Here is a 66,669-nt window from a genome sequence, read left to right on the forward strand (position 1 = left end):
AGCAGCATTTTACACTCTTGGCAGGGAACCTGTTGGCAGAGGCCACCCCAAACAGCTCAGCCCCCCAGCTCTGGGATCCACAGCAGTGATGGGATCACCCACAGACTTCCCGCTGCAGCTCCCACCTGGAGTTGGGATGAACCACATTCCCCATCACAGATAGAAGGGGGTGTGTGCATGGGGGCCCTGGCTCTGTTTTGGGCACTTTTGGGAGCAGGAGTTGAGTGTGAGGTTTGTCTGGGTGGGGCTGGTGGGCCCTGGCCAGGAAGTGGGGCACGGGGGGAGCAGCTGGGTGAGAAGGGCTGGTTTTGCAGGGGCCATTTCCCGGCCGGGTGGGGGTTGTGGTCCGTGGGTGGGACCCTCGTGCTTGGAGTTTCCGTCTGTGGGATGAGGCAATGCCGCGGTTCTGCCCCCCCCCCACCTCCTGGCCTGGGCACGGTCAGATCGAATTTCCCTCAGCTTTGCCCTTCTATGGGCAAAAACCCTTTTAGTGGAGGCTTTTGGGCCGGACTCCTGCTCTGCTGCTCTCCCCGTTCCCGGGGAGCCAAGGGGAGGCAAAGCCAGCGCTGCTCTGACAGCAGATGTGGTTCCTTGGCCCTTGCCAAGCGTGACAGGACCCAGGGGTTTGTAAAGCTCCCCCTCCCGCAGCCCTGGTATGGGAGCAGATTTCGGGGGGTTGTCTCCAAGCAGGAAGCGCCTGCAGGCAGAAATCAGGAGAGCGCAGCCTTCCTCCCCCTGAACACACATTATGGGGGGTCCAAGCCAAGAATAAGAAACTTGCAGTGGGATTGTTTTTCTTCCGACTCGGAGTGCTTACATTCCTGGGCTCGGGAATCCGTGTTTCCAGCCTGGGGTGCCAGGGCTGGCGGCGGGGTGCTCTCCCCAGGACAGGAGTCATGTTCAGCAGCACGTGATGGGCAAAGGAAGATTTTTGGGAGGGGAAATGTCACCCAGAAAGGATGGGGAGCCAGCACGGGCAGTGTTGTTTTGGGAGAGGAGCCCAGGAGTTCCCCCTGTCCAGAGCCCGACTTGAGATGGTTTAAACTTGTAATGACAGTCCCACATCCACATACCAGATGGGGCTGAGACATCTCTGAGTCCCCAGGGGTGGAGGTGACAAATTTTGGGCTCAGCTTGTGGTGAGGGAGATTTTTGCTCCTCAGCCACAGAGCTCCTTGCAGCTCCCCAAGCTAGTGCTGGTTCCCCCAGCCTGGATCCCCTGTGGATCCCTGCCTAAAGCCCAGGGTCCTGTCAGCATGCCAGGATCTTCCCTGGCTGTGATGGGGATCCTGAATTCCAGCAGGGATCTGGCATGGAGGATCTGGCCTTGGCAGAGGTCAGGTTTGGGGGGTGGTGAGTGATCTGCCTGGCCAAACTCCAAGGAGGATGTTTGGATCATGTCCTGGATGGGGAGCAGGAGCACCAGCCCCCCATGCCCAAGGGCAGGAGCGTCCCGGACCCTCCCTGGGTAGAGCTGTCACTGGGACCTAAACACACTGTTCCAGGGAGCTGTGGGTCTCCCAGCCCCTGTCCCCAGCTCCCCCCGCCAGTGTAGAGGAAATGCCTGCAGGCTCTGGAATGCTCCTTGGCCCCATCTGGCCCACACATGTCCTCTCGGTGCCGTGCCTCGAGGAAAAGCAGGAGGCTTCCCAGCATTCCCGCTGCCTCTCACTGGCCTCGAGGCTGGGGCCACTCCAGATGCTCCCCCTGCCCTGCTCACCATCACCCCCGGGCCACTGACCCCCCCTGTCCCCGCAGGGAGCGATGTGGAGCTGCGGAAGCTGTCGGAGCTGCGGGCGGGGGAGAAGTGCTGCGTGGTGGGGACGCTCTTCAAGTCCATGCAGCTCCAGCCCTCCATCCTGCAGGAGATCAGCGAGGAGGTAACTGGGGGCACCCCCCCCCACAGCTCGGGGGGTGTTCCAGCACACGTGGGGGCTCGTGGCTTCCCTGTGCTCACTGCAGCCAGGGAACTGGCACAGATTGGAGCTGGGTGGGTGGGCTGTACCTGCTGCGTCCCATCCTCACAGGGAAGAATTCCTTGCCCGTGTCTAAATCCACATCCACCCTTTGTCCATCTGAAGCTGTTTCCCCCTGCTTGCCACCACCCTCACTCAGGGATGATTTTCCAGCCCTTGGGTTGGCAACACAACCTCCTTTCCCTGCCACAGGGGAGGGGGATGAAGGGGGTGTCAGGGAAGCTCTGGCATCCCCATGCAATGCCAGGGGCCTGTCTCCTCCCAGCCAGCTCATGTTGGGAAGTTTAAAGCTCCCACTGCCCATCAGAGCCGCTTTCTCCTTGGATGAGGCTCATGTTCAGGACTCTGGTCGGAAGCACTGAGTGAAACCAGCCCATCCGGGGGGTTCCAGCTGCCAGGGCCTCCAGCTGGGGTGTTGGCCATGCTGGTGCTGGGGGCCTGGGGCAGGAAAAGGCCGTCAAAGCTGTCCCTGCCCACTCTGCAGCACAACCTGGTGCCTCAGCCGCCCCTGCCCAAGTACATCCAGCCCTCAGACGAGCTGATCCTGGAGGATGAGCTGCAGCGGATTAAGCTGGAAGGAGCCATCGATGTGCAGAGGCTGGTGACAGGTAAGGGTGGGCTGTGGCTCCACAGTGGGACCCACCCCATGGGTGCTGACCAGGGCTGAGCGCCCACTCTGCCGCAGGGACCATCGTGGCCGTGTACGGCTCCGAGCAGGATGATGGCAGGTTCCTGGTCGAGGATCACTGCTTTGCTGACCTGCCACCACCCCTGCCCTGGAACGGGCCCAGCTCTGACCGGTGAGTCAGCAGGAGCGGGGCTGGCACTGTGTCCCTGCCCTGTCCCTGAGCCCCACATGCCAATAGGGCTGCTGCAGGGGGTTGTGCCCCCCGCCCTGGCTCTCTGAAGGTTTGGGAGCATGGCACGCTGCCCGAGCCTCTCCATCCACCCAGGTTCGTGCTGCTGGCCTCAGGGCTGGGGCTGGGCAGTGGCAGTGGGGAGGCCCTGCTGAGCACCCAGCTGCTGGTGGACGTGGTGACAGGGCAGCTGGGTGCCGAGGGCGAGCAGAGCTGTGCTGCCCACATCTCCCGAGTCATCCTGGCCGGGAACCTGCTGAGCCAGAACACGCAGAGCCGGGACACCATCAACAAGGTACAGCGGGGAGGGGGGGCCACAGAGCTCCAGAGGTGCTGGGATGATGTGGGAAGGGGGCAGAGGGGACAAGGGATCATTCTTCACTGTCTCCCTGCTCACCCAGGCCAAGTACTTGACCAAGAAGACTCAGGCAGCGAGCGTGGAGGCCGTGAAGATGCTGGATGAGATCCTGCTGCAGCTCTGCGTAAGTGCTTGGGGTTGGCCTGGGAATCGCGTTCCTTTCGGGTGAGAGATCCTAGTTCCTGAGGCAGGGGAGCAGCACTGCTATCAGCCCAGGGTGTGGGGTGGCAAACCCCCTTCTCCCGCACCCACCTTCCCTTTGAGCACCCTATAGAGAGAGGCAGCACAAAACACAGCTCCAGATCCTTCTCTCAGGATCTGCCCTCTGTGGTGAAGCCAAGTCCTGTGGGAAAGGGGCAGGAGTGACAGCAACGCTCTGAGCCCCCTCAGAGGGCATTTTGACTGCCCTGTTGATCCCTGCTCTGCCCGCAGACCTCAGTGCCCGTGGATGTGATGCCTGGGGAGTTTGACCCCACCAACTACACACTACCACAGCAGCCCCTGCACCGCTGCATGCTGCCCCTGGCCAGCCCCTACACCACGCTGCACCTCGTCACCAACCCCTACCAGGCCGACCTGGACGGTGTCAGGTAAACAAAGCTGGTGTGCCACCAGCTCTGGTGACAGCTGTCAGCAGCACAGCACTGCATAACATGTCCTGGCATGTCCAGCATCCAGTCTCCCCTTCTTACCCCAAAAATACAGGTTTTTGGGGACATCAGGACAAAATGTCAGTGACATCTTCAAATACAGCAGCATGGATGACTACCTGGAGATCTTGGAGTGGACACTGCTGGCAGGACACATCAGCCCCACAGCCCCAGACACCCTAGGTACAGCAGGGGCTTGGGGGCTGTTGGCTCGGGCAGGGGGTTACCCTCCAAGGGGTGCAGGTTCCCCCCCTAATTCTCATCCCCCCCCAGGCTGTTACCCGTTCTACAAATCAGACCCCTTCATCCTCACTGAGTGCCCTCACGTCTACTTCTGTGGGAACGCGCCCCGCTTCCAGTCCAAACTGCTCCAAGGTGGGTCCTGCAGATCCCTGTGGAGGGCTGGGAGCTGCTGGGGGGGCTCCTCCCCGTGACACCCACCTGTGTTCACAGGGGCAGAGGGGCAGCGGGTGCTGCTGGTGACGGTGCCCGACTTCAGCACCACACAGACCGCCTGCCTGGTCAACCTGCATGACCTCACCTGCCAGCCCATCACCTTCTCTGGCTTTGGGGACGAGGACGGGGACGGGGACATGGAAGTTGGACACTGACCGCAAGGAGGACATGGACTCCATTGCCCCTGCCCCTCAGGGGGTCCTGGCACCCACCACCCTTGTCTGTCCTCTGGGAGGGTGGCACGGAACTGGGGGGGCACCAGAGGGACAAGATGCTTGTACCAATATAACTTGATTTATTTGTGTAACAAAAACTGTGTGGATGGGAGAGGGGCTGTGCCCGCCTCTGTGGGCCCTGCCCTGGAGAGCGGGACCACCCCTGCCATGCCACTGGGACAGGGAGAGTGAGCTGGCACTGCCCAGCCCTGAGGGATGGGGTAGCATGTCCCTGACAGCGCTCAGCTGTGAAGGCAAATGCCCTCAGTCGGGGAAGCAGCAAGGTGAGGGGCTGGAGCCCACTGGGAGCAGCTGCCCCAGGCTAAGGGAAGGTGTTGGAAGTGGATACTGGGACATCCGACCGTGGCTTGAAACAGAGTGAAGGCCTGAGCATCCCTAGTCCCCGAAGTTCACTGTGTAGGTCTCGGCTGTGGTGAAAGGCTGCACTGTCCCCGTGCCCAGCTCCCAGCCCTCCGTCTCTGTCACCAGCTCGGTGACCACCTCTGTCTCGGTGTCCATCTCCCAGGTGCCGGCTGTGGGCGGCTCCTGGCTCCAGGGCGTGTAGGCTGTGCTGCTGAAGGGGAAGGGCAGGGCAGTGGTGGCAGGTGGGGCTGTGGGGCCGCTGGTGGCCGTGGTGGCGTTGAGGCGCCGCAGCCGCATCTGCTCCCGCAGCCGCATGCGGTGCCGCAGGCGCATCCGCAGGCGCAGGCGCTCGCGGGGCGTCATGGGCCGGCCCGGCACCACGAGGCGGATCGGCCGGTTCCCGTTCATGGCCATGATCTCCCGGATGCGCTTCCAGTTGGAGCGGGACAGGACAAAATTGCACTGGGTGGCCCCGATGTCGTAGAGGACGTGGCAGGTCTTGACGCTGGGGTTGTAGCCCTCGGCCCGCGCCGACACGCGGTACTCGCCCGGGTTCAGGATGCGCCAGTAGTCCCCACCGCTGGCTGTGGGTACAGAGGGCAGCCGGGTGGGACATTGGTGGCACGGGGCTGCCACCAGCCTGCCCACAGTTCACAGGCCCCTACCTGTTTTGATGTTGTGGTTGATGCCCCCCACCACAATGGTGGCGTTGGCAATGGGCTCTCCCTGCTGGTCCGTCACTATGCCCTTGATTCCACGATGGACCTGAGTGAGGAAAGGGGATGAGTGAAACCGTGTGGGGCAAGTGGGGCGGCCGTGACCGTGTCCCAGCACGTACCTGCTCCATGAAGGTGAGCAGCGACTCCTTGTTGTTCTCCCACTCCTGCTGCAGCTCACTCTCGTGGGGGAACTTGTCGCAGCCCAGGTAGACAGAGAGCTCCAGGCAGTTGGTGTGCAGGTAGCTGAAGTCGTTCATGCCTGCAAGACACGGACATGTGCCCAGCCAGCCGCTCGCTCACCTGCCTGCGGGAGGGTCACAGGGCAGCTGCCCCACAGCCCTGACTCACTGCCAGCCCGGGGGTGCCACTTGGCGCCCTGCACGATGCCCATGGCGTCGGTCACGTCCTGCGTGTGGCAGCCCCCGCGGAAGGTCTCGGTCATGGTGAGGTGTGCCGAGGCGTAGGAGATGGCGAGCCAGCGGAACACGGCGTGGTCGGGCGTCTCCTGCAGCTCGGGGTGCTCGTCCTCATAGTCCAGTGGGCGCGGGGCGGCCGCGGGCGTCGGGGGGCTGGGCCGGGCTGTGTCGAAGGGGAAGGACACCAGCTTCTCCCCGCCCTGCAGGTTGGCTCCCAGCACGAAGGGGTTCTTGTCCATCCATGCCATGACAGCCCGCGTCTCCACCGCCACCTGTGAGGTGGACACAGGGTGGGAAGTGTCACCCCCCTGTCACCTCCTCCCCTTCCCTGTCCCACCTCGGCATCCCCCTCCGTGCTCACTGCCGCATCCTCAGCCAGGTAGTGCTCCGGGATGGGGATGTGGTGATTGGGGAACTGGTGGGGCACCAGCCGCCTCTCCTCTGCCGCCCACAGTGCCGAGGCCAGGTCGGGAAAGTTCTCAAAGAGGTCGAAGCCCTCCTCTGTCCAATGGCCCAGCGCCCAGTTGCCCAGTTCAGAGCCCTGTGGATGGCCCAGGACAGCAGTAAGCCCAAGAAGGGCTGCATCCTACCATCCACATCCCATCCCCTGCTCCGCCATCCTGTTCCGTTCCACCACTCTGCCATCCCATCCCACCATTCCAGGTCTCATCCCCTGCCCTGACATTCCAGTTGCCCGGCTTGGAGCCCTGCCACCAGCCCAGGGCAGCAGTGAGCTGCAAGGGGAGGGCTGCATCCTACCACTTTGCCATCTCATCCCACTGCACCACATCCCATCCCACCACCCCTCATCCTACCCCACTGCTCCACAGCCCGTGCCACCACCCCACATCCCATCCCACCCCGCTGTCCCCTCACCGCCTCGCGGGCCAGCTCGTAGCCGTCAGGGTTGAGGGAGGGGACGAGGTGGATGCGGGTGTCAGTGACCAGGCCCCGCACACGGGGGTTCCCGTCCTGGTACTCCTTGCACAGGAACTGCATCAGCAGCAGCAGCAGCTCCCGGCCCAGAGCCTCGTTCCCGTGCAGCCCCGCCGTGTACCGGAACTCGGGCTCACCTGGGGCAGGGTGTGGGCAGGGTCAGTGAATGCCAGGGACCACAGCTGGGGCCCCCTGCACCCCTCACACCCCCTCCACCTGTCTCATGCTCGCCCGGGTTGTCAGAGATCTCCATGGCGTAAATCTTCAGCCCCCGTGAGCTCTTGCCGATGTTGTAGATGCGGGTGATGGTGGGACACTCCTCGTTCACCACCTTCATCAGCTGCAGGGCAGGGGGAGATGGGGCAGCGCTTGGGGGGATAAACCCACCCCCCACAGAGGATCCCACCCCCATGGAGGATCCCATCCCCCATCAAGCTGCCCACCCCCAAGGAGGTGCCCACCCCCATGGAGGATCCAACCCCCACAGAGGATCCCACGGTCACCCCATGGAGGATCCCAGCCCATGGATGTGTTCACTCCACAGAGTGTCCCACCCCCCACAGAGGATCCCACCCCCCGGTGGATCTGCCCCCCAGTAGTGCCCACCTGTCTCATGTCCTTGTAGGAGTGGTGTCGAAAGTCCAGGTTGTCCGTGGAGGTCACCTCATTCTGCTGGGTGTAGTAGCTGCTGACGGCTGTGGAGGGGTCAGGGACATGGTGGTGGGGGACAGCTGGGGAGCTACCACCCCCCCATAGCCCCCCAGGCTGCTTCGGAGTGACTGTTACCGGAAAGAGGGCACCCCAGGACCTCGAGGCGCAGGCAGAGGCTCCCATTCCAGCGCTGGGGGTAGATGCGGATGTATCGGGCCACCATTGGCTCGGGGAACTCGCTCAGCACTGGAGTGTCCTTGTCCACATTGCCGTAAAACATCTGCCAAGGAGGGGGAGATGTACTCGAGAGGGTCCCCGTTGTCCCCGTGCCCCCCCCCAAGCCTGGTCTGGGGTCCCCACCATCTCCTCGTAGCCATTGCTGTACATCACCCAGTGCTGGCTGTCGTTGCTGAAGCCCACGTAGAAGCTGGTGACAAAGTCATCACTGCAAGGGGACAGGGACAGGTTGGGTCTCCCGCTCCCCCAGCCTGTGTCCCCAGCTCGACCTCCCGTTCCCGTACTGGATCTGGGAGTCGCGGCCCTGGGTGATGACGCCGGTGAACATGGTGATGCGGCGCGTGTCCACCTCGAGCCAGTGCGCCCGGCTGTCGTCCTCGGCACACCACGCCCCGTCGAAGAAATCGTCCTCGTTGGTGCCCGCCTGGGGGGGGACAGCAAGCGGGACGTGTGTGGGGGTGTCACTGTCACCCCGGCGCGGTGTGAGGGGTGACCCTCACCTGCATGTTGAGGCGGCCGCGCTGGGCGCCCAGCCCGTGGCGCAGCATGGAGGAGGCCAGGATCTGGTCGTCCTCGATGCGGTGGGACTCCAGCCCGATCGGGGGACATCCTGGGGACAGCAGGGGCAGGGGGAGTGATGGGCATTCCCCCCACAGCGGGGTGTCCCCGTTAGTCCTGGAAAGGGGGACACTCACTTGTCTTCTCCGCCGGAGGGGTCCATTCCTCATCTGGATCCCACTTTTTCCCTCCTGGTTTTTTGCTTTTTCCTGGGAAAGGGGCCCAGTGAGGGGGCAGGGATGGAGACGGGAGTGGGGGGGACAGGGATGGGGACTGGCACCCACCTTTGCGGTCCTGGCCCTTCTCCTCTGCCCAGGACTCCTCCTCCTCCTCCTCCTCCTTGCTGCTGCTGCCTTTCTTGGGCTTTGCTGTTGGGGAGGTGACACCCACCCCAGGGACGTGACATCCACCCCAGGGATGTGCCACCAGTCCCAGGAACGTGCCACCCCCCCTGGGGATGTGACGCCCACTGCGGGGGCATGCCACCCTCCCCAGGGACATGCCACCCTCCCTGGTGATGTGCCACCCACCCCAGTGATGTGCCACCCACCCTGGGGATGGGACACCCAGCCCAGGGACATGCCACCCTCCCTGTGGCTCTGCCACCAACCCTGGGGACACGCCACATGGGCCCACCGGGCCCTTGCCCATCCCTCCAACCACCCTTGCCCCCTCTCACAGGGTCTGATTTTCTCCTCGTCTGTCTCCATCTCGTCACTCTTGTCCGGATGTTTGCGGGGCTTTGGTGGCGGGGGCAGCCCATAGGTCACTGGGGGGCACAGGGTGGGGGCTGGGACACCCCTCCAGGGGTGATGGGGGATCCTGGGGTGCCCCATCCCTCCCGGGTCGTCACTCACGGTCATCGTAGTCGGGTGGCTCGAAGCCCTCGCCATAGTCCCCTTCAGTCACCGGGCCAGGCAGGGGGGCTGTGGGGGGCTGCAGGGGGGCTGGGGGGCTCCTCTGGCTCTGCTGGTGGGGGAAAGGGGCTTTGCTGGGGATGGGGAGGCAATGGGGTCCCCATGGGGTCCCCATGGGATCTGCATACCCCTCTGGTACTCCCATGTCCCTGCAGGGTCCCCAGGTACCTGTGGGGTCCCTCTATATCCCACCCATGCCCCCAAGAGATCTCCACACCCCTCTGGGGTCCCCACACCTCTGCTATCCCCCTGAGGGTCCCCCATGCTCCAATGGGAACGCCGTGTCCCTGTGGGGTCCTCCATGCCCACACAGGGTCCCCATGTTCCTGCAGCTTTCCTTGTGTTCCTATGGTATCCCCCATGATTCTGTGGGATCCCTCTGTCCCTATGGAGTCTCCATGTCCCTTTAGGGTTCCTGTGTCCCTGTGGGACCCCTCTCCATCCCCTGGCATCCCCATACCACCAAGAGATCTCCAGACTCCTATGGTGTCCCCACACCCCTATGGGGTCCCCACACCCTTTATGCTGTCCCCATGCCCACTCCAGCTCCAGGCTGCCCCAAAATGCTGCTCCCTGGGTCCCCAAGGCCAGGGACTGTCCCCCAACCTCACCCCGAGTGGTGCCAGCCCCCTATGTCCCCCTGTCCCCCCACGTACGGGGCTCCTCAGGCTGGGGCCAGACACGCTCGGGTCTCCTCCTGCTCGGGGGCTTGGGGGGCTTCTGCTGCCGCCGGATGTACTCGACTGGGGACACAGGGGGTGGCGCTGGCTTTGGGGTGCGAGGCGGGGGGGACACCCCCTCCATCCCTCCCTGCAGGTCGGGGGACCCTGGTGGTGTCCCCCCCTGCACCCCAGCACCGTACAGTCCTCGTAGTCCTCCCGCTCCAGCTGCTCGTTGTAGTCCAGAGTCGGGGGCTCCGGCTCCTCGGGAACCTCTGCGGGCAGGGCACACAGGGTGGCACTGGGGTGCAGGAAGGGGACACCAGGGAGCGGGGAGGTGGCACTGGGGTGCAAGGTGGTGGCACTGGGACTCAGGGAGGTGGCACCAGGATGCAGGGAGACGGTGCTGGGACACGGGGAAGTGACACTAAGGATTAGGGAGGGGACGAAGGGGTGCAGGAAGGTGGCATGTGGGAATAGGGAAGCAGCCCTGGGTTGCGAGGGAGTGGCCCTGGGGAGCTGGGAGGTGGCATTGGGGTGAAAGGAGGTGGCTCCAAGACACAGGGAGATGGCCCCAAGGTGCATGGGGTGGCCCTGGGCTGCAGAGGGGTGGCCCCAAGACAGGGTGGTGGACCTGAGGGCTGGGCACTCACCTGGCTGGGGCTTGGGGTCCCAGTCCTCCCGGCCCAGCCCCCAGCGCTCGCTCGGCAACTCCTCCAGCTCCCCTGGGGACAGGGACAGAGTGAGGGTCTGGCAGGGTCCCTCAGGCCCCCAGCATGCCCCCCCTCCCAGTCCTACAGCAGGAAGAGGAAGGTTAGGGGGACAGAGAGGGGGACTCCAGAGGGACAAAGCCACCAGGCAGCCAAGCAGGACATGGGGTGATGGTCTGCTTTGCTGAGACCCACCACCCTGACACAGCCCATGGCAAGGGGCGTCCCCAAAACTCACCTCGGCCACCTCCATCCTCCTCCTCCTCCTCCTCCTTGTAGTGTGAAGGCTCCAGGAACCCAGGTGCCCCATCGTCATCGTCACGCCCCAGGGGCTGTGGGGTGGTGGGGGGCTCTGGAGGGGGGCTTGATGGCACCGGTGGCTTCTTGCCAGAGGGTTTGGTGGCCTTGAGTGGTTTCTCCTTGGGTTTTTTGGAGCCTTTCGGGGGTTTTTCAGAGCCTTTGGGTTTTTTTTCTGAGCCTTTTTGGGGGTTTTCAGAGCCTTTCGGTGGCTTCTCCTTGGGTTTCTTGGGGGGTTTGCCCTTGCTCCGGTCCCTGTCTTTGTTTTTGTCCTTCTTGGGGCTCCGGGGTCTCTCCTTGGGCTTCTTGGTGGGCTTGGGGGTTTTTTCCTTCTTCCCCTTCCTGGGTTTCTCAGGCTTCGTCAGCGGCCCTGGGGAGTCTGGGGGCGAGGGGGGCGAAAAGGGAGGGCACCGAGGTGGGGTGAGGGACGGCAGGGCCGGGCTGGGGGGTCCCCCCGTCCCGCCCCTCCCCGTTCCCCGTGGGATGGCGGTGCCGGTCGCTCACCGGTGCCGGTGCCGATGCTGAGGTCGGTGCCGAAGCTCAGCTCGGTGCCCTGCCCGTCCCGGTCCCCGCCGTCCCCGGGCCCGAGGAAGCCCCGCAGAAACTCCTCGATCTCGGCGTCGGTGAGCGCGGGGGGCCCCGGGGCGGCCCCCGGTGCCGGTACCGGCAGCAGCGGCAGCAGCGCTGCCGTTAGCAGGAGGCAGGAGCGGGGCGGCCCCGCCGGGACCATCGCGCTCCGCACCGGCCCCGCGCCCCGAGAGCCCCGAGAGTCCCGGGCGGGCGGGCCGGGGGCGGCGCTGCGGCGGGGGCGGCTCCGAGCGGCGGCGGCGCCCCCGGGACCTGATCGGCACCGGGGCCATACCGGGATGCCACTGAACGGGGCGGGCACCGGCACCGGCACCGGCACTGTCGCTGGCCACATGTGGTGCTGGCACTGCCCCGGGGCTGGCACTGCCGGGGACCCGCACTGGCACCGCGCGGGACTGGCGCTGCCTGGCACCGGCACCGGCACTGGCACCGGCACTGCCGGGGACCGGTCCCGAGCCCACACCGGCACTGGCTGGGCCACAGCGCTGCACTGGCGCTGTGGGCACCCTGGATGGCAGGGGCTGGCATTGCATCGGCACTGGCACGGCGTGGGGACCATCACGACACCGGCACCGGCACTGTGACCCCACGCCAGCCCCTGGGCAGCGGCGCTGCACCCGCAGCAGCGACACCGACACCGTGCCCACAGCACAGGCAGGCACATGACACACCCTGCACCCCCTGTAACCCCTGAACCCCCTGTAACCCCTGCACCCCTGTACCACCCACATCCCGGTACTGCTGCACCCCTGTAACCCTGCACCCCTGTACCACCCACATCCCGGTACTGCTGCACCCCTTGCACCCCCTGTAACCCCTGAACCTCTGCTACCTCATGCACTCCTGTACCCCCTGCAGCCCCTGAACCCCCTGTACCCCCGTGGGGGCTGCACATGCAGGCTCGGGGCCTCGCATGCCAGTGCTGTGTCTGCACCAGAACCAGGCACACCCCCCTGTACCCACGACACTGCAGGCACAGCCCACGGGAACCCCCTTGTGTGGAGCAGCACATGGACACCCTGCACACGTGCAGGCACCGCACATGAGACACGCACAGCACACAGAACATGCACTGCACACGCCCTGCACATGCCTGGCAGTGCCCTGGGCTCCCTGCACACACACTGCACACAGAGCACACGGGACGAACTGCGTGTGGGGCAGGACCACGCAGGGCCCGTGCACTGCACACTGCACACGTCCTGCACACATGTTGTACACACATTACACGTGTGTGATCCCCCTCAACACTCCCCCTGCCCAGGACTGGGGTTTAGGCTGGGGTGTGCACCCCTAGAGTGCCCCCTGGGGTGCTGGAGGGTGCAGAGGGTGATGGTGGGGGGTGCAGTGGGTGCCCCCCACCCGCTCGGGCCCCGCAGGCTCCCTGGGTCGTGGTGGTGGCGGGGCCACGTGGCAGCTCAGGCCTCCCGTGCTCGTCACACGCGTGGCCCCCCCTCATCACACATGTGCCCCCCCCGGCCATGACTCACTGCCCAGCAATGCTGGGGCCTGCCGGGAACTGGGGGGGGCCCACCTGCACCTCCGAGTGCCTCCCAGCGCAGCCCAGTGAGCCCCTGCTGCAGCCCCCACCCCACCCCATGCAGCCCCCAGTGATTCCTCCCCTTCCAGCTCCACTCCCAGGACAGCCTCCCTGACCTGTCATGGCCCCCCCAGTACAGAATCCCCCAACCTCCCGCAGTCCAGTCTTCCTCCAGTACAGCCACCCTATTCCCAGTACAAATATCCCCCCCCAGTGCATCTCTACCAGTACAGCTCCCAGTATACAACCCCACCCAGTACAGTCCACCACCCAGTATAGCCCCCTTCCAGTTCAGCCCCCCCATACAGCACACCCAGTACAGCTCCCAGTCTTCACACCCAATATAGCCCCCCCTTCCCAGTACAACCCCTCCTAGGGTCCCAAAGCTGCCCCAGCCCCTGGTACGGGGGAAGAAGCCTGGGACCCCCCAGGGGGGTGGCCCATGGGTGGCACTCTGTGCTCTGGGTGACATTGGGTTCGAGTGGGGTGGGGGTCCTGGGAGAGGTGTGTCCTGCACAGGGATGGTCCCAGTAGAATGGGGTACGGTGTCCTCAGGGTGGAGGGGTCCCATGAGGGTCCCAGCAGGGTGGGACTCCCGGGGGGGGGCGCCCAGGAGGGCGGGGGTCGCAGCAGTGGGGTGTGGGGTCCCATGAGAGTGTGGTGGATCCAGCAGTGTTGGGGGGCTGCTCAGGAGGAGGGGGGAGATCCCCAGGACAGTCCCCAGGATGATGGGGGTCCCAGCAAGGTGAGGAGGGATCCCAGTGGAATGGGGGTCCCAGCAAAGTGGGGAAGGGTCCAGGAGGGAGGGGGTCCCAGCAGAGGGTAGATGGTCGCTGCACTGGGGCGGCACTCGGGAGGGTGGGGGTCCCAGCAGCAGGTTGGGTGTCCCAGAGGGGAGGGGAAGCCCACAGGGGCGGGGGCTCCCAGCAGAGTGGGGGTCTCAGGGCTTAGTGACCCCCCCAGTGTGAGGCCACGTGCCCCCCGGCGGGCCCAACCCGTCCCCGTGCTCCCCCTCCCCGTCCCCCCCTGCTCCCCGTCCCCACCCTTTCCTGCTCCTGAGTCACCGCCGGCGCCTTCCGGGTTTTGGAGCACCCGTCGGTGCCGCTCGGCCACAGCCTTGGACGGAGCCGGGACTTGCCGGGGCGTCCCTCGGGGGTCCGTCTGTTTGTCTGGGGGTCCGTCCGTCCGTGTGGAGGAGGGGCTGGCGCGGTGTCCCTGTGTCCGTCATGGGATGTGTGCCTCGGGGATCTCTGTCTGTCCTGGGGCATCCCACCCCTGTGGGGTCTGTCTGTCTGCTGGGGTGCCCGTCTGTCCTTCCAGGTGTCTGGCTGTCTGTCAGGACACCTCTGTCTATTTGGGTGTCTGTCCATCTTCCTGGGTGTCCATTTATTGGGGTGTCTGTCCATGGCGGTGTTCCCCTACCCATAGAGGTCACCACCTGTACATAGGGGTGTCTGTTCATCCCCTGGGCATCTGTCTGTCCATCCTCTGGGTGTCTGTCTGTCCACTGTGGCATCTGTCTCCCTGGTGGGGTGCCCCTCTGTCCACCTGGGTGTCCATCGGGGTGTCCATCTGTCCATCTGGGTGTGTTCAGTTGCCCTTCTGGATGTCTGTTGGCAAGTCTATGTGTCTTTCTGTGTGTCTGTTGGGGCATCTCTCTGTCCCGAGTGTCCATCTGTCCATCATGGTGTCCCTCTGTCCTTCTGGGTACGTGCCCAGATATCGGTCTGTCCTTCCGAGTGTCTGATTGTCTATCGAGGTGTCCATCGGGGTGTCCACTTGTCCTCCTGGGCATCCATTTGTCTTTCAGGGTAATAATCTGTCCACTGGGGTGTCCTTGACCTTCTGGCTCTGCATCTTTCTTGTCCATCTCATGGTGTCCCCCCATCCACAGGTCCGTCCATCTGTCCATCCACAGCTCCATCCATCCATCCATCCATCCGTCTCTGCCGCCCCAACACCATGTACACCGCGCTCCCCAAAAGGTACCTGTCCTGCCCACTGCCCCCCCTCCCTGGCTGCCCCCATCTCACCCCTGCCTGCCCTGCAGTGGTTCCCCTTTCGGCCCTGCTGCCACTCTGCCTGGGCTGCACATCTGGCGGGTGGAGCAGCTGCGGCCAGTGGAGGTCCCCGAGGCCGCCCGGGGGGTTTTCTTCTCGGGGGACGCCTACCTGGTGCTGCACAACGGGCCAGAGGAGCGCGCCCACCTCCACCTGTGGATGGGTGAGCGCCGGGGGGGCTCTGGGGGGCTGGGGGCAGGTGGGGTTGGGTGCTCACCTGGCTGCCCACAGGCCGGGACTCCTCGCAGGACGAGCGGGGTGCCTGTGCCCTCCTCTCCACCCAGCTGAGCTCCCTGCTGGGCGAGCGCCCCGTCACCCACCGGGAGGTGCAGGGCAACGAGTCTGATCTCTTCATGGAGTATTTCCCCCACGGCCTCACCTACCAGGTACTGGGGTGCTCAGCGTCCCCGCTGGGCTCTCCACACCCTCACTACTCTGCTCCATCCGCACTGAGCAAGAGGGAGCCCAGTGGGTGCTGGGCACCCTTAGAAGGTGCTGAGCATCCCTGCTGGGTGCCCACATTCATGCTCGTCATCCCTACTGGGTGCTGGGCACACTGTGGGGTCCTCAGCATCCCCTCCAGGTGCTCACTCTCCATGCTGGGTGTTTGCCACCCCCGTTTGGTGCTGGACACCCCGTGGAGTGCTGAGCCCGCTGTGCCAGCAGGAGGGCGGTGTGGCCTCAGCATTCAAGCCCGCCCGGCCCAGCCCTGGCCCTGGCCCTGCACCCAAACTGTACCAGGTGAAGGGCAAGAGGAAGATCCGGGCGAGTGAGCGAGACCCAGCCTGGGCCAGCTTCAACACCGGGGATTGCTTCCTCCTCGACCTGGGGCAGGTGAGCGAGGTGTCCTCATCCTGTCCCCATCTCTGGCCCCCAGACCCTTCTCACGTCGGGGGGAGGGGGCAAGTTCAACGTGTCCTGTGTGTCTCTGTCCTCTGGGGCATCCATCAGCTCACTGGGGTGTCCCTCTTGGTTGGGGCACCTGTACCTCCATAAGACCGGCTGTTTGTCCTTCTGTTGGGGTGTCTGTCCATCTCTCCAAGTGCCCAGCCATCCACAGGGGTGTCTGCCTCATTTTTGGGGTGTCCATCTGTTGGGGTGTCTGTCTGTCTCTCAGGGTGCCCACTGATCTCTTGGGGTGTCCCCCTGTCCATAGTGGGGTTTGATGGTTGGGTGTCTGTCCATCCATCCGAGTGTCTCTCTGGCCATCGCAGCATCCTTCTGGACCAGCTTCAAGCCCAGTGGCTGCTCCATCCCCAGCCTGGCTGAGGCAGGTTGGGCACCACTGTGGGGTGGCTCCATCCCCACTGTCCCCCTCCCTGTCCCCAGACCCTTTTCGTGTGGTGTGGGGCCCAGAGCAATGTCCTGGAGCGCAGCAGGGCGCAGGAGCTGGCTGTGGCCATCCGGGACAGCCAGCGGGGTGGCAAGGCACGCCTGGAGATGGTGGTGGACGGCGAGGAGCCACCTGAGATGATCCAGGTATGCCCTCACTGGGAGAAAAGGGAGACCTGTGTGCCCCTGGGGTGGCTCTGTGACACCCCCCGTCTCATCCCCCGGCAGGTGCTGGGCCCCAAACCCCCCTTGCAGGAGGGCAGCCCCGAGGAGGACGTGGCAGCCGACCAGAGCAACGCGGGGGCAGCTGTCCTCTACAAGGCAAGGACGGGGCAGGGCTCCCCCATGGCACCAGGGCTGGGCATGGCTGAGTGTCACCACGGTGGCACGGGGATGTAGACGGCCAGGGGACACCATGGTGATTGCGGGGTCAGGCATGGCCAGGGACAGTGCAGCAATCCCATGGGACACATGGGACTGGGCAACACCAGGGGACACTGTGGTGGCCCCTGGGGGTACATGAAACTGTGGACAGCCAGGGGACACTCTGGTGGTTCTAGGAAAGCCACAGGGAGCTGTGCATGGCCAGCAGACACACCTTGGTGGCTCCATGGGGCTGGGCATGGCCTGGGGACACCACGGGTGCCCCGAGGCAGGCATGGCTGGGGAATGCTACAGTGGCTGGGTGGGAGGACACCGGGCTGGGGCGGCTCTGGGTGGCCCCACAGTGACGTCCCCTCCATGGGCAGGTGTCGGACGCAACGGGGCGCATGGACCTGACCCAGGTGGCCGCCGGCAGCCCCTTCAGCCAGAGCCTGCTCTGCCCTGAGGACTGCTTCGTGCTGGACAACGGCGCCGGCGGCAAGGTCTACGTCTGGAAAGGTGCCTGGGGATGGGGACAAGGCGTGACGTGGGGACAGGGGCCATGCCCAGAAGGGCTCTGACGTCCCCACCCGCAGGGCGTGAGGCCAACGAGCAGGAGCGCCGGGCGGCCCTAAGGGTGGCCGAGGAGGTGATCGCCCGCATGGGGCACCCGCCCCACACACAGGTGGGTGCAGCTGCTGAGGGGGTTGGCATGGGAAGCATCACCCCCTCCGACCCCTGTCCCATCCCTGTCCCCACTGCTGTCCCGGCAGGTGGAAATCCTGCCCCAGGGCTGCGAGACGCCCCTCTTCAAGCAGTTCTTCACCAGCTGGAAGTGAGCAGCAGGTGCCCACGGGGCCAGTGCCCAGCCCAGGCTTATGCTGGCTGTTCCAGCTCCCTGCAATACTTGTGCCCTGCTCAGCCATCCCTGTCACCGTGCCATCCCTACCCCCATGTCTTTGCCCATCCCATCCCCATGCCACTGCCACTCACATCCTTGTGCATCATGTCCCTGAGCCCATGCCAAGCCCATTCCATCTCCACTGCTGTGCTATCCCTGTGCCTTTGCCCACCCCGTGTCCATGCCACACCCATCTCCTGCCATCCCCAAGCCCCTGTCATCCCCGTTCCATTGCCATTCCCTGTGTCATCCCCATGCCCCTCCCATGCCCACATCATCCCTGTGCCATCCCCATGTCCACATCACTCCCTTCCCCATCCCCACCTCATCCCCAAGTCCAAAGCCATCTCCTTCTTATGCCAACCCCATCCCCATGCCATCCCTCCTCCACACCATCCTCAAACCCATCATCCCTGCCCCGTGCCATCCTGCCATCCCCACTCCTTTACCCACCCTGTGCCTATCTCCATCCCATCCCTACACCATCCCAAGCCATGCCACACCCACAATACACCTTCCCCCTGCTGCTGCTGCCATAGCTGGGCCACCTGCACCCCCTGACCACCTTCCTGAGTGTGCCTGTGCCACGCTGTGCCCACCCCATGCTCACAAATCTCACCCCCTTGCCCAGGCCCTGGAGAATAAAGGGACAGTGCCACATCCTGTGTCTGGCTGATCTGGGTGTGGAACCAGCCCTGGGGATGGGGGGACATGAGGGGACCCAGGACAGGGCAGTGGCCCTGCAGGAGACAAAGGTGTCCCCACCACTGTGGTGTGATGACACCCCACACAACACCCTGCAGGGCCACCTGTGTCACCAGGGCACCAGCCTTCTGCCCCATGGGGTGATACCCACAGCTACAGGGTGTCCCCAGGGGCTGGCAGCACCCATGGTTACCAGGAGCCCCTGTCCCTGTGTGACCACCTGACCTGAAGTGGTTGGGTAAGGTGGGAGATGGCCCGTGGCTCCCAACTGGCTGCCACCCTGCATCCCCCACGTTCCCAAATCACCCGTGTCCTCAAGGCCCTGATACCTCCAAAACCCCAGTGTACCCCCATGTCCACATCCTTGAATGTCCCACCCTCTGCTCTCTCCACAGTCCCTGCATGCCTAATGTCCCCAGTGTCCCCAAAAACACCCCCAAAGCCCCTCACCACCCTGGGTACAGCCAGACCCTGGAACCCCATCACTGCTGACTGCTCCCTCCCTCATTAGACCCAGATAATTAGTCTTGGAACTAATTATATCCCCAGTTACCCATCCCTTGGCCCCTGCTCACGACAACCTGATGTGACAACACGTCTGGCATTAGGGACACCAAACCCCTGGCATTCCACCCCAATTCCCACCCACATCCTGTCGAATCCATCACCAAAGAAAAGCCCTTTTATTGTAGCTGGGGAGGGCCTGGGGTGGGGGGAGAGGGAGGGGGAAAGGAGCCCAGGGGAGGGGCTCAGAGGAGCCACCATGTTCCCCAGCACCCATGGGAGGGGTGGGTGAGCCAGGACCCCCCGAGACCCCCAGTCCCATCCTCTCCTTCTACTCCTAAAGTGACACTGAAGTGGGAAACTCAATATGGGGGAGGGGCTGGGCTTTTCCTTGTTCACAGTGAGTTTGGGGTAATGGGGGAGGTCCCACCCGCTTGGCCTGGCTGGATCTGCGCTGTAGGGGAGTTTATTCACTCCCAGTTTAAATCCCTGGAGCATGACTTGGGGAGAGGGAAGGGAAACCCTCTGGTGGGGAGAGCTGGGATGAAAACACAGATTCACGTTGGCAAGCTCGGAGTGCTTGGGGTGGTGGGGAACAGAGCCAGGATTCAGCTCTCCTGGTGATGTTGACCCCACGGGATGCCAAAACCATTCTGATGAGTTTTGCTGGTGAAATAAAACTGGGAAAGCGGCTTCTCCAGTGTGGCTGCAGCAGGTCCAAGGTCACAGGGTGAGAGAGAACGCAGAGGGGGAGGTAATTTGTTCCCTGGAAATGCCCTGTGAGGGATTTGTCACCTCCCTCTTTCCCACTCCAAAGCCAAGGGAGGGAGACCAGCACTGTAGGGCTCAGGTAGGATGGGACCCTTCACCCACCCAAGGGCAGCTATGGGGGACAGGGGGGCAGCACCTAGGGGGACCCCGCTGCCGAAGGAGTGGGGAATGGCACTTCACTTAGAGAGAGAGAAAGAAATAGAGAAGAAGAAAAAGCCACACGTCATTCGGAAGAATCAGGCAGGAGCCGAGTGGTCCCAGGAGGCTGGAATGGTCCCAGGGGTCTGGAGCAGTCCCAGGGGTCTGGAGCCCCCCACCAGCCCCCCCACCAGCCCCCCCTACTCTATCAGTTCCACGTAGTTGGCAGGGAACATGCCAAAGTGGCCATCGGGGCCGTAGCCTCGCCACCAACCCTCGTCGATCATCTCGATGTTGGTGATGATGTTCTCGGGATCGAAGGAGATCTCGGTGTCATCAGCTGGAATGGGACAGACAGAAGGAGTGGGGGTCAGACCACCTGTACCCTCCCAGCTCTGGGGTTTCCAACATAAGAGGAGTGTGGAGCTGCTGGAGTCTAAAGGAGGTCTCAGAGATGCTCTGAGGGCTGGAGCCCCTCTGCTCTGGGGACAGGCTGGGACAGCTGGGGGTGTTCACCAGGAGGAGAGAAGGCTCTGGGGAGACCCTAGAGCCCATTCCAGTGCCTAAAGGGGCTCCAAGAGAGCTGGAGAGGGACTTTGTACAAGGGCCTGGAGTGGCAGGACACAGGGAAGGGCTGTGGGTCTCACCAGCCTGGTAGTCGTAGAGCGCTCGGGCACAGAGCCCCTTCCCCACCAGGTCCGGCGGCTCCTGGTACTCCACCCCATAGTCGTATTTGGCATCGTCAACTTGTTCCTTCGGGAAGGAAGAGGAAAGGGAGAACAGGAATTACCAGGAGAAGAGGGGGAGGGAGGAAAAAAAGACACGTGCAACACCCAGAGATACAGATCAGCCCCCTGGGGCTCAGAGACCTGTGTCCAGAGGTCCCGGTGCCCCCCGGAATAAAACCTGGGCTCTGGGAAGGTCCTGCCACATGTCTCTGCCACGGGACCCAGGAGACCCAACCAGCCCTAAGCCAAGGAGTCAAGGTGGCCACCTCTCCAGTCAGCACTGATCCCTGTCCCTTGAGAGCTCATCCCAACAAAACCACTGGAGACCAGTGGCAGACAACCCATCTGGAATCTGATCCTTATCCCTTGGGGATAACTCACAGCAGCTGGATGGACCTGGAGTACGGGATGGGTGCCAGGGGCTCAGCACCAGTGTTTCCCACTGGGAGCACTGGGAAGGGATGCAGCAGCATCCCCTCACCAGGCAGATGCATCTGAGTGCACCTGAGCTCCAGAGTTTCTCCTACTGATTTTAGCCCAGTAAGGGGTTCCAGACCCATCCCAAAGGATAAAGCCATGCTCTCCCACATGGATCCTGGTCCCTCCTCAGGGGTCCCTTCCCCCCAGACTCACCTGGGGGGGCTCCTCATAGATGGCTGAGGGCTCTGGTGGCTCCTCGTACAGATTCGTCTCTTCCACATGGGACACCGGGACACCAGAATTGTACCCTGAGTCTTGTCCTGAGGAGGAACATGGGATCTGTCACCAAAATCATGCCCTGTTCCCTCATCCATCTGGCTCCTGCTCCAGGCTGGAGTGACACCACATTCCTGGTAGAAGCTGGGTGTCCCCCAGATCTCCTGTCCAGCCAGGGAATGCTTGTCCCATGCTTGGACCATGGGATGGGGCAGGCAGGAAGCACAGAAGAGAGCAAGCAGGGGTTTAGGGAGCAATGAAAAGGACAAGGCAGAGATCCAGGATCTCCAGCAGGGAAGGGATAAACTCACTCCAGATGAACCATGTTCCTGTGGAGGGGAAGGGCTGGAGTGGAGGCCCTGGCCAAGAGCAGCATCTAGTGGTGATGGTGGCCTGGGGACACTGGAGCATGGCCCTGGCCCTCAGCACATCCCTGGGCCCCACTTCAGTGTCCCTAAACCCCACCTCATCATCCCTGGCCCTCACCTCCTCCCAGGGGGGCTGGAACTAGATGGTCCTTCAGATCCCTTCCAACCTAAACCAATCTGTGATCCCATGATTCAGGGACAAGGCCAACCCTCGGTGCCACCCACAGCACATGGGGAGACCTCTGGGCACAGCCAGCCCTCTTCTGGAATCACTCCCTGCCCCAAACCTCTGGGAAGTGGCTAAGCAGGGGCACCTTCCACTAGCCCAGGTGGCTCCAAGCCCCATCCAACCTGCTTTGAACATTTTTAGGGATGGGACAGCCACAGCTTCTCTGGGCAGCCTGTGCCAGGGCCTCCCTACCCTCACAGGGAAGAATTTCTTCCCAGTATCCCATCTAACCCTGCCCTCTGGCAGTGGAAAGCCATTCCTCCTTGTCCTGACACTCTGTGGCCGTGTACTGGTCTTTACTGGGACAGGGAAACAGCCCAGCCTAACTCTGGAGTTGGGAAATCTGCACAGGGGCCTCAGCTGTGTCTCAGGGCACTTTGGGAAAGTCCAAGTGTGACTGCCAAAGCCCCTGTGGTGTGGAAGGGGCTGGGGTTGCTCGGAGCTGAATTCCAGCCTTTCAGCAGGAGAAATCCTCAGCCCCTGGACACTGAGACTTCGGCTGAGGACTAGGAGGAACCATCCTCATCCTCAGCATCACCCTCAGCCCTGGCTGGAGACAAACACGGGGGTTCCTGGTCCAAGGAATGGGAAAAACAGATGGAAGTCTCCAAGCCAGGCCTCAACATGCCCAGTTTTGCGGAATCTATTTGGAAAGATGCGGAGAAAATCACTGGGGAGGGAGCCAAGCACGTACCTGCTGCAGGTACTGGGGAGGCTGGTGGTGACCCCCAAACATCCCTGCTGGGCGAGGCAGGACTGGGCACAGAGTTCACCTCCTTCTGCAGGAACGGGCTGCGGAGCTTCCCTGCAAAAGGAAACTAAAGGGCTGCAGGAGCTGAGCAGGCAGCGGGACTCCCAGCCCATGACTGTGCACCCAAGGGTGCTGCTGAGTCACTCCCCCCAAGCAGGATTTTCCACCTCTAATCCTGGATGTGGAAAACAAGTTTGGCAACTGATTACAGCAGCAGCAGCCAACAGAAAATGTAAAAAAAAGAAAAGGATTTGGGGGGAGGAAGAGGAGCTGGGAGACCCTGCCTCTGGCTCTCCAGGGTGATTTTTGGAGCACTCTGAATGCCACAGACATCAGACTGGGAGGGGATGATGCAAACTGGTTTCTGCCAGTGCACTTCCTGTGGCAGGAGTGTTATCTCCCCATCTCCACCTCCAAACCAAACAAAAGCTGAGGACAATTCTCAGACAAACCCTACCAGCACCAAGACTCCAGCCTACCCTCACCTCTGAGTCTGATCAATTCCAGGGTATTTATCTCCTTTTCCTCCATGAAAACCATCAAATCCTAATGAAATACCTCAAAATCAGCATCTCCCCATGATGTTTAACCAGCAAAAAGGACACTTTCCCAGCGTGGGGTTTCTTCCTCTCCCACCCCTGCCTTGCCTGCCCAGAGAAGAAGGGATCTGTGCTCCCATCCCCAGGTAAAAGTGGTTATTCACTGAATCAGTTTAAGGTGTTTTGGAGGGGGTTGGACTCAGGAGGAGGAGGAGGAGGAGAAGGAGGCAGTCACCCAGGGGGGTGTCGTGCGCTCACAGCGACTTCCTCAGCTGCTCTCAGCTCTGGTTTGCAAACTTCCTGGTTTCTGTCAGAGAGATCGAATCAGGCTCCTCCAACATCCTGCTTGGCTGGGGCAATGCAGAAATTTGGGCAGAACTTTGCACAGCTGGGATAGATTGCGATAGTGGTGTCTTTCTGGTGTCAATGTATCGAACTTCCATTGAAAAAAATGAAATTTAGGGTTCAGAAGGGAAGGCAGAGGATGGAAAACTTCTGTCTTGGTGGTTAAAACTGGCACAGCTGGAACCTCACTTCGGAAAATGGCAGGAGCCGGGGGTGGGACACCACGGCAAAGAACATCGATGTGATGAGAGCTGCCCGTTCTCAGCCCGAACAGTGGCCTCACTGCCCCACTGGGACCCCACTAGGACACAGTGAGGGACTGGGGCTGGCCCCCACCCCCGTCCCCATGTCCCCTCACACCGTACCTGGCTGGGCCGGTGTCCCCGTGTCCCCTGGCCCTGCTCTCTCCCTCTGCTTGAAGATGTCTCGGGGGTTCACGGCTCTCTGTGCAATCAAAGTCGCAGCCTCCTGCCCAGGGGAAGGGCCCAGATCCCGTGTCAAGGCCACAGGGCGGGCAGAGCCGAGGCAGACACCCCCCCAGAGCGCTCTGGGCCCCAGCTCTGGGTCCCGGCTCCGTACCTGGGCTTTCTCCACCGACTCGCTTCTCTTGAAGCCCTTCCTCTGCCGGCTCTCGTACTCCTCAGCCTGCTCCTTCTGCAGCACAGGAGAGGGGCTGGGTGCTGAGCCAGCCCACTCTGGATGCATCCAGCTGCTCCAGCCCCATCCACTTCCTTCCAGCATCATCCTATCCCCTTCCTGCCCCTTCTGCCCCCTCCAGCCCCATCCTGCCTCCTCTGGACCCAAAGGACTGACATGGTGATGGAGGGTGAATGGACAGGAAACCCTGGATCTGGGAGGGAGGCTGAGAAAATGGACTTGGTTTCATGGAATCACGGAATGGTTCAGATTGGAAAAACCCTCTAAGATCATCAAGTCCAACCGTTTCTCCAGCATTGCCAAAGCCACCCACGTGCCACACCCACATGTCTTTTAAACCCTCCCAGGGATGGGGACTCCACCACTGCCCTGGCCAGCCCTTTACCACGAAGGAATTTTCCCAATATCCAACCTAAACCTCCCCTGTGCAACCTGAGGCCATTTCCACTTGTCCTATCCCAGGTCTCTATCCCCTCCATCACGGATAAACCTCGCCTGGGCCCAATGCCAGAGCTCACCCATTGCTGCTGCTCCCTGTCCCTGTTCTCAGCCTCCTGCTGCTGCTGGAGTCTCCTGTGGGGACAAACTGGGGTTAAAACCAAAGATTTGGGACCTCAGGCCATTGCAGCTCCCTGGGAAGAGCACAGGAAGGATGTCCCCCTCACTCTGGGGACACTCCCCCTCACTTTGGGGCCAGATGAGGAGTCACAGGTCACCCTTGGAGAGAGGGACCTTTTGAGAGGGGCAGGAGCAGCTCCAAATATTGGGATCAATCCAGAGAAATCTCTTCCTCAGGGATATGGACATGAGCATCCAGATGTGGGGCCCAAGCCGACTTCCCTGCAGTCCCTCAGGGCTCAGATCCCCCCAAAGCCAGCCTGGACCTCCAGCACCCCAAAACAAGGGGCCATAGGTGTTAGGGAGGAGTTTGGAAAGCAAGAGGGTGATCAGTGGGCAGAGAGAGCGAGGGAGATGCTCCCTCCATCCCAGAGCAAAATCCCTTCCTGAGGAATAACCTCCGCAGGAGTCAGGACAGCTCAGAGATGTGGTGACAAGATACCCAGCACCACCGAGAGATCCCAGAGGGCAGGATGGCCTCTCGGAATCATTCCCAACATCCCACTCACTTCTGGGCTTCGATTTCACTGGATCTGGCTTTAAACCTCTGCTCCCTCCCTGCCGCCTCCTGCAGCTCCCGCTCCCGCCGCTCCCGCTCCAGCCGCTGCCGCTCCTCCTCCGCCCTCCTCTTCTCCTCCAGCCGCCGGTTCTCCTCATCCTTCTGAGAGCAGACAGGCACGAGGGGTGGGGGTCATGCTGCCCCCAGCCCTCTGCATCCAGGACACCCCAGGGCTCGTGGTGCCCGTGATTCTTCGCCAGCCAGGAGGTTCACACATTATTAAACCCCAGGAAAACCCAACGCGAAAGGGGAAGGAAACACAGGGCAACCTTCAGAGGGGACAAAAATCAGTCTTCTCACCCAAACAGGGTATGTTTGGAGCTGGGGGCACCCCAGCCCCTCTCCCCCGTGCCCACACCAGCAGCCCTGAGCCAAATTCAGATGAGAAAAAGGAGCACCTTCCCCTTCAAGACTCAGCCCCTCCTCCCTGAGCACCCGCAGGCAGCAGCTCTGCACTTCCCTGAGCTCTGGATCTCTGATTCCAGGCAGCATTCCCCGATTCCCAGACAGGGAACACAGCACCTGGAGAGTAATCTCCAGCTAAATCCAAAGGCTTCGTGCTCTGACGCACGTGCTCACCTCTGCTTTGGCCCAGAAATTATCCTTATTGACCCGCTTGATTTCGGACATCGCGTTTGTCTTCTGGTAGACGGAGCCCTGGCGGGGGGAAAGGCACAGACAAATCACCATTTTTGCATTTTTGTCAAAAATCAGCCCAAATCAGCACAGTCTGGGACTTCTTCTAAGAAGTTCCTATAACCTGAAGCTTTGCCCCAAAATTTAAAGAAGGGCTGGGTGAGGCCAGTGATGTCTCCATTGCCAAAAATGGGGAACTGCAGGCCCTGGCACAGGTTACCCAGAGAAGCTGTGGCTGCCCCAGCACTGGAAGTGTCCAAGGCCAGGTTGGACAGGGCTTGGAGCAACCTGGTCTTGTGGAAGGTGTCCCTGCCATGGCAGGGGGGTGGAACTGGATGGGCTTTAAGGTTCCTTCCAACCCATCCCAGGATTCCATGCTTCAAACCTACCCTGTCAGTGTAAACTCACTGCCTCCTGTCCCATCACTCTGAGTCCTTGTCCAAAGTCCCTCTCCAGCTCTCTTGGAGTCCCTTTAGGCACTGCAAGGGGCTCTAAGATCTCCCTGGAGCCTTCCCTTCTCCAGGCTGAACATTCCACGGACATATCAATGTCCAGGGAGCCACTTCCACTACTGGATGATAGTGGTCCCAGACTTTCCCCCCATCCAGAGGGGCCACCCCAAAACCCTCACAGATTCAACTCACCACGGGAGCCTGAGGCCCTGAGTCCTGGAACTTGCTGCTCTCCTTGTGGAAGTTGTAGTTGGCTCCAGAGGCCTTGGCCACTTTCTCCATGATGAGTTCAGGCTCCACATCCTCCTCTGCCCGGGCGTTGATGGTGACATGAGCCCCCTGAGCAGAAACAACCAGTACAGGGGTGAAGGGGTCATTCTGGGAACCCACAAACTCACCACCCTGCCCTGGTGGGTCCTGTCTGCACTCCCGGAGCCCCCAAGGGAAGGAAAAGGGTTCTGGTGAGATGGAGAAAGTCTTGAGACAGATTTTCTGGGCAGCCTGGTCTAGCAGGTGTCCCTGCCCATGGCAGGGGGCTGGAACTGAATGGTCTGTAATGTCTCTTCAACTCAAACCATTCCATGATTCCCTAAGGGAGGACATGGGGAGGATCAGACCTTGAGGAAGTTGGCCACGGTGCTGACGTGGTTGGCGCAGGCTCCTTTCCGCACATCATTGACACCTTCACCTGTCTGCAAAGAGAAACCATCGGCTCACCCGAGCCCATCCCAGCTGCATCCACAGCAGCAGCACCTCGATCGAGTCTGAGTCTCTCTCCAGATCTCTTGGAGGCTCTTCAGGCACTGGAAGGGGCACTGAGGTGTCCCCAGAACCTTCTCTTCTCCAGGCTGGACACCCCCAGCTCTCCCAGCCTGGCCCCAAGGCACAGGGGCTCCAGTTCCCTCCCCCAGCTCCATCCCCACTCACCCAGTTGACCAGGACGTATTTGGGCAGCCCGGAGTTGGGATCCTTCACCCGGCAGAAGCCGTACATCACCTTCCCGCTGTTGAGCTCCTCCACCATCTCCTCCAGCCCCCCGTCTGCCCCAGGAGGAAGGAGAGGGGGTGAATCCAGCCCATTCCATACACATGTAGCCTCCCAGCCCCTCATTCCCTGGAGATGATCCCTGTGAGACTTGGGCTTGTCCTACCACAGGAGTGTCTCAGACCCCCCAGTTTTTACCCTTGTCCTTCCATTACCTGATCATTTGTCATCCACATGATTATTTGGGAGCCAAGCCCCAGCCTTCTCTCACCCATCCCCACTCTCAGCAGCCTTCATCCCCCAGTTCCTCTTCCTCAGGCTTTCACAAACCCCATACAGAAAAATCCTGGATCCGTAACCAAGCGGAGGGATGGCAGAGAAGGGGAAGAAGCTGCTCACACCCCCAGATTAATTAGAGGCTTTAATGAGAGCAGGCAGCTGCCAGCTCTGCCCACAGGTTCCTGCACAAAACCACACTCCAGCGAGCACCGGCATGGCCGGAAAACACCTCAGTGAGGGCGGGAATGGTGCTGGGAAGTGGTGGAGGAACTGGCTGAGCCTTGTTCCTGCTTTGTCAGACAGGAAGTAGAGAAGGAACCAAGAGGGCGACATGGGGTAAGGCCCTGCTTGTCCATCTCCTGCCCCGACGCTTCCCTCGCTGTTAAACCCACCCAGAGTGGTCTCAGGGTCACCCCTGGGGGCTCAGAAGTGAATCCCAGGGGGAAAATCCTACACAGGGCTCAGGCAGGGGCTGGGTGAGCAAAGGGAAGGGCACAGCATTGCTCCCACTATGACAAAAAACCACCAGGAAAGGAGGAAAACTACAAAAAACTCACACCCTCATCTCAAAAAAATTACTCCAGACCACAATTCCCCCTGCACTGGATTGTCTGAGTCCTGAACAGGGGGAAAAGAGCCACTGACCCTCATCACCCCTGGCAGGACGGGCACAGCCCAGCCTGGCTCGCTCCGCACTGCAGGAGCACCCAGATCGTTTCCTTCTCCCTATTAAATATTTATGCTTTGGCTCTAAATTTGGCTCCAAACGCAGCAGGGAAGTTGAAGGCTGGAAGCCTGAAGCCGGTCGGGTGAGCGCTGGCATGGAAGGACACGACAGGAATGCTGGGGGAGAAGGGATCTGTGAGGAGCTCGGGGCACACCCTCTGCAGCTCCCCAAAACCCTCATTTGTGGCTCAACAAGAGTTTTTCCTGAACAGAATTCCTCAGCATCATGGCCTTGGCTTGTAGGCTCTGCCAGGTCCTAGAGGACATACCAGAAACTTCCACAGAGCTCTGTGGGTTGAGAGAAACACCTGGAAATTAGGGAAGAAGCCAGGGAGGGATGAGAGGATACAAATCCCTAGAGTGGAGAAACCCTCCTGGATGCACTGTTTCCCAATAGTTTTGGCTTCCCAGCCAGGAGTGTTTCAGTGGAAACCAGCAGTCAGATAAAAAATAAAAAAAAAACAGTGGGAAGCAGAGAATTGGATGTGAGGGGCTTTAGGAGCATTTAGCTGGGAGCCCCAGCTGGGTGAACGGCTGGAGTGCCACGTGGTCCTGCCTAAATCCGGGATCTCAAATACTTCAGAGGTGCACAGAGCAATCAGGGTCCAAACTCTGGATCCTTTGGAAAAGAGGAAAATGAAAGGGGAGGAGAAGCAGAGCTGCCAGCAAGTCCCTGCTCTGTATTCCTCGCTCCCAAATCACACTGTCCTGACACAGCTCCCACCCTTGTCCAACCACCAAGGGCACTCCCCAGAACACCCTCAGGGGTTAAGAACACCCTGACATCCCAGGTAGGTAGAGTGAGATGAGCCCTGGAAGCTCCCAGACCCACAGGAATGGGGGGACAGACTCCAGCACGCTCACCTCCAGAGCCGGCCACTCGCAGGTCATTGCTGTTGCCTTCATAGGTGAACAGAGCCCTAAAGTTAAGGCAGAAATGGGATTTTTATCCAGTTTTATCCAGCACGGTGCCCATCTGGGATGTCCACACACCCCTGACACCTCCTGAAGTGCAGAGCCCCACAGAGAACCCCACCCCACACACTGCCCACCTCACAGCCCAGGGACTTACTGATCCCCCCAGACACCCCCACAGCCCTGATCCCCTCTGTACACCTCACAGCCCCTCATACACCCCCACAGCCCCCCCCTGCACACCCGCGACCCCTCATACAACCCACATCCCTGATCCCTTCTATACACCCCACATGCCCCCCCACACTCCCTGACACTCCACATCCCCCCCACTGGGGGATTTAGGCTGGCCCAGCCCTAAATCTTCCCCCAGATCACCCATTCCCAGCCATCCGTTTCACTTCCACCCCTCCACCCCCTCCCCAACCCCTCAGATTCCCCTACATCCCCCTCCCCCACCCCAGCCATCCTCAGCCCTCCTAAACACACACAGGTCCCCAAACACCCCACAGCCCCTCGCACACCCCCCATCTCCCCAAACATCCCCCAAACACCCCGCAGAGCCCCCTCGCAACCCCCTCATCCCCCCTCCTCGTCCCCCCGCCCCCAGCCCCCATCCCCCTGATGCCCCGTTACCGCCCCGCGGTGCCCCCGCCGCCCCCTCACCAGTCCCGTGGCGCTGCCCGCCGCCACCACGCTCCCGTAGGCCTCCTGCAGCGCCCGCCCGTTCTTGGCCAGGTTCAGCGCCATGGCCGCGCCCGCTCCGCCCGCCGGCAGCGCGGGCACCGCCCCGCCGGCGCTACCGGCACGGCCCGGCACCACCCCACGGCCGGACCACCCCCGGCACGGCCCCCGGCACCACCCCCGGCACCGGCACCACCCCGGCACGGCCGGACCACCCCGGCACCACCCTCGGCACCGCCCGCCCAGACCGCACCGCCCCGCGCCCGTCCTCCGGTGTCACCGGCACCTCCCGCCCCGCCTCACCGGCGGCCCCGCCCCGCCCTAGAGCCGGCAGACCACGCCCCTGAACCGGCAGGCCCCGCCCCCATCTGCCCCGCCCCGCCCCCAGACCACCCCGGGCGGCCCCGCCCCTCCCCGCTGTCCCCCCGACCTCCCCGGCCCTGCCGAGCCTCGGGGGTTTGGGACCCCTGTCCCAGCGCGGGTCTCGAGAGCCCCCATGCAAGGGGGGGCTCTTGGGATCCCCTGTCACAGAGCAGCGCTCGGGACCCCCCTCCAGAGCTGTTAAGGGGGATCCCATCCCCCCATCCCGGGTGTTCCTTGGGGTCCTCTGTCCCAGCTCTAGGGGACCCCCACCCCAGGGCGTTTCTGGTGCTACCCCACCCCAGAGTGACTCTTGGGAATTCCGTTCCCGGGCGGTTCCGGGGTCTCCTATTCCAGATCAATTTTCGGGAACTCCCATCCCATGGGGATTCTCAGAGTCCCCCACCCCAAGGGCAAGTCCGTGCCCCAGTGCAGCCCCGGGGGTCCCCACATCCCACACAGCCTTCCCCGCTCCCCGTAATGTACTCCTAACGCAGCCCCTGCGTGGAGAAAATCAGCATTTCCGGGGATTTCTCCCATTTTCCAGCCTGAGGAGGGTACACCTTGGGTGGGCACACCTGGGGTGACTCCAGGTGACGAACCTCGGAGCCTGGAGCTTTTTGGGGTGCAAACGCGCCTTAGTTTTACCCCATATCATCAAAATTCTGCACCACCCAGTAGGGATGCTGCTCCTCCCCGTGGCGATGACCCGCACGAAGAGGTGGCCAGCGGGGGCAGGAGGTGACCGGGGGGGAGGAGGGCACAGGAGGTGACCTGGGGCGGGAGGGACAGAGGGTGACCCTCGCCCGGAGTTGTCCCCAGCATGTGCTAATGGGCCATTAGCAGTTCGTTGTTCCCCCCAGCCCAGCCCTCCCCAGTTGCCAACATCTGGATGGAGCCGCGCTGCCCCCGGGAGGCGAGGAAGATTTGGGGGTGGCCTTTCTCTCCCCTGAGCCTTCCTCCACGTTCGGGATTACCCAAAATTTGGGCGAGCAGCAGGGAAGCGGAGGTGAAAGGGCTCCCCCAAAACTCCTGTGGCGTTTCACCCCCACGCTGCCGGGCCCAGGGGGCCACGGGGAGAACAACCCACCCATGAGACACCACTGTCAACCAGAGGGAAAATAACGGGGGCCTGAGCTCCCCGTACCCCGGGAGGGTGAGGGGTTTAACGAGCACCCCTGCCCCCCCCCCGTTTGTTCCCAGTGGTGGTGATGGTGACAGTGCTGTGCCAGGATTTGCCTCCTTGGGGCTTCAGCCTTTGCTTTAGGGGGGCTGGGGGATGTGGGGGTCCCCCCAGTGCCCCCACTGCCCAGTGAAAAATGCGTCTGGAAGAGTGGGATGGGAGATGGCAAATGGGGTGGCAGAGGGTGTCCAAGGGTCTTGGGGTGCCTGAGGGTCCTGCAATGGCCAAGAGTCCCAGGGTAGCTGAGTGTCCTGGGGTGGCTGACAGTCCTGGGCCAGATGAGGATCCTGGAGTGTCCAAAATTCCTGGGGTGTTCAAGGGTCCCAGAGTGGCCAAAGGCACTGGGGTGGGTGTGGGGTCACTGTAGCCAGCAGTGCTGAGTGCCTGAGAGTCCCAGCATGTCCAGGCTTCCTGGGGTGGCCATGGGTGCAGGAATAGCAGAGACTCCTGGGGTCGTTGAGCTCCTGCAGTGGCTGAAGCTCCTGGGGTGTCTGATGGTCCCACCTTAGACCCCCCAACCCCCTCCATCCCACGGATCCTCCATCCATCCATCCCGTCATCACCCCCAGAGCACCAGTCACCACCTGACATCACCTCAAAACCCATTTTAGAGGCTCTCCCGGGTTTATAGGACCTACAAAAATGTTTGGACACAGCCCAAAAGTGCAGTGCTGTTGGGGCCCGTGTTATGACCTGGGGACCTGCAAGGCTGGGAATCACTGGGGAGTGCTGGGTGACATAGGACAGCGGTTCATGCCGATGCCAGGAACCAGCCATGTCCTCACTCCTCGAGGACTCATCCCATGTTATTTATGGGGAACATGGGTAAAAGTAACGCTTAAGGTAATAATTTATATTTTTTAGCGTCCTGGAGTGCAAACAGCCCCCTCAGACACATCCATACCCCGTGTGGGGACTCCACCACACGTACCCCTAACCACAGAGCTGTTTAGGAAGAAGGGGCAGATGTGAGCTCCCCATTCAGCACAGGGCTAGAATGGCTGGAAATGTTAATTAAACACAGGGCAATAAAACATCTGGAGGGCTGGGAACAGGGAGGGCCGGCCAGCACGACCCCCTGCAGCTGCCTCCTGCTTTTCCTTGGGAATCTTGGGCAGGGGGGACTGGGGTCACCAGCGATTTCGATGGTACAAAAGCCTTTTCATGGAGTATTTCAGGCAGAGCAACTGAAGAACCTTTGTGGAGCAGAGCGAGGGGCTGCTGGGGGGTGGTGGAGCCTGGTGGCCCCCGGGGGTTTGGGGACTGGAGGTTGGGGTTCACAGTCAGGCTGTGGGTGATGGGGTGAGACCAAGACAATGGTTTGGAGATGTTGGATGAAGTCCCGTTTGGTGCCACCCCAGCAGCCCCGTGAGTGCCCGTCACGGGGGAACAAGCCCATCCTGTAAAAAAAAAAAAGGGAAAAAAGGTTTTTGCAGTGGGTCTGTCCTGCAGGATGGCTGGTCTTACCATGGTAGGACTCTGCTCCTGCTGTGGTGAGGGATGGGGGATGGGGAACCCCCCCTGAGCATCCCCTGGGGTAGGGACAGGGACACTGGGGTGAACTGGGAACACTCCAGTGTGGTGGAACACAGGGATAGGATGGGGACACCCTGATGGGATGGGAACAACCTGGCAGGTCAGGGTCACCCTGGGTGGGATAAGGGTTCTCCTGCTACTGGAGGCACTCAAATGCAATGGGGACACCCCAGCAGGATGATGGGAGGGGGGGCACCCTTGGTGGGATGGGGGCACTCAAGGAAGGTGAAGGCAACTAAATAGGATGGGGGGCCAGGGTACGGAGAGCTTCAGCAGTGTGGGAGCACCCAGATGGGGGGATCACCCTGGGAGGGATCGGGGACCTGCATGGGATAGGGGAACTCTGGGCACGATGGGGGGACCAGGGCAGGATGCGGGGGGGATGGTAGAAGACGCAGTGTGGCAGAGCATGTATGCACTGAAAGCACTCGGATGGGAAGTGACCCCATGGATGGGACTGTGGGGACCCCAGCTGAGGCACCCTGGATAGGGCAGAGGAACCCTGGATGGCATGAGGGCTGCCCGGATGGGATGGGGGGACCCCGAACGTGCAGGGAGCGCCAGGCACGGCGGGACCGGCCGTCGCCCCGTGGGCGCCCCGTGGGCAGCGGGGCCGCTCCGCCGGCGGGGCCGGTGCGGGGCCGGGGGCGGGCGCGGGGCCGGTGCGGAGCCGGCGGCGGGACCCGTGCGGGGCCGGTGGGGCGGTGCGAGCCCCTGCCCGGCCCCCGGTGTCGGTTTGCATCCCGGCTCCTCCCCGCCCCGCCGCCCCGCGCATTCCCGACCCTCCGGGCGGCGGCGGCGGCGGCGGCGAGGCCCGGCGGGGCCGGGGCGGGACCCCACGATGCCGCAGCTGGAACCGACGGGGGGGGACGACCTGGGGGCCCCCGACGAGCTCATCGCCTTCCAGGACGAGGGCGAGGAGCAGGACAAGGGCGCGGGGCGCGGCTCGGCCCACGGGGACCTAGACGAGCTCAAGTCCTCGCTGGTCAGCGAGACCGAGAACCGCGGGGGCCCCGGCCCCGGGGGCGGCCCCGGCCCCGAGGTGAGGCGGGGGCGGCGGGAAGCCGGGGGACGCGCCCCCGCCCGGCCCCGCTCCGCTCACCGCCTCTCCCGCAGGCGGAGCGGCCCCCGCCGCCCCGGGAAAGTTTCCAGAAGCCGCGGGACTCTCTGGCAGAAGGTACCGGACCCCCCCCACGGCGCCCCCCTTCCCCTCCTGCTCCCCGCTGCATCCCCTGGGACCAGCCGACACTTCCCAACTTCTTTGTTTCCGCCCCCGGCTGCGGGCAGGACCCCCGTGTCCCCCCGTCTCCCCTCGTGTGTCTCCCAGTTCCCCCACCGTGTGCCCCCCTCGTGTACTCACCTCCCCATATGTCCCCCGCCCCGTGTCCTTCTGCTCCACCCCGCGTGCCACCCCCGTATCCCCCTAATTCCGATCCTCGTGTTCCTCTCCCTGGTGTCCTCAACACCCGTGCCCACCCCGTGTCCCCGTAATTCCCCTCCATGTCATCACCCCCCGCCGTGTCCCCAGATTCAGCCCCCGTGTCCCCTCCCCGTGTCTGCCCTCCCTTCGTGTCCCCCTCCCATCCCCCGGCCCCCGGTCCCGCCCCCCGCTCCGGTAACCGGCCCCGGTCGCTCCCCTACGGCTCGGTCGGTGCCGCCCCACGGAGGAGCCGGGCTCGGTTGCCCCCCACAGCTGGGTCCTTTCCTGGAGTGACCAGCATCGGGACCCTCTGCCCCCCCGGGACCCCCCGTGCAGCCGAGATCCCCCTCCCGCGGCCACCCAGCAGCTGGGACTCCCCGAGAACAACCAAGGACACCCCCAAGAGACTTGGGCACCCCGAGAGGGACCTATCCGGGCCCTACCATGTCGGGACACTCCCCACTCCCCCCAGAAGAACCAAGGATCCCTAAGGGACTTGGACACCCCTAGAGGGACCTACCCAGGTCACTCCCAAGTGGGGACCTCCCAAGAAAAATCAAGGACACCCCCCAAGGGACTGGGACCCCCAAAGAGACTCGGGCATCCGCAGAGGGACCTTACACCTCCCCACGTGCGGACCATCCCCCAGGAGTACCAAAGACTCCCACAAAGTGACTTGGTCACCCCAGAGAGACCTGCCTAGGGTCCCCACAAGTGGAGACAACTCCCCCAGAAGAAGAAGGGACCCCCCAGAAGGAGACTGGGCACCCCCAGAAAGACTTACCTGCCCCCCCCTAAATGGGAACCCCCGAAGAACCAAGGACACCCCAAGGGACTTTGGCATTCCCAGAGGGACCTCCCCAGGCCCCACCAGGCACCCTGCCTTGCCTCCCTCCGTGGGTGCATCCCCCAGCCCTCTGCCTCCTGACCTCCCCTTTCCTTCTCTCCCCAGTGGTCAGACGACAACAAGATGGGGGTTTTTTTAAGGGTCCCCCCTATCCCGGCTACCCCTTCCTGATGCTCCCCGAGTTGGGTAGCCCCTACCTCGCCAACGGAGCCCTCTCCCCCGGCGGCGCCCGCACCGTAAGTGCCCCCCCAGACCCTCTCCTAACACCTCTCTCCCACTGTTTGGGGATGCTCAGACACACCCCCCTCAAGCCTCACAGCCCGTCCCGCAGGAAAACGACAACCTGGTGCTAAATAACCCCCCAAGAAATTGGGTTTATTCCCTTCACTTTGCCCCTTTGGGGTGGGAGGGGGGCCCTGGGAGGGGTGGGGAGTTTGGGGGGGGCCTCACCCCGGGGGACCCGCCCCGAAACCTGACCCTGAGCTGCCGCTTTTCTCATTTTAAAAGGGTTTTAAAGCCGTTAATGGGCCGACATTCTCCCGCGGGGGGAGAAGTGATTAAGCAAATTGAGCGAGAATTTCGGGGGGAGGAGGAGGGAATGGAGAGGGGGACCCACAGGCCTCCCCCCCCAGCAGTGTCCCTCGATCCCCAAACGATCCCATTCATGTTCCTGGGCAGTACCCTAAATTTTAGGGCTATAAAGGTATTTTAGGTGTATAAAGGTATATAAGGTGTTCCCTACCATATATGAGACCCTTTGCTGCCTCAGTTTCCCCTCCTGGTGCCTTCCCGCGGAGGGGGCAGGGGAGGGGGAACTGAGGGGAGAATTTTCAGCCCCCTGGGGGGTCCTCAGCCTTCTGGGAGGGGTGGGGACTCCGGCTGTGGTACCCACTGCATCCTGGGCTGGAGCATCCCAGCCCATTCCTGAACTGTCCAGGTGTATTTCTTGCTCCACCGATGCTTTCCCCTGTATTGTTTCCCCAGTATCCATAGGAAACTGTGTTCCCTTATGGGATATATATGGGATAACAACAGTTGTGGCATTTATAATGGCTTGAAATCCCGGAATCTGGCTGGTGTCGCAGGGAGAGTTTTCTGTATTTTTAGGGTTTTCCTACTTTTGTTTTCCTGGAAGCAACTGGTTGGGGTGGCCATGGAGCTCAAATCCTGGGATTGGGAGGGTGGATTAGCTAATTATCACGGTGTTTGGCCGGTGGCTGGATAAAGGTTGTATTCCCGATTTGTCACTTTTAGGATTATGAGGTTTTGGGGATGATGCACCATTGGCCACGATGCCAAACACTGGTGAGGAATCCGGGATAATGAGAAGGGATTGGTGTTGGGATCTGTCACAAGCAGCCACTAATGATGATTTAATGAATCCCAGAAAGGGGATTAATTAACAGGGGCTGGAGCACCTCCCGGATGTTTTGGAGGGACGAGTAGGGTTGGGAAAGTGCAGATTGGGGCTGAATCCTGACAGATTGGGGCCTCTTCGTGGAGCCAAGTGAGTGAGGATTATCAGGGAGGGAGGGCAAACTGGGGGTAGTGGGGGGGGCTGGGTGAATTTTGTGGCGCCGCCGGGTGAGGCTCTGCCAGACCCCTGGGGCACTGAGAGGGCCTGAGCGCTGTGCTGGTCGCAAACCTCCTTCCACAAAACCCCCTTCCACGAGCTCCTGCTGGAGTGGTGGTGCAGAGATGCCCTGGATCCAGCACTGATCCCAGGACATTGTCGTGCTGCCAAGGCTGGATGGGATCTGGCTGGGCTTGGCGTCCCCAGTCCCACAGCAGATCCACCTGGGCACAGCATCCTCGAGGCCATTCTGGGTCCAGCCAGGCACAGCATTGCAGTCCTGTGCTGGATCTGGCAGGACAGGAATCCTGCCTTGGATCAGGCCAAGCTCAGCATCCTCGATCCCATAGTGGATCCAGATAGGTGGAGGATCCCCAATCTCGTGCTAGATCTGGCAGGACAGAATGTCCTCAACCCTATACTGAATCCAGCCAGGAACAGCATCCTTGACCCTGTCCTGGATCCTTTTGGCTGCAGCATCCTCAGTCCCACAGCAGCTCCAGTCAGTGCAGCATCACTCAATCCCAAACCAGATCCTGATGGGCACAACATCCTTGATCTCATGCTGGATCCGGCCAGGCTCAGCATCCTTGATCCTGTACCAGCTCCACGTGGGCGCAGCATCCTTGATCCCGCATTGAATCCAGCAGGACACGACATTCTTGATCCCGTACTGGATGCAACTGGGCTCAGAATTCTCCATCTTGTACCAAATCCATCCAGACACAGCAACCCCAAGAGACACCCAGGTACAGCCTTCCCGATCCTCTGCTGGCTCCGTGGGATGCAGCCTCTCCAGTTCCACAGTGGATCCAGCCGGGCGCAGCATCCGCACATGAAGCATCGCCCGAGGGCCCCGAGCTCACGGAGCCAAACCTGCCACCCGTCTGCATCCCGGGAGGCTGGGACGGGCCCGGGCACGCGGAGCGCCGGGGTGGCAGGAGGCACCCCCGGCAGGAGGCACGGGCTGCTCTGGGAGCCGACTGTTCCAGCTCTCTCTTGTTTTACCCCAGCCTGGAGGAAACGAGCTGATCTGCAGGATCCCGGGGCGGCAGCATCCATCCTCATCACCCACGGTGCTGTGGATCCACCTGCACGGGAAAGGGAAGATTTCTGTGGAAAACCCACGCCCCAAATAATCTCTGTGGTCAGGAGATGCTCCGAGGAGGTGGCTGGGAAGGTGATGGATCCTGGGGACGGATGTATCCATTGGTGCCGGGTTCGATCTGACGGCAGCAAAACCACTGGAGGACTTCTTTGGAATACTGGGCAGGGAAGCACTGCTTTCACATCTCTTCACTATGAAGTCTTTAGAAATCCGGGAAATATTTAGGAATCTGGATACACAACGCCCTCTTGCACCCCAAGGTGGGAGAAGGCCCATCCTTGTGCCAACCCACCAACAGATGGATGCTCCTGCCCTTCATCTGGGTGTATTCGCTTTGCTCCTGGGTTGTTTCCAAACAGGATCCCGAGATCTGGGAAGTCACCACCCATCCCAGTATCATTTCCCTGGCAATTTCTGTCTGGGGGGTATTTCTGGGGGTCCACTCAGACGGTGAAGGAATTTGTTGGAAACTCCTGATGGCATTGGTGTTTGGAGCAGTGTTTTAGCCCAGTTTTCCCCAGAGGGAATCAGGAACTGGGGACCCCTGAGCCTGTGTTTGGCTCCTTGGGATCATTCCCAACACCACGAAGGTCTCCAAGGTGGGATGGAAAGGAAAAGCTCTGGACATGCAGGAACTGGATGGATGCAAATCGCTATTGCCACCACGCCGGATCCATTCCATCAGGAACATGGGGAGCTGACGGGTTTTATCCCAAACCCAGAATTAGCCGGATCCATACAGGGGTAAAATCTCATCCCAGCATGGGAATCTCATCCAGCTTGGGAAGGGGATGGGAACCAGGCACGGCACTACCAGAGAGGCGAAGCTGAGACCACGCACAGGATTGGCATTATTCCCAAAATAAACCAGTTTAACCCCAGGAATTCGAGTCTGGAGGCGAGGATTTAAATAAATCCAACCCTTCCTCAGGCATGGAATTCCATCCAAACAGCTCTCCCGACGCCATGCCAGTGTAATTAATGCACCTCCGTGTAATTAATGAGCCTCCGCGGGCTGTGATCCCAAAATAAATGAGGGAAAAATCTGTAACCTGGGCTTATTCTGGCTTTTTTTTGCACCATTCCTGCGATGAATTCCCGAGGATACAGAGCCGTATCTGTCTCCTAAAGAAAATAGATCCTTAACTGCGCTGCTGCCAAGGAAAATGATTAAAATACAGATTTTTGGCAGGAAAAAGGGTTGCTCCGAAAACTGGGCGGGTCTTGCTGGCAGCTCTAGTGGAGCGTGGAGGGTTTTGGCGTTGGGATGTGGATGGAAGTGTTGGGATGGGGGGATTTTTCTGGCTTGGGGGGCTCGTTCGGTGCTCTGCATCTCTGGACTAAGGTGGTTCCTCCTTCCTCCTGCACCAGTTTGGGATTTGCTGGTTTATTTAGGATTTACCTCCCCCGTCAGTGCCGCCTTCCTTCCCCACCTGGAAAATATTAAGGGAAAAAAAGGATTTTTTCACACTTTTTTGGCTTCTCCCTGTTGCTCCGTGCAGCTGCTGGGTTAATCCGATCCTTGCCGGCTCTGAGCCCTCCCCGTGCCTCAGTTTCCCCACTCCCAGACTCTCCCGCCTGCCGCACACAATGGCCTCTTTATCCCGCTCCTTAATTATGCTCTTCGGCTAATTACCCTGCGGGCGGGGTTTGTAGGGGCTAAATGAGACCTACAGGAGGACTTCCCTCCCCCCCCCCAATTCTCCCTCCTCCCTCCCTTTTCCAACACTATTCCCAAATTAAAGCGATGAAGTAAGTGCTCGGGGCGCCTCTGCTCAGCCCTGGGATTGTTCCGGGACTGAGGCACATTCATCATCCTTCTGGAATTCCCAGCAGCTGCTTTTCATTAGTTTTCCTTCCTTGAAGTCGCTGGCGGGAGCTTGGGAGGGAAGAGGAACCCGGGGGGAAGTGCCCAGTGCATCCCGGATGGAGGAAGAGGAGGGATAAGGGAAGGGGGGGTCGGGATCGTGTTGTGTCCGTCTCTCTCTGTGCTCACACCGGGACTTGGGGGCGTTTTGGGAGGAGAGGGGGTGGAGTGGGGGAAGGTACTCCGAGGGGGAGGGGGAGGGGAAGGGGCGATGGTGATGTTTGGCTTCACGGTTTGCACTGGTGTTTTTTGGCAACGATGTCACTCTGTGCCTTCACCCTGGGGATCCCGGAGCCCTGGGGATCCTGGAGCCCTGGGGATGGTGTTCAGAGCCTGGGCAGAGGGCAGGGCAGGTCAGCAGGCCGTGCTGGCCGTGCTGGTGTCCCATGGGGGCTGCTGGGGGGTACAGGACCCCCTGGAGTCCCCTGGCAGCCGTGGCCCCTGGTAGCAGGGGTGGCGTGGGGGGCTTTGGAGCGGTGGGAGTGTTGGGATTGTTGGTGGCGGGGCAGGCTGAGCCTGTTGTTCCCGCCGGGATCCCCCGTGCGGATGCAGCGGGATGAATGGATCTATTGAGGCCGGGGCCGGGAGCTGCAGACAAAAGCCACGGGGGGACTCGGGGCCACTGGGTTTAGGGGGCTGGGAGGGGGGGCCCAGCAGGCACTGAGCCCATCCTGCTCCATGGCTGGTGTGTGTGAGGGGTGCTGGGGGCACCCGTGGGTGAGGGGTGCGTGGGGTGTCCGTGGGGAGAGGCCTGGTGAGGGCATGCCTAGGTGAGGGATGCGTGGGGTATGCATGGGATGCTCAAGTCACCCGTGGGGCAAGGGATGCTCAGGGCATCCGTGTGTGGGGGATTCTCGGAGGGTCCCTGTGCCAGGGTCACTCTGGGCTGAGGCTGCATCCCAGGAGCTAGCTCTGCCAGTGTCCTGGCATCCCTCCAGCATCATCCTGCTTCCTGCCATCCTTCTCATCCCCAGTTCCCTCTCTCACCTTCCTCTGCCACTGGCATCCCTGGGGGGGGGGAAATAGAGATGAAGTTGGATAAGTGCCACCACACTGAGCTCATCCCAAACTGAGTTTTTTGAGGCTTGTTTTTCATCTCCTGGCCACTTTTTCCACCTTCCCATCCCAGCCCCACTGGCATTTCCCACCTGGTGTCCGTGGGTCTGGGCTGTGTCACAGGAATGGATGAGCATCCGTTGTTGAGGTGTCACAAGCTCTCATTCCCACCCTAAAATCATTGTCCCTGCTTGGAACACCCTTTGCCTGGCTGGTGTCACCCAAAAAAATGCCAAACAGGGACATGGTGATGTGTCCTGCATCATCCCCATATCACCCTTGAAAAACCCTAAATCCTGATGGGAAAATAACCCCATCAGGAATTTTTTTGGTTCTCCTTGGGATGTGGGGATGCAGGAGACCCCCCAAAAGTCTCCTGACATGAATTTGTTGTCCTGGTGTTCATGGGCAACATCTGGAGGAGATTATTTGGCTGGGAAGTGGCTGCAGGGAGGGAGTGGGGGGGAAGATTTACGGCCCGTTCCTTGGGCTGTAAATCCAGTTGTAATTGGGATTTCTCCCTTCCCAATTATCCCAGGGAAGCAGAACACAGTGGGGGCTTGCAGGACGGGCGATGGGCCCCGTGGGACTGGGATGTTCCTGGTTTTCTCCCTGTTTTTTGATATTGGAGTGATTTACTGGGGTATGAAGGACACCCTGTCCCAGCTCAGGAGGGTGACAGGTTGGGTCCCTACTTTCCCTTTCTCTCCCCTTCCTGCTCCATTTCCATCTCCAAGGGGACACGAATCCCAACGACTGGTGAATCCCCAACGCCTTCCCTTTCCTTTTCTGTCTTCCTAATTGGACTCTCTTTCCATGTCCCATGAGTGCCTTTTCCCCCTCTTTTATTCCCCCTTTCCCTTCCCTTTTCCACATTCCCCCATTTTTCCCTTTTCTCCCTTCCTTATGCTCTTTATTTCCCCCAGTTTTCCCCCCTTTTTTCCTTTTTCCCCTTTCCTCTCCCCTTTTCCTCCCTCCTTTTCCCTTTCTTCCTTTTTTCTCCCCTAATTTCCCCCCATTTCTCCCTCCTCTCTCCCATTTTTTCCACCTATTTTTGCCCCTTTCTCCCCTTTTCTTCCCTTCCTTTTCCTCCCTCCCGTTTTCTTCCCTCCCACTTTCTTCCCCATTTTCCCCTTTTTCCTTTTTTCACCCTTTTCCCACCCTTTTGGGCTCCTTTTCCCCATTTCTTCCCTGTTTCCCCCCCATTTTCTTTTGCTTCTCCCCTGTTTTTCTCCCTTTCCCCCTTTTCCCCCTTCCCTTCTCCCCATTTTCTCCCTTTTCCCCTTTTCTCCCCCTTTTCCCATGTTTTCCCCCCCTTTTTTTCCTTTCCTCCCTTCTTCCCCTTCCCCCTTTCCCCTTTTTCCCCCCTGTTTGGGGCTCCCCCTCTGTTCCCCCTTGGCACCACCCCCTCCACAGCATCCTGGGGTGCAGCCCCAGCCCCTCCTGCCAGGGCAGATTTGGGGTTTTTGCCCCTCTGTGCTCCCAAGCACAAAGTTTTATAGGGTTGGACGACACACTGAGCCCAGAATCCTCACTCCCCTCAAAGATCCCATCCCCCTGTGACACCTGGAGCCAAATTTGGGTGTTTTTTTCCCAAACAAGCTGGTGACACTGCTCAAGGCCAGGACCTTGGGATGCCTTGGGGCAGCAGCCACACCTGGACAGTTTTGGGGGACTCCATTAAACATCCCACAACCCCCCAAAAAAACCACCCTGATGCTTGGCCTTTCCCGTCTCCCCTGGCATGATTTTGGGATGAATTTTGGGGAAAAGGGTTGGAGCAGAGGCAGGAGGGGGAAGGGCTGTTGGTTATCCCACCGCTGTGTAAGCAGGCTGGGGGCCTCCTGGGAGCAGGGAAGGGACTTGGAGGACTCTGCAAAGCCCTGGGAATTCGGGCTGGAAAAGGGAATGGCATGAGGATGGGCGACTGGGGGTCACCATCCCCCAGGTCCTGTCCTGGGATGGAGGTGGTGTGGGAGGGATGGATGCTGGATACCAGTGGGAATATTCCCAGGTGCTCTGCAGCTCATCTGTGGGGGTTTTGGGATGGGGATGGAGCACCCAGGTGCTGGGATCACCTGGATCTTCTCCATGGTGGTTCCTGTTGGGTCATCTGCAGGCAAATAGAAAAGCTCCTGCCCCAGAGGCTCTAGGTAATGTTTTACTTGGAAAAATGGTCCCAAACAGACCTTTTCTCTCCCAAAATGAGGCCGGTGGATGCCGACTTTGAGGCTTTGATCCCAGCAGAGAGGAGCCTGTGCTGGGACAGGCGGCGTCGGGATTGGTGATGGGATGTGCAGCACTGGGATGAGTCGCAGAGCCTGGAGATAGAGCAGCAGAACAGGCAGTAAACCTGGGATGGGCAATCCTGGGACACCTGGGTGCAGAGCATCCAACCTGGAACACCCATTTCCCTCAAAAATTTCATCTTGCCTGGACACAAGGCAGCACAGCAGCACTGGGACACAGTGCTGGGACAGGATGCCAGGCTGGGACACCAGGAAGGAGATGCTGGGACACACAGTGCTGGGCCAGGGGATCCTGGGAGATGAGGCACCATGACAAACAATGCTGGGATATGCAAGGTCAGGATGTGCAATCCTGGGATGTGGAGAGCTGGGACACACTGTCCTGGGACATGAGGCACCAGGATGTGGAATCCTGGGACATGGCACGCTGGGACACACAGCAGCAGGACGTGCAGCACTGGGACACGGAAAGCTGGGATCCGCAATAGCAGGATATGGAATGCCAGGATCTGCAACACCAGGATGTGGAATGCTGGGATGTGCAGTCCTGGGATATCCCTGGGACACGACACCAGGACATGACACGCTAGGACGTGCAATCCTGGGACACACAACTCCCACCCGGATGTGCCACACCAGGACATGCAGCCCCAGCCCAGCCCCAGCCAGCACTTTTCCCCCTTCCCAAGGAAACCATTGCAGCTGGATCGATCCCTGTGCAGAAGAGGAGTGGAAATCCTGTCATGAACACCCTTAATTGGGCACCAGGGGATCCCCCGGTTCCCCTTCCTCCGGGGTCTGGGGGCTCCCAGAGGGTTCCCAGAGGGACGGGCTCCGGCAGGGAAGGGGTTATCCCTGTTTTTAATTGGCTGGTAACGAGGACCCAGGACTGGCTCTAATCTCTCTGGAATGTGACCGATTTTCAACTATTTTCCTCTTTTTTTTGTTGCTATTTCACAGCTCCAATCCCCACGTGGGGGACGGGGGTGGGGGGGACAGTGGGGGCTGTGTCCCAGCTGGAGCTGAGGGATGGGGAAGGAAAAGGGTCAGGGGGGGTCATTTTTCCACATCACCACTGAACCATTCACCAGCTCCCCCCCTCTTTGTATATTTTGAAAGGGTCCCCCCTCTTCCCTTCCCCCCTCCCCTGCCCAGCCTCCCGAAATGGCCTCGAAATGAGAATCAGCCTTTTATCCCCCAAACCTTCCCCCGCCGCTGCCTCCCCGCCCGTCCCCATCCCCTCGCGCCTTCTCCGCTTACAGAGCGGCCCAGAAAGCCCCTTTGTGATGGGCAGGGGGTCCTGAGGGGGGGCCAGGGAGCCCCCTCAGCACTGGGGAGGCATCTCCTGCCTTGCCCTGCGCGTGGTCATGGGGATGACGGGGGGTTCTCGTCCAGTGCTTGGGGCTGCTTGGATGGGGATGGGCAGGGGGAAGGTGGGGGGTCCCCAGTGTCACCCCTGCAGGGCTGCAAGGGGAGGCACCTCGGACATCACCCTGAGCATGGCTGTGGGGCTGTCCCTGTGCCTTGGATCCCCCGGATTTGGAGGGTCATCAAAGCTGGCACTGCAGGAACAGCTCCTGCATCCTAAGGAGAGCCGGGTCATGGCAAGCCCGGGGTGATGGTGAATGCATGAGCCATGGTGAGCCCACGGGTCACAGCGGGCCTGTGGGTGACAGCCACGAGTGACAGTGAGCCCATGGGTGACAGTGAGTCCATAGGTGACAGTAAGCCCACAGGTGACAGCCTTGAGTGACAGTGAGCCCGTGGGTGACAGCGAGTCCATAGGTGACAGTAAGCCCACAGGTGACAGCCTTGAGTGACAGTGAGCCCATGGGTGACAGTGAGTCCATAGGTGACAGTAAGCCCACAGGTGACAGCCTTGAGTGACAGTGAGCCCGTGGGTGACAGTGAGTCCACAGGTGACAGCCAGGGGTGACAGTGAGTCCACCGGTGACAGCCCACAGTTGACAGCCACAGGTGATAGTGAGTCAGCCCATAGGTGATAATGAGCCCACGAGTGACACCGAGCCTGTGGGTGACAGCCCACAGGTGATGCTGAGCTGGTGGGTCACGGTGAGCCAGGGTCAGGGGGTCACCCATGTGCCACCCATGTGGGAATGTGGTGTCCTTGCTCGTGACCTCCTCCACAACCAGCTGCCAAGGGACAGATCCAGTCCTGACTCCTGACACCAGTGGGATTATCCCAGCAGTGCCAAAAGTCTCCCCATGGAGGCACTGGAGCATCCCTGTGCTGGGATAGGGGTGAGGAGTGCCCTGGTGGCACCTGGGGCAGGCAGTGAAGCAGGTTTCTGGGCATCCATGTGCCTGCAGCTGTGGGAATGGTTGGATCGTGGGGAATTCTCGTCTTGGCTTTGGGACCGTGCTGTGCCGAGGGGGTCCTGCGTGGGGGGTCCCAGGGTGCAGCAGGGAGAGGGTGTGAGGGGGGGTTCTGGGTGCTGGAGATGGAGCAGGATACTGGGGATGGAGCGGGGGGATGCTGGGGATGGAGAGGTTACTGGAGGCAGAAGGAGGATACTGAAGGTGTGTGGGATACTGGAAATGCAGGAGTGGGATATTGGAGATGCAGGGGGGGATACTGGAGATGGGGGGATAATGGAGATGCAGAGGAGGGGATACTGGAAATGCAGTGGTGGGATACTGGAGGTGCAACAGGGGATCCTGGAGATAGAGGCAGGGATACTGAAGGCACAGGAGGGGATGCAGGGAAGGTGCTGGATGGGATGTGGAGTGCAGGAGGAGATAGATGGGATACTGGAGATGCAGGAGGGGGATGGTGGAGACTCAGGGACAGCAGGAGGTGTTGCAGAGGGGACACAGGACACTTCGGGGGTGGCAGGAGGCAATGCAAGTGGGGAGGAACCTGCCAGCCCTGGAAGGGTTAACACTCCCCCAAACTCCTCCTGGGTTTTCCTTCCAGCTGCCTCAGCTCAGGAAGGTCTGTATGTGGGGAAATTCCTGCAGGCAGCTGCTCCAGCCACATTCCCACATTCTCGAGCCCCCGGCATCTCCAGGGACCTTCCCTCCCTCCTGCTGTCTGTGGGAAACGCCTTCGGCCCCCCCAAACACTACACAAAGTGCCTTTCTTTGGGGGGCTACTGGGCAGACACCCCATTGTCATAGCAAGATTTAACCTTGGATGGGGAAAAAACCCCCAAACACTTCCAAACCCCCTGTATTTGTCCCCTCCCCTCTCAGTATGGGACTGATTTCTTGCATGCCAAAAATTTGGGGTTGATGATGGTACCCCAAGGACGGGGGACAGGGGGGGCACCCCCAGGCACAGGGACCTCCCAGGGAGAGGCAGCACCACTGGGGTGAGATTTGGGATTTAAGATTTGGGGTTTGTCACCATTTGGGGTTTAGGTTTTGAGGGGGTTGCAGTTTGAGCCTTAGCACTCTTTGGGGCAGAGATTTGGGAATTAGGGGTTTGTGCAATTTGGGATTTGGGGGTTTGCACCATTACTGGGGTCTGTAGAGGCACATAGGGTTGAAAACTTCCTTTTGTCCCCCCAAAACCTCTTTGCCATCAGCCCATGGTGTCCTCCATGGCTTGAGGTATCTCCAGCCAGTGCAGGCGGGACCAGGGAATATTTTGGGGCCAGGCTGTTGTTTCAGGGTGAGGGAATGTTTTGGGGCCAGGGGCGTTTTAAGGGCCTGGGGAATGTTTTAGGGCTGGAGGTGTTTTATGGCTGGGGGGGGTAGTTTGTGGGCTGGGGAATCTTTTGGGACCAGGGTTTTTTGGGGGGGCTGTAAGAGTGTTTTGGGGCTGGGGTGATGTTTTGGGGCTGAAGGTGTTTTGGGACTAGGGGTATTTAGAGGACAGGGGGTGTTTTGGGGCCAGGGGTGTTTTGTGGCAGGGAGTGTTATGGGGCTGGGAGTGTTTTGCAGTAGAGGGTGCTTGGGGCTGGGATGTTTCGGGGTGGGGGTAATGTTTCAGGACTGGTGCAGGGGCAGGGAGTGTTTTGGAGCCAGTGGGGGTGTTTTGGGGCCGAGGGCGTGTGGGGCTGCTGGAGGCCATCGTCCCGTCCCTCCCGCAGTACCTGCAGATGAAGTGGCCGCTGCTGGACGTGCCGGCCGGGGCCACGCTCAAGGACAGCCGCTCGCCCTCGCCCGCACACCTGGTAAGAACAGCCCCTTCCTGCAGGGTGGGGAATTCCCAGCGCCCCCCCCATGCTCCTGGAATTATGGAATCAGGAAGCGGGTTGGGTTGGAAGGGACCTTAAAGACCACCCAGTCCCACCCCCCTGCCCTGGGCAGGGACACCTTCCACTAGATCAGGTTGCTCCAAGCACCGTCCTACCTGGCCTGGAGCACTCCCAGGGGTGGGGCAGGCCTGGCACTGCTGCCCGGGGGGTGTTCCTGGGGGGTGGCCGTTGTCCTGCCCTCCCATGCGCTCTCCCCGCAGTCCAACAAGGTCCCGGTGGTGCAGCACGGCCATCACATGCACCCGCTGACGCCGCTCATCACCTACAGCAACGACCCCTTCCCGCCGGGGTCCCCGCCCGGCCACCTCTCCCCGGAGATCGACCCCAAGACGGGTGAGCACAGGGTGGGGGACACGTTTGGGGGAGCAAAGGGAACGTGAGGGTGTGGGTGCTGTGCTGGGAACGAGGGGCTCTCCATTGGGTGGTTCTTCTGCCTCCTGGGTGGTCTCAACCCTGTCCCTGGGAGGGGGCTGGGGCTGGGTCCTCACCTGGTGATGGATTGAGCTGGGGTGTGGGGATCCCCCCCAGGGCTGTGCTGTGGGTGTCTCAGCAGCCTCTCCCCAGCCTGCGGTGACGGGTGCTGGGAGGGAGACAGGGTGCTCTGAGGCAGGTGGGTTGCTTGGCAGCAGACCAGGTGCTCCAAGGGAGATGGGGTGCTGGGAGGGAAATGTGTGCCCAAAGGGAGGGTGCTGGAGGCAGACAAGGTGCTCAGTGGGAGCTGGGGTGCTCAAAGGGAGGGTGCTGGAGGCAGTCACGGCATGGAGGACAGTGGGGAGCCCCGAGGCTGCTGTGCCCCTGCTCTAACCCCCTGCTCTGTCCCCCTCTCTCCCTCGCAGGGATCCCGCGGCCGCCGCACCCCCCTGAGCTGCCCCCCTACTACCCGCTGTCCCCCGGAGCCGTGGGGCAGCTCCCGCACCCACTGGGCTGGCTCGTGCCACAGTAAGGATGGACCGGCCCCGGCAGGGGGTTCTCTCTCACCTCTGTGTCCCTGTGAATCCCAGAAGCCCCACAGCCCCCTGAGACCCTCCTCCTCTTCCCACTTTCCCCCGCGAGTTCCGCATGATGCCGCAGGCTCCTGTGGCGGGTGGGAAGGGAGAGGCTCCCCACCGCTGGAAAATTTGGGGATCACCTAGATGGAGATAGCTGGAGACCAGTCCGAGGATCCCCGTGAACCGGGAAGGGATCTTTTTTCCGCTGAAACTCGTGTTTTTGCAGGCAAGGACAGCCCGTGTACTCCATCCCTCCTGGTGGCTTCCGGCACCCCTATCCCGCCCTCGCCATGAATGCCTCCATGTCCAGGTGGGTCTTGGAAGGGGGAGGGACCCTCGTGGGCATCCCGGAGCTGGGGGTGGGTTTTGGGACACTTCCCTGCAGAAAATGCACAGGCACAGACCAGTCCCAGAAGATTGGGGTGTTCCCCTTGCATGAAGATCCCCCCTCTGGAGGGAGCGGATGGTCCCCTGCAGGTGGAGGGATGTGACATCCCATGGGCTCAGGACATCACTTAGGTTGGGTCTGTGTCCCCATCTCAAAGATGGGGCAGGATTTGTGGGCTTTGGGGTGGATCTGGGGTCTCCAGGGTGGATCTGGGGTCTCCAGGGTGGATTTGGGGTCTCCAGCATGGCTTCGGGGTTTGCACTGTGGATTTGCAGTTTGCAGTGTGCATTTGGTGTTTTCCAGCATGGCTTTGGGGTTTGCAGCATGGATTTGGGGTTTGCAGAGTGGATTTGTGGTTTCCAGGGTTGATTTGTGGTTTCCAGGGTTGATTTCAGGGCTTGAAGCGTGGATTTGGAGTTCCAGCATGGTTTGGGGGTTTCTAACTTAACTGGCTTGAGGCTGGTGGTCTCTCAGCCCGGGAGGTTCTCAGGGGGATCTGTAGGTGCCTGTGGGGAGGTGACCACTCCTCCTGTCCTCTCCCCCCTCTGCAGTTTGATGTCCAGCCGCTTCTCCCCACACATGGTCCCACCGCCCACCCATGGGCTGCACCCCTCAGGCATCCCACACCCCACCATTGTCTCGCCCATCGTCAAGCAGGAGCCCACCCAGCCCAGCGCCAGCCCTGGAGGCAGCTCGTGAGTGGGGGCTGGGGCCAACCATGGGGACAGGGGCTTGATCTGGGGGTCCTGACCCCCCATCCTGCTCCTTCCAGGAAATCCCCTGTGGCAGTGAAGAAGGAGGAGGAGAAGAAGCCCCACATCAAGAAGCCTCTCAATGCCTTCATGCTGTACATGAAGGAGATGAGGGCCAAGGTGGTGGCTGAGTGCACGCTGAAGGAGAGCGCTGCCATCAACCAGATCCTGGGCCGGCGGGTATGGTTGGGATCTCCCTGCCAGGGACCCTCCACACAGCCCGGCTCCACTTCTCCCCATGGATCCGTCCCTGGAGCTGGGGCTCTGCCAGCCCAGGGAGTCCCAGGGAGGTGGTGGGGACCTGGGTGGCATCAGGATGGGGAGGAGTGGACCTCTGCAGCCCAGGACATTATGTCCTCGGGGTCAGCAGCACGGATTTGGGGATTCCAGCCTAGCTTTGGGGTTCCTGGCGTGGCTCTGGGGTCTCCAGCACGGTGTCTCCCTGCAGTGGCACTCGCTGTCGCGGGAGGAACAGGCCAAGTACTACGAGCTGGCGCGGAAGGAGCGGCAGCTGCACTCACAACTCTACCCGACCTGGTCGGCGCGGGACAACTACGTACGTGTGTCCCCTGCAGTCCCTGCTGCCACCCCCCCAGAGGGCCCCTCTCCCAGGGTTTGGCTGGTTTGGGGTGCTGGGGGTGGTTGGTGATGATGCCAAGTCCCTGCGGATGCTCTGGGGCAGCGTCAGCCCAGCTCCCCGCCACGGGCAGCCAAAAGCCGTGGAAGAACCTGAAATCGTCTTTTCCAGGGCAAGAAGAAGAAGCGAAAGCGGGAGAAGCTGGCGCAGCAGCAAAGCCACGACACGGACAGTGAGTACCCACCCCCCGTCCTCCCCCTGCTCCGGGCTCCGGCCGCTCACGCTGTGCCCGTGTCCCCCAGGCTCCCTGCCCGCCAAGAGCAAGAAGCCGTGTGTGCCGTACCTGCCGGCCGAGAAGCCGTGTGCCAGCCCGGCCTCGTCCCACGGCAGCATGCTGGACTCGCCCGCCACGCCGTCGGCCGCGCTGGCCTCGCCGGCCGCGCCCGCTCCCACCCACTCGGAACAGGCCCAGCCGCTCTCGCTCACCACCAAGCCAGAGGCCAGGGCTCAGCTCGCTGTGCATTCCACCGTACTCTCCAGCAAAGCCTCCTCTTCTTCCTCCTCTTCCTCCTCCTCTTCCTCCTCCTCCTCCTCCTCCTCCTCCTCCTCCTCCAGCCTCAGCAGCCCGCCCTCACTCCTCTCCAGACCCATCCCCTTCACCTCGGTGCCCCCCACGGCTCTCCTCTCCTCGCCCCCTGGCTCCATCCCGGCTGCCCTGGCCGTGCTGCAGACGCAGCCCCTTTCCCTGGTCACCAAACCTGCTGACTAAGGGAGAAACCTCATCCCCCCTGGTCCCGTCCTCCTGTCCCCTCCCCGCTGTACATTGCAGAAGCCACAATCAAGATTCAAACGCAGCCAAAACCATTATTGGTCAATATTTGACCCTTTCTGAACTTTCTGGAAGCAGACTCTGGAGGAAGGGGCTTTCTACTCAGAGCTGCTGCCAGCAGTCGACCTAAAGACTGTTTTTATTAAAAAAACGGAAAAAATGGAAAAAAAAATAATGAAATAGACCCTCCACAAGCTGCCGACGATGGGAATCTCCGTGGGACGAGCCAGTTGCCCATCTCTGCCGTGGGGCACAGGGATGACACCAGCACGGTGGTGCCAGCACTGAACACGGCCAGTGTTGTGCTGGAGCCGGCATTCCATCCTGGATCCGAGAGCAGGAATGCCTCCACCTGCTCCCAGATCCTCCCATCCTGTGGCTCTGCTCCCATCCCCGGCTCCCACCTTCGCTCTGTCCTGGCAAGGAGCCGGATCCTGTCCTGGGGATGCTGCTCCATCGGTGCTGCTTCTGCCCGCGGTCGTGCCGGGGTGGGCAGGGTCTGGGGCTGAGCCCCGGGGGGGGTTATGTTTTTATCACCTCGAAATCCTGTTATTTTTCACAAAAGGAAATAAAACTACAGCTGCAACTCACTGTGTGAGCGTGGTCCATGCGGGAAGTGCTCGCTCCTTGTGTGTCCTGGGAAACATCTCGGGATGGGCCTCCAGTCCCACTCCAGAGGTCCAGCATCCCCTGAACACCTTTGTCAATGGGCACAGGTTGATTTTGGAGTGTCCATTTTGGGGTGCTGGAGTGATCCAGGCAGCAGGATGTGGGGGATTGGGTGAATCCGTTCAGGAGGTGCTCAAGAAGGGAAGTGGGAGTTACTGGAGCACACTGGATGCTCCGTGCCTGCTTCTTCCAAACCAGGGATGAAAAGATTGGGATGAAAAAGGACCAGCACAAAATCAACCCAATGGATTTTCAACTCACCTGAAGTCCTCAATCAGTTCAATATTTGGGCCCATCACAATTCCTCCCTCTCCCTGTATTTTAACAGGAAAAACCCCTCAATTTTCCCCTGGAACTCACAATTTTCTTTCTGTTTCAGATTGACTCCGAGCTGCACCCATCCAGAGCTGATTTGTGCAGTTCATAGTCCTGTTCCATTCCCTTTCCAAATTTCCTGCCCAGTTCCCTTCTCCCAGGGCCCTCTCTACCCACACCCCTCCTGCATTTTGGGGACTGTGATGTCCCCCAGCTATGGTGGTGGTGACGTCCTGACCGTCGGTGACAGGTGAGCCCATCCTGCACTGCTGGGTCTGGTGGGACTTCGACTCCTTTGGGGATCAGTGATGTCTTTTACTCCTGTTTTGACATTTCCCTTTCCCTTTCCAGTGCTGAGAAGCCACCAAGGAAGTATTTTTGGAGCAGCAGTAGGTGCCTGTCTGCAGGTAGAGGGGAAAGGGACCATCTTGGTGTCCTTAAGGAAGATGCATCTGTGTTTTCTAGATGAACAAGACATTGGCGTGTATAACTCCAGCAGATGACACCTGGATTTGAGGATTTTCATATCAGAGCTGGGCAGAACTATCAAAAACTCACTTGTGACCTGTGCCCCCAGCTGAGGGGCCCTTGGCTGAGCCCCGAGGACACATCTGGGGCCAACGCCGGCTCCCAAAACCTTGTGAAAGCTCCTGATGCCTTCTGCAAACAGCAGTGGGACCTGCAGCAGGAGCATGGCTTCTCCATCCAGTGCAGGACCACCATACGGACAGCTGAAATTCCCAGCTTGGAGCATCCTAGAGCTCCCAAAATCACTGCTCCCAGGGGTCCTGGCTAGTTGGGAGCCATGGGCAGTGAGTGCAGCTCATGCAGCTGCTTGGTGCCACCACCACTGAATCCTCCCAGTGCCCGCAGCACCATTACCATCATCACACCCAAGACAACCCCAAATCCGGGAGGCACTTCCATTCCGCACTCCAAATTATTTAAATTTCTTGCTTTCAAAGAAAATAAAAAAGTGCAGGTTCTGGGAAGGAGCTCCATCCTCTGCAGGAGCACCCGGGAGGAGCAGCCACGCGTCGCGCGGTCAGGCGAGCACCAGGGTGGAGGGGATTAGGGTGTCGCCCAAAACGTGCGTGGCCGTCGCCTGAAAAGAGCCAAAACGGGGCTTTTTTAAGAGAAAGTGTTCCAGGAAAGTGGTTTGGGGTGAGGGACGCCTGGATGGCATGTGGCCTCGCTCTCCCCGACACTGGGAGCGGGCTGTGCACAAACAGCTCCTTGAATTGGATTTCATGGGAAATTAAAGGCATGAAGAGACCTGTCACAAGAATTAAATCTGAACCGGAGCCAGACAGCTTCAAACAGATGTTGGGCTTCAGCAGGAGAATATTCCTTTGTTTTACTCTGCGTTTTCCCATACGGAAAAGGAACATCTGTTGCAGTGCGTTCGCAGTGCTCCGGAGATGAGACGGGATGGGATTATCCCTGCCAGAGGAGAAGGAACTGCTCACCAAACCCTCCTGGCCTCGCTGCTCCTTGGGGGAGAGGGTGAGGCCAGTGATGTGTTGCTCCAGCCTTGGGTAGACCCGCTGGATCTGTCGTGGTTGAACGGATCATAGGATCAATATATCCATCATGCCTGCAGCAATGCAGCTGGATGAAACTGCTGAATTCAGAGTGGTTATCCATGGAAAATGGGTCCTTCTGGCTTTTATTTGTCCACTGGGAGGTGCTTCTACAGGAGGTGTCTCTGCCCATGGCAGGGGATTGGAACAAATTGGTCTTTAGGGTCTCTTCCGACCTAAACCATTCCATGATTCTAGAAGAGGAAAACTCTGGGGTTTGTTTTTGTTGCAGACAAAAACTGGATATCCAGTGTGTTTCCATTTGGGCTAATATGACAAGAAGGTCTGGTAGCCCCATTGCTCTGTTTTGGACTAGTTTTTGATGATGTTTTCCATGATTTAACTTGTCCTGAGCTGGGAGGTGAAATGGAGCTGGTCAGCCTGGGGTGTTGGAGACTTAGGACACTCCCCAGCAATATTTGGCTCCCTGGAAGTACCTAAAGGGGCTCCAAGAGAGGTGGAGAGGGACTGGGGACAAGGGCTGGAGGGACAGGACAAGGGGGAATGGCTCCCCACTGCCAGAGGGCAGGCTTAGGTGGGATACTGGGAGGAAATTTTTCCCCATGAGGGTGGTGAGGTCCTGGCACAGGTTGCCCAGAGAAGCTGTGGCTGCCCCTGGATCCCTGGAAGTGTCCAAGGCCAGGTTGGACGGGGTTTGGAACAACCTGGGCTAGTGGAAGGTGTCCCTGCCCGTGGCAGGGGGGAGGAATGGGGTGATCTGTAAGGTGCTTTCCAACCCAAACCATTCCATGACTACATGATTTTCCAGTTACAAGATCTCACTTTTCAAACTTGAACCAAAGCCCCTCAGTTTTACAGCCAGAGGCCCCAATTCTTCTCATGAGAAATGAGATGATGCTGCTGCCACCGTTTCTTCACGAGGTGCATCCCAATCACATCCAGGGAAGAGGAAAAGGTCAGGGAGGGAATGATGTCCCACAGAGTGTTGGCAGCAGAGGGAAGGGATAGCATGTTGTGAAGAGAGGTGGGACAGCTGGATCCTGCCTTAGCTGAGAGGCACAAAACAGCTGGAACAGGGGACAGTGTGCCCGTGGGGTCCCCATGGAGGCACGGCCAGCCGGGAGAGCTGGGAGCATCCGTGGGAATGATGGAGCTGGGACTGGAAATGAGCAGCTGCATCCTTGGTAAATCATGTTCACCATCATTGCTGCCTGTTCCCAGAGTGAAACGAAGCTCGGGAAGTGCCTGGTGCCTGCTGGCTGGGGATGGTCCTGGTGAGGAATTAGCAGGGAGCTGTGCTCGGGGTGGAACTGGCTGCTGCATCCCTGCAAGTGCGCAAGGCCAGACTGGACAGGCCTTGGAGCAGCCTGGTCTAGGGGAAGGTGTCTGAGCCCACAGCAGAGGGGTGGGGCTGGATGGTTTTTGAGGTCCCTCCCAATCCAAACCATTCCCCGAATCCGTGAGAAGGTTTAAAACGTTTTCCGAGCGACCCCCCCAGGCTGCAGCCCTCGTGGGGTTTATTGCCAGGAGCTGAACACCTACTGAAGGGCTCGTTGGGAACAAACTCCTGGGAGTGCTGGCTCTGGGCGCGGGAGCATCTGGGAGCCAGCTTGGAGCTTTCCCGACTGGTTTTTGGACGTGGGGCTGCTTCTGTCACCTCCTCCCGATTGCTTAATTGCAGCCACCTCCCCCCTCCCTCGGCCCCCCTGCTCCGGCTGGCCAGGCACTAATTGAAAAGCCTAATGAGGTCCCAGGGGTCTCCTGCAGAGATGGAGCTAATTAAGGGCTCCACCACGAACACCGAGGTTTCCTCAAACCTCTTTTTCGGGGGCCGGGGGGGAAGGGGGGCACCAGATGTCCCGTTATCCCACCCCGCACCGGGGCAAGGCTGGCGCTCCGCGTTCTCAGGGCTCCTGCCAAAGCAGCTGGTGCAGAGGCAGTGGCTACACTTAATACATTTTAATTAGCATCATTAAATTCTTCCATTTGCTAATTGTTTCTCCTTTTGATCCTTTATCCTGACCAGATTAGCCCTCTGGGGGAAGGGGCAGGATGGGGGATGCAGACGTGTCGGACAAGGTGAGGACTTTATTATCTTGTCACCAGACCTTGGGACAACATGTTAAAACACCCCAATTAATGTAGATTAAAGCCAGATTTGTGTGTCCAGCCTGTTCCTGGTGGCTATTCTTAGAAAGAGTCATCCCCAAAAAGTGAGATTCCACAAGGATTTATGAGAATAGACAGCACCAGCCCAGGAACCCCCAAAATGCTGAGGAGTTGTTGTTCAGGTGATAACGCACTCAGGTGACTTTTGGGGTGTCCTGTGCAAGGCCAGGAGTTGGACTTGATGCTCATTGTGGATCCCTTCCAACCCCGGATATTCCATGATCCCATGACACAGGACCAGCAGCCACCCTCTCACGTTGGCTCGGGCTGTGTGGCGAGGGACGAGAGGTGAGCCGAGGTCACTGGTCCTGTTTATCCTGCTTTATCCAAAGAAAAGTGTTGGATCCTGGTGTCAGCCACCCGGCTCTGGGCTGGTGTCAGCCTCATCCCTGGTATTTGGGGCAGAATTCCGTTGCCAGAGGCATTGTTGTAAATCCAGAGGAACTTGGCCTCCTCTCAGTCGCTCTTGACTTCCAGGGGATGAGTGAAAGCTGGGCATGAGAAACAGCCTCAATTCTCTGTTTAAATCCCAAAAAAGAGCTGGGCCAACTGCTCTGGTCTCCTTGGAAAGGCTGGCATGGGCAGAGCCGAGCAGCAGGGATTGTTGGAATGTGCTGAATTGAATTGAGATTCCCCAGAGATTGGGTTAAAAAAAGAAAGAAGAAAATCACCCACATCATCCGCGCCGCTCCAAGGCAGGATTATTCCCCAGTTATTCCTCCATCACTGTGTGGGACTCAGTTGGTTTCCATGTGATGTTTTTCCCTGTTTTAGGGTTAAATGGAGTGACTGGAGAAGCTAATGGATCCGTGAAGGACTGTGATTCCTTCTGGAGACAGGTGGGAGTTTGCTGCTGGGCCTCGGCACTGCGGGGTGTGCCGTGGGATGGACGGGACACCACGGACAGCGGGCAGCAGGACCCGGGGGGTTAAACACCAGGGAGCTCATCCTGGGGGCAGGTGGAGGCAAAACCATTGATCTAAATGGAAAAACGTGGAGAACAGGCTGGGATTGGCACGAGTGAGCCAAGTCAGAGGGGCGGTGATGATTTGTGTGTCTGCAGAACTGTGCAGGGAGGCGGAGCCGGTCGGGGAAGGACGGGCAGGGAAAGAGCTGGAGATCAAACATTTGGGGGGTGATGCCCCCTGATGCTGATGTCTCTGAAACAGGAGGCAGAGCTGTGCAGGGTCACTGGCTGGAAGCAGGAATGGACATGAGGGGGATGCAGGAAGGGCACCCCCAGGTCCCCCTGGAACTCCTGGTTTCACGAGGAGACCCAGCGTGGCTCGGCAGGGGAAGGAATGCAGCAGGAACCAAATCTTCTGGGCCAGTCTTGGACAGTGGGTGGGGACAAATGTGGACACAACAGGTGATGTCTGGCTGGGAGATGACCCTGGGTGACACCAGTCACAGTTCCAGGCCCCCAGTGCCACCGTCACTGTGCTGGTCACACCTCATGGATCTGAGACCATCAGATCCACTTGAGGAGCTCAGCTCTGGGCTCCAGACCCTGCAGCCGGCCCAGGGATCACAGGTGGATTCGGGAATGTTTCTACATTTTGATTTTATCTGCATCAGCTACCTGATGTGAGGTTGAGTTCCAGGCAGCAGAGTCCGGGGAGCTGCTGGAGCAGGTCCAGAGGAGGACACAGAGATGCTCCAAGGCTGGAGCCCCTCTGCTCTGGAGCCAGGCTGGGAGAGCTGGGGGGGTCACCTGGAGAAGGGAAGGACCCAGGAGACCTGAGAGCCCCTTGCAGGGCCTAAAGGGGCTCCAGGAGAGCTGGAGAGGGACTGGGGACAAGGGATGGAGGGACAGGACACAGGGAATGGCTTCCCACTGCCAGAGGGCAGGGTTAGGTGGGATACTGGGGAGAAATTTCCCCCTATGAGGGTGGGCAGGCCCTGGCACAGGTTGCCCAGAGAAGCTGTGGCTGCCCCATCCCTGGAAGTGTCCAAGGCCAGGTTGGAGCAACCTGGGCTAGTGGAAGATGTCCCTGCCATGGCAGAGGGTGGGACTGGGTGGTCTGGAAAGCATCCCATGATTCTATGAATGTATGGAAAAATGGATATTTAGTCTGGAGATGTAATAGTCTGAACTAAAAGCTCTCAGAGGAAAGGAGAAAACAGCCCTGGGCACCCGGGGGGCAGCCACAGCCGATTTCCTGCTGCCACTGGGAATTGTTGGGAATCACTGCTGTTGTGCCTGGCCAGGCCAAAAAGAAAAACAACAGGTTATCCAAAAAATTAAGTAATATCCGAAAAGTAACAAGTTATCAAAAAAATCCCCCCAAAAACTAGGTTATTAAAAAATGAAATAATATCCGAAACACAACAGGTTATTAAAAAATAACAGCTTATAAAAAAAATAACAGGTTATCCGAAAACACCGTGTCGTCTGAAGCAGTCCTGAACCAAAGGACAGGAAACCTGCCCTGATTGCCCACCTGCCGCCCCCACTCCAGGGCCGGGAGGGCACCCCCAGCGCCCCGCTGCTCCCGGCTCCCAGCCGTGGGCTCTCCAGGCCTGGGAACAGACCCCAAACGGGCGGGTTTTACCCCAAAAACCGCGGTGACCCCGCACTGGGGGGGGGAGCTGCAGCCGGGCTGGCTCCGCCAGGGGGCGCCAAGCCCCTCCCGCCGCCACTCCGGGCGCTTTAAGCCCCGCCCCCCGCCGACACAAACCACACCCCTATCGGCGCCGACCACGCCCTACAGTGCAGACCCGCCCCTAACCACGCCCACATGCCGGGAAAGCCACGCCCCCGTTTTCCTTAAGCACAGCCCTGCCCCGTCAGCCCAAGCCCCGCCCTTTGTCTATTTGACCACGCCCATCCCTCCAAGCCACGCCCCGTACCTTAGCCCCGCCCCCGCACTGCCGCTCTCGCTCCCTGCCGTCCTCGGCCGCCCCACTCTCGCGAGATCGGCGCCGGGCAGTGGCGGCCGTGAGGGGCCCGCCCGCCATGGAGGGGCCGCGCCGGGCGCTGCGGCTGCCGCTGGTGCTGCTGCTGCTGCTGCTGGTGCTGGTGCTGCTCGGGCTCTGCGCCGCCGGTGAGCCGCCGAGGGGGCCGGCAGGGCCGCCGAGGGCAGCCAGCCCCCTGGGCCGGGCAGCTCCGGCACCGCGCTGGGTTTGCGGGGGCCCCTCTGCCCCGGGGCCGCTGCCGGGAGCGTTCCGGCAGGGGCTCGCCCGTCCTCCCCTCGCAGCCCCCCCTCTCACCCCGGGCCTTCCCTCTCCTTCCCCCGCAGCTCCCGCTTGCCCCCGTGGGTTCCCCGCTTGGGTTTCCCCGTCGCCCTGTGGGTTCTCCTCTCCCTCTCGGGGGTGTAGGGTTAGCTCGCAGTTCCCCCGGTGCTGACCGTGCCCCCCGTGTTTCCACACAGCGCAGGAGGAGGCGGCGGGGAGCGACAGCACCTCCTCGGCCGGCGGGGCAGCGATGCAGCCCGGAGCGGACGGGCAGGGGCACGGAGCGAACGGGCCCGGGGGAGCACCCACGGAGGGCGAAAAGGACCGAACGAACGCGCCCAGCGCGGACGGAGAGCAGCACTCCCAGCCGGATCACACGGGCACGAACAGCGACACAGCGACACAGGAGCACCAGGAGAACACAGATGCGGCCGGACGGGGCAGCGAGGAAGATAAAAAGAAGGAGAAGGAGAAAACTGACCCACAGGAGAACCCAGGCCAAGGCGAGAGCGCGGGGGGTGCCCAGGGCAGCACGGGCACCAGTGAGGCTGGTGGAGGCAGTGGTGGGGACGGGAACCAACAGAACAAGGGAGGCCAAGGCGGCAACACTGGCAACCAGGCCAACAGCGGCACCAGTGACAAGGGCAACAGCATCCAGACCCAGGACAACAACTCCCAGACCCAGAGCGGCAACTCCCAGACCCAGAGCGGCAACTCCCAGACCCAGAGCGGCAACCAGAACCAGGAGAACAACGACAGCGGCACTGTCAAGAGCAATGGCCAGGGTGATGGCAGCAACAATGGCCAAGATGACAACAGGCAGGACAGTCCAGGGAACGAGGGCAGCAGCCAGGACAGCAGTAACAAGAATGGGGCTGAGGGTAGCAAGAAAGAGGATGACAAGAGCAGCAAAAAAGCAAATGGGGGCAATGACCAGAGCAGCGACAAGGACCAGAGCACCAAGCAGGACAGCAATGACAGGAATGAGGCTAGCAAGGAAGAGGGCACCAACCCCATTAATGGGAACACCAACCAGGGCAACAGTGGCGGGCAGCAGGCCCAGAGCCAGGGCAGTGCTGGTGAGAACCAGAGCAATGCTGGTGAGAACCAGAGCAATGCTGGTGACAACCAGGGCACTGATGGTGCCAAGCAACCCAGCAACCAGGACAATCAGAACTCCCAGGTGGACCAAAACCCCCCCTCACAGTCAGCTTCCTCCCCTGCGGATGGCGACAGCTTTTTGGGCAATGAAGAGACCCCTGAAGAGGAAGACACTGAGACTGAGGAGGGCAAGGACACCTCCTTCGATCGGGAGAGAGGGAAGAGCGTCCCCTCCGTGCCCAGGGCCCGCTCGGAGAGCAGCCACTTCTTTGCCTACCTGGTGACCACGGCCGTCATCGTCGCCGCCCTGTACGTGGCCTATCACAACAAGCGGAAGGTGAGTGGCCCTGATGCAGCCCTGTCCCTCCAGATCCCCCTGAGGACTGGGATTGGAACCCACTCAGTCCTTTCCCCTCCCCCTGACTGGTTTCTCACCAGTGGGAGTGGGTCGGACAGCAGGGGGGTGGGGGGGTGTAACCAGGAAAGGATCCCAGTGGAAACTGAGTGTTCTGAGCTCTGCTGCTGATTTTCAGTCGAAAGGTGAAAACACAAAGGGTTGTGAAATCCCCAGTCACTGACAGTGAATTTTCTACAGCAGGTTGCACGAGATTGGGTTTGTTTTTCCTCATAAAGCTGGTTTTGAGGGAGGAGAAAGGAAACAAATTATTATTGTTTTCTGCTTGTTGAGCAAACCTAATTATCCATCTTAGCTGGGGTCAAGTACTGGCATGTATTTATTTCAAGGGCTTTTTCACAGGAAATGGGGTCGTAGGAGCAGGTGAGTGAAAAACCACAGGCAGGCCTTGTTGGAAGGGAGATAAAGCAGCTCCCCCACTCACCCTGTCCCTGTTTTTCTCTCTCCAAAGATCATTGCTTTTGCCCTGGAAGGAAAAAGATCAAAAACTGGTCGACGGCCCAAATCTGGTGATTATCAGAGGCTGGATCAAAAGGTGAGACCAAGCCCAAAGCAGGGACTGTGTCCCCCAAGGCTGGGGGAAGGTTGGGGTGCCTGACCTGTTGGAAATACAAAATATCAGCCCTCTGCATTAGATATGATCCCAAAGCCCTGAGCCCATCAGGTTTGGAAAGCAGATTTTGTTCAGGGAACAGGGTTTTACCAGGAAATGGAAACAAAAGTACTGAGAGATGCTGTCAGAGCTGGCCCAGCTGACCAGGGCAGAGGTGGGAGAGTCTTGAGCTCTGTTGTGCTGAAATAGTTTATCTCTGGCTCAAATGATTGACTGTGACCCAAGTGACTGACTCCAAGAGGTTTTTAGTGGGTGAAGGGTGGGATTTGTGCAGAAATCCCTTCCTTCTTCCCTTCAAAACCTTTCTCACCTCTTGTCCTTCAAGGCAGGTGTTGTTTTCTGCCATGGGAAGAGGAAAGAGAAGAAAATTAAGACAAGAGCTACTGTTGGCTTTGGGAGCTCCTCAGCCCTTTCCAGCCTTGAGGTCTGGGCAGAGCAGCAAAGCAATTCTGAGCTTTCAAGTAATTTAAACCTTTCCTTTTGCCTTTCCAGATCTAGATTCCTCCTTGGACATTCAATGGGATGACAACAGCTGTGCTGCCACGATCAGATTCCAATCCACAGGAAGGAGGGGAAACACTTTTTGTTTTGCACCTGCACCTTGATAAAACCCCTCACTTTCCTAAATTCCTTCTTTCCCAGCTGCCTTGTTTTCTCCTTGGGCGTCTGGCTGCAGGAAAAGCCAGTCCCAGCATTCCCAGAACTTGTGTGTCCCAATGCAATGGAATTTGCCTTCTGCTGCACTGACCCCTCGTCTTGGGGAGGAAATTAAGGATCTGCTGTGCAAAGAGCTGTGGGATTGTCCCCTTGCCTGGGCCTGGAGCTGCCGTGGTCAGCTCCTCCTGCTCCGTCCGTTGGGTTTGGATGCTCCCACTGGGAGCGTGGGGATTGTACTTGTTTGGAATTGATCCACCACAGACCCAGATCTGGGGCTTCTCTCCCTGATTGTGACAGGCTTTTGCTTTGAATTTTTCCAATATAGGCAGAAAAAAAATGGATATGAGGAATTCAGAGCTCCTCACACGGGTACCCACCTGCACCTGGAGCCACGTGCCAGTCCCCCACTTGCTCACTGACTGCACAGGAAGAGTCCCAGGGGGTTAACTTCCCTCCTGGGGGGATGGGAATGGCCTTTTTCCGGCCTTCCCAGGGTTGGGAACAATTGGTTACCTGCCCTTTGGTCACCTTGGCTGAGGGCAAAACCTTTTCCTGGTCACTGTGAAAGCTGCAGCTCTAGTTTGAATTTCCTGATGGCTCATTCCAAGAGGGGAGAGGGGGCTTGACCCTCTCCAAACCCCCAAATCCTCTTCCATTCCCTTTTTGCCAGCTGTTGACAAGCACAAGGGGTGCAAGAAAGTCCTCTTGGCTTTAAAGAGCTCTCAGGGTTTCCCTGGGAAACTTCTCAGATGCCCAGAGTACTTCCAGGAGCTGTTTAGGAGAACGGGAGGGGGAGGTGGAGGGAAGGGAAAGGGAGACAGGGCTGGGAATGTAACCCTGGGGAAGAAGGGTGGGAACTCCTGCACCAAGGCTCCCTGCTCCGGGGAGCCCCTGGGCTCAGCCAGGCTCACTGGGGGGCTGATGGAGGGCAGGGTGTGGGGAGGGGGGCACTGACTCCTGGCTGGTGACAGCAGGGGGACAAACTCTATTCCAACGTGTGGAATTCCGTGTGTTCCCAGGCTGCTCCAGCCAGGATTTTGGGAGTGTGTGTGCTTTTTTGGAGTGTGTGTGCTTTCTGCCTGCTTTGTCCTTTTTTTTTTTTTTTTTTTTTTTTTAATTGAATAATAATTTAGAAAGGGGTTTTTTTTCCACCATCTACTCGCTTTTCTATCCTGGGAGTTGTTTCAAGTCCTCTCTTGCTCCAGGCTGTGGAAATCCCTCCCTAGTACCAGCAGGGGAGGGAATATTTTGGACCTCAAACTCCTTGATCCCAGGCTGGACTGAGCACGAGCTCATTAGGGTAATGAGGATGTACCTCACAGCTCCAGGAAGCACCAAAATCTCCCCCCTCAGCAACTCCCAAGGCCGGCGTGTTGTACCAACAGTCCAGGCTGTCCAAAACCTCTGGGAATTGGTCCCAGTTCGTTGAGTTTTATGGTGTTTAATTTATGCAACACGTCCCAAAGGTATCAAGGTACACAGAACCTTTTCCCTTTGGACACACACATTTTGCATGGATGGTGTCTGTTGGTACAGAGGGTTTTTTGCCAAATGTTTCTGCTTTTTAGGCTTGAACCAGCACCTGATTTATTTTCTGCTGCAGTGCAATGCACCTTTCTTGGAAGGATCAGAATTTTTATAGTTCTTTGTACTGGTTTTTGATTTTCTGTGTGATGAAGTCAATAAATGGATTAAAAAAGACCCAAGACACTGAGTTCTCACTTCTCTCTTGGTTTTGTTTTCTTGGCTTTCTTTGCATGGGTTTCACCGACAACCGACGCCGAAGTGCAGGTTGGTTCCTCTTTATGCAAAACCAAGGCTGGCTTTGATAAAAACACCCCTTTTTTGGAGCTGTCTGTGCTCAGGGCTCCCTGTGCAACCGGAAGGAGCCCAGACAGGCCCAGCCCCCAGCGGATTTGAAGTTTCCAGTCTGCTTAACTGTGCCCAGTATCACCCAGTTCTGCCCAGGGGGTGGCTGGGAGGTCAGGTCCCAAGAGGAGATTAAACTGCTCTGAACTGAGCTTAGTCCTGAGCTGTTCTCTTAGATTTCTTTTCTCTCCCAGGGAGCCTTGGAGGAGGATTCCAGCACATCCCAGCTCCTTGGAGCAGCAGAAACTGGAAAAAAGAGACCGCAGTGGTGCAACTTCTGCTGCCAACCAGCTGTGGAAAGGGGAAGAGAAGGTGCCACAATCCACAGTGGGTGATAAGAGCAGCTCTGGGGAGTGTTTCCTGCAATGAATGGAAAAAACTTCTTCCTTTGCCCCCCTTTTTTTTCCCTAAAAGGAGGAAATTCCCTGGTCCCAGTCTGTCCAGTCCGGGCCTGGCAGTGGTGCTGAGGCTGGGCTGGGAACAGGGAAGGCCACTGGTTTTCTTGGGAATGGGGTTGCTGAGAGCTTGGGGGAGGAAAAGAGGGGGGAAATGGGGAATTAAAATGAAAATTCCCATGGGGATGTGGGGTTGAGTGCTGGGCCAAGCCTTGCTACAAGGGGCTCAAAGCACTGCTCTGCTCCATGAATTCTCTGAACTCCTTGTCTGCTGCCACCCTGATTTGAGAGGGCTGGAGAGGTCTCAAAACATTTAATTCTGACAGGCAGAGCTGGTGTGGTGGGGAAGGAACAGCCCCTCAGGTGCCCCGAGGGCAGGAATTGGCAGGAGCATCCCAGGGTGCAGTGAGTGCCAGCTGGGGTTGTGTCGGGGTGACTGCCCAGGATTCAAAGTGAGGAAGTGGAAATACTGTGAAATAAAATCAGAAATACTTTGCCAACTCACAGCCCTGGGTTGGGCCCTGCTTATCAGGGCTGGATTGCTGAGATTCTGATACGGGTGGTTTAGCAGAGAGGCCCGGAGGGTGGAGGGGGTGGAGGATGTTTAATGTACGAGAAACTGGGCGAAACTGGGCACTGAGGTGAGAGGTGGGGTTGGGTCTGTGCCCTTCAACCCCCTTGCTCCTGTGCCAGCTGCAACAGGAGGGGAGAGCCAGGTGGGGATTGGGCTCTGCTCCCAGGGAACAAGGGACAGCACAAGAGAAAATGGCCTCAAGCTGTGCCAGGGGAGGTTTTGGTTGGATATTGGGAAAACTCCTTTATGGAAAGGGCTGCCCAACCCTGGCACAGCTGCCCAGGGCAGGGGTGGAGTCCCCATCCCTGGGAGGATTTAACAGCCATGTGCATGCGGTGCATGGGGACTTGAGTTAGTGGTGGCCTTGGCAGTGCTGGAGGAAAGGCTGGACTTGATTGTCTCAGAGGTTTTCCCAACCTAAATGATTCCATGATCCTGTGAAACGCTCCTGGATCCGCTCCCTGACCTCCACCCTGGATCCCAAGTGAATCCAACCTGCAAATGCTGCAAACCACCCTTGACTTTATTTTATCTGATCTTTATTTGTTTAAAGCTTTGAATCTCGCATGGCCTCAGGAGCAAACACCCGAACCTGTGCTGATCTCACAGCAGGTATTTTCCTTATGGGCAGAGCACCAGCCAAGCACACAAATCAGTTTTGCCTCTCCAAGACAAAATCCCACGGCCTGGGGAGGTTTGTTTGGATTAAAAACCCATCAAAATAAGCAAGGTGGCATTTGTAATGTTGGAGCTCTTTGGGGTGGGAAAATCAGAGGGAGAAGCAAGTTTGGGTCCCCCTCAAAGCTGTGGAAGCCAAGAGGGTGCTGCAGGGGAGGGCTGGGTTGTCACTGCACCATCCTGTGCCTAAATCTGCTCTGCAGAGAGTCCCAGGAAAGGTGTTCCCTTGGCTTGTCAGCCCCTCCCCCCGGTAGCTCTGGTGCTTCCAGGCTGAGCCACTCACCCTCCCAGAGGGATTTTTGGTTGGTTTTCATGTGACTCGTCCCTTTCTCTCCATGTGTGACAGGGAACAAGCTGTTGCTGGGGTTTTTCCCCCTCAGGATCCCTTTGCCCCCAGGCCCCAAGGAGGGCAGAGGCCCCAGCAGGTTGGGGATGGGGTGGGACCTCCCCTTGACCCTTCAAAGGTGCCCCTGGCCTGGCCCAAAATGGCCCCTCCCTGTTCATGCATGTCGGGGGGCAGTGGAGGGGCAGGTGATGGTCCCCTCCCTCCAGGAAGGGGGGAAAGGAAGGACAGGGACTTGGCTGTGCTCTGGCCTTGCTTTGTCCTACTTTTTTTGGCCAAAAGGAAACTTTTCAGGCTGGTGTTGGTGCATCAGGAGCTCTCCCTTATCTGGGCTGCAGGTGAACGTCACAGCTGTCCAGGGAGGGATGGGGAGGTAGTCAGAGCTTCCATCTGGATCACACTCTGTCTTTGTGCTGTCACATTCCACAGAATCACAGAATGTGCTGAGCTGGAAGGGACCCACAAGGATCATCCAGTTCAACCCTCAGCCTTGCACAGACCCATCCCTGAGTCACCCCCTGTGCCCCAGAGGATCATCCAAACCCTCCTGCAGCTCTGGCAGCCTTGGGGCTGTGCCCACTGCCCTGGGGAGCCTGTTCAGTGCCAACCACCCTCTGGGGGAAGAACCTTTCCCTGAGATCCACCCTGAGCCTGCCCTGACACAGCTTCAGCCATTCCCTGGGGGCTGTCCCTGGTCCCCCCAGAGCAGAGCTCAGTCCTGCCCCTCCTCTGCCCCTGCACAGGGAGCTGTGACTGCAGTGAGGTCTCCCCTCAGTCTCCTCTTCTCCAGCTGAATTACCAGTTTACTCAGTGATCTAATCCTCTTTGCTGGATCAGCCTTCAAGCCTATTTCCAGGGCTCCTTTCCAGCATGGTCACACCATTCCCTGCTAAGGAACCATCTCTGGGTTTTATTTTTCCCCTACTCCATCACCAAGTCACAACCAGGCTTCTCCCAGCCCTGCTCCCAGGGGTTTGATGTCCCAAATATCACCATGATGGGATTTAAAGTCGCCTTTTATGGATTCATTTATATCCAGGTAGTATCTGGGAGGAATGTTTTCTCCCAGTGATGTCCTGTATCATGGCAAACAGTGGGATTTCAGCCCCAGTAGTCCAAAGGGTGCAAGCCACTGGCAGAAATGGGG

General features: G+C 59.8%; 6 protein-coding genes across 7 annotated transcripts; 4 read left to right on the plus strand and 2 right to left on the minus strand.

Annotated features, from left to right (window-relative positions):
* Positions 1–1,432: 1,432 nt before the first annotated feature.
* Positions 1,433–4,610, plus strand: POLD2 (DNA polymerase delta 2, accessory subunit). The gene is made up of 10 exons (XM_050310026.1): positions 1,433–1,468; positions 1,551–1,880; positions 2,461–2,584; positions 2,662–2,776; positions 2,930–3,128; positions 3,235–3,315; positions 3,624–3,781; positions 3,897–4,024; positions 4,115–4,216; positions 4,295–4,610. The coding sequence occupies exons 1-10, from the start codon at positions 1,433–1,435 to the stop codon at positions 4,450–4,452; spliced, it is 1,431 nt and encodes a 476-aa protein (XP_050165983.1). The 3' UTR covers positions 4,453–4,610.
* On the minus strand, positions 4,573–11,728 carry AEBP1 (AE binding protein 1). The gene is given in 22 exon segments (XM_050310032.1): positions 4,573–5,459; positions 5,541–5,640; positions 5,714–5,853; positions 5,943–6,282; positions 6,372–6,551; positions 6,887–7,083; positions 7,163–7,286; positions 7,553–7,641; positions 7,733–7,877; positions 7,958–8,042; positions 8,119–8,258; positions 8,335–8,444; positions 8,530–8,601; positions 8,677–8,760; positions 9,072–9,161; positions 9,250–9,332; positions 9,334–9,358; positions 9,966–10,052; positions 10,172–10,243; positions 10,622–10,693; positions 10,917–11,354; positions 11,480–11,728. Coding segments are annotated over 22 exon segments (3,450 nt in total). The 5' UTR covers positions 11,706–11,728; the 3' UTR covers positions 4,573–4,908.
* A 2,487-nt stretch (positions 11,729–14,215) lies between these two features.
* On the plus strand, positions 14,216–18,413 carry CAPG (capping actin protein, gelsolin like). The gene is made up of 10 exons (XM_050310027.1): positions 14,216–14,258; positions 14,998–15,088; positions 15,154–15,326; positions 15,395–15,549; positions 15,830–15,997; positions 16,493–16,642; positions 16,724–16,816; positions 17,245–17,377; positions 17,455–17,543; positions 17,632–18,413. The coding sequence occupies exons 2-10, from the start codon at positions 15,066–15,068 to the stop codon at positions 17,695–17,697; spliced, it is 1,050 nt and encodes a 349-aa protein (XP_050165984.1). The 5' UTR covers positions 14,216–14,258; positions 14,998–15,065; the 3' UTR covers positions 17,698–18,413.
* A 717-nt stretch (positions 18,414–19,130) lies between these two features.
* DBNL (drebrin like) lies at positions 19,131–30,147 on the minus strand. The gene is given in 15 exon segments (XM_050310033.1): positions 19,131–20,217; positions 20,525–20,630; positions 21,239–21,345; positions 22,593–22,703; positions 23,899–24,001; positions 24,113–24,187; positions 24,709–24,763; positions 25,318–25,469; positions 25,947–26,024; positions 26,648–26,794; positions 27,073–27,147; positions 27,383–27,495; positions 29,309–29,364; positions 30,026–30,030; positions 30,032–30,147. Coding segments are annotated over 15 exon segments (1,401 nt in total). The 5' UTR covers positions 30,110–30,147; the 3' UTR covers positions 19,131–20,077.
* Positions 30,148–33,891: 3,744 nt separating this feature from the next.
* Positions 33,892–52,143, plus strand: TCF7L1 (transcription factor 7 like 1). Of its 2 annotated transcripts, none has more exons than XM_050310029.1 (12): positions 33,892–34,164; positions 34,239–34,299; positions 35,495–35,625; positions 47,301–47,384; positions 47,669–47,801; positions 48,305–48,407; positions 48,684–48,767; positions 49,397–49,540; positions 49,618–49,777; positions 50,046–50,153; positions 50,346–50,406; positions 50,477–51,070. In XM_050310029.1, the coding sequence occupies exons 1-12, from the start codon at positions 33,964–33,966 to the stop codon at positions 50,941–50,943; spliced, it is 1,737 nt and encodes a 578-aa protein (XP_050165986.1). In that variant the 5' UTR covers positions 33,892–33,963; the 3' UTR covers positions 50,944–51,070. The 2 variants fall into 2 exon arrangements, with proteins under 2 accessions (XP_050165986.1, XP_050165985.1); XM_050310028.1 differs by lacking the exon at positions 50,477–51,070 and adding an exon at positions 52,052–52,143 and having other exon boundaries at positions 33,914–34,164.
* A 6,482-nt stretch (positions 52,144–58,625) lies between these two features.
* Positions 58,626–63,371, plus strand: TGOLN2 (trans-golgi network protein 2). The gene is made up of 4 exons (XM_050310031.1): positions 58,626–58,747; positions 59,075–60,315; positions 60,845–60,928; positions 61,499–63,371. The coding sequence occupies exons 1-4, from the start codon at positions 58,660–58,662 to the stop codon at positions 61,502–61,504; spliced, it is 1,419 nt and encodes a 472-aa protein (XP_050165988.1). The 5' UTR covers positions 58,626–58,659; the 3' UTR covers positions 61,505–63,371.
* The last annotated feature ends 3,298 nt before the right edge of the window (positions 63,372–66,669 follow it).

This window comes from Myiozetetes cayanensis, unplaced genomic scaffold (assembly GCF_022539395.1).
Source record: "Myiozetetes cayanensis isolate MyiCay16 unplaced genomic scaffold, myiCay2020 scf140, whole genome shotgun sequence".
Taxonomy (NCBI): Eukaryota; Metazoa; Chordata; class Aves; order Passeriformes; family Tyrannidae; genus Myiozetetes; species Myiozetetes cayanensis.

Coding starts and splice junctions, on each gene's coding strand:
- POLD2 (XM_050310026.1), top strand. CDS start 1,433: ATGCCCAAGGGCAGGAGCGTCCCGGACCCTCCCTGG. Junction 1,881..2,460: donor TGCAGGAGATCAGCGAGGAG/GTAACTGGGGGC, acceptor CCCACTCTGCAG/CACAACCTGGTGCCTCAGCC. Junction 3,782..3,896: donor GCCGACCTGGACGGTGTCAG/GTAAACAAAGCT, acceptor CCAAAAATACAG/GTTTTTGGGGACATCAGGAC.
- CAPG (XM_050310027.1), top strand. CDS start 15,066: ATGTACACCGCGCTCCCCAAAAG. Junction 15,089..15,153: donor TACACCGCGCTCCCCAAAAG/GTACCTGTCCTG, acceptor CCTGCCCTGCAG/TGGTTCCCCTTTCGGCCCTG. Junction 16,817..17,244: donor GGGCAGCTGTCCTCTACAAG/GCAAGGACGGGG, acceptor CTCCATGGGCAG/GTGTCGGACGCAACGGGGCG.
- TCF7L1 (XM_050310029.1), top strand. CDS start 33,964: ATGCCGCAGCTGGAACCGACGGGGGGGGACGACCTGGGGGCCCCCGAC. Junction 35,626..47,300: donor CCCCCGGCGGCGCCCGCACC/GTAAGTGCCCCC, acceptor TCCCTCCCGCAG/TACCTGCAGATGAAGTGGCC. Junction 49,778..50,045: donor ACCAGATCCTGGGCCGGCGG/GTATGGTTGGGA, acceptor GTCTCCCTGCAG/TGGCACTCGCTGTCGCGGGA.
- TGOLN2 (XM_050310031.1), top strand. CDS start 58,660: ATGGAGGGGCCGCGCCGGGCGCTGCGGCTGCCGCTGGTGCTGCTGCTG. Junction 58,748..59,074: donor GCTCGGGCTCTGCGCCGCCG/GTGAGCCGCCGA, acceptor GTTTCCACACAG/CGCAGGAGGAGGCGGCGGGG. Junction 60,316..60,844: donor CCTATCACAACAAGCGGAAG/GTGAGTGGCCCT, acceptor CTCTCTCCAAAG/ATCATTGCTTTTGCCCTGGA.